This window comes from Coturnix japonica, chromosome 1 (assembly GCF_054131305.1).
Source record: "Coturnix japonica strain WE chromosome 1, WE-NBRP24, whole genome shotgun sequence".
Classification (NCBI taxonomy): Eukaryota; Metazoa; Chordata; class Aves; order Galliformes; family Phasianidae; genus Coturnix; species Coturnix japonica.
The window spans coordinates 111959522-112031610 of NC_140663.1; the positions used below are offsets into that span (position 1 = coordinate 111959522).

Consider the following 72089-nt stretch of genomic DNA (forward strand, 5'->3'; position numbering starts at 1 on the left):
ACTCAAGTCTTTCAGTTGTGCTATTCTGAAACTAGAAGAGTGAATTTTCTGCTATAGAAATGAAGCTTGTCCTTCTGGGATAGTCATTTTTATTGTGTTATTGTTGGTATAGACAACCTAGAGAGCTTATCATTGTTACTAGGATTTCACACTCCTTCAGGGTAAGGAGAATTTCAGCAGAAATTATCTGATCTCCAGTTTCTTGTGTTTTTCTGTAGGCTACAAACTCATACAAGCTTACCTCTTACCCAGCCAGCTAACAGACCTCCTTTGCAACCAGATGTCAGTTTTGTGGTCATCCTTTTTAAGACGTACTATTCCTTTCTGCTCACATTCTCTTGAAAGGAGTTTTGTGGATCTCATAAGAAAGATTTCTTTATTATTTAGGCTGAACATTTTTTGTATTTCTGTTATTTTTTACTACTTTTTTTCTTTATCACCCCATCTTGTGTTTTTTGTTTTGGTTTGTTTTGTTTTCTTCTTTCTCTGTACATCCTATTATTCCATTCCATTCCATTCCATTCCATTCCATTCCTTTTCTCTTCTCCTCTTCTCTTCTCTTCTCTTCTCTTCTCTTCTCTTCTCTTCTCTTCTCTTCTCTTCTCTTCTCTTCTCTTCTCTTCTCTTCTCTTCTCTTCTCTTCTCTTCTCTTCTCTTCTCTTCTCTTCTCTTCTCTTCTCTTCTCTTCTTCTCTTCTCTTTCCTCTCCCTCTCCCTCTCCCTCTCCCTTCCTCTTCCTCTTCCTCTTCCTCTTCCTCTTCCTCTTCCTCTTCCTCTTCCTCTTCCTCTTCCTCTTCCTCTTCCTCTTCCTCTTCCTCTTCCTCTTCCTCTTCCTCTTCTCTTTCCTCTTCCTCTTCCTCTTCCTCTTCCTCTTCCTCTTCCTCTTCCTCTTCCTCTTCCTCTTCCTCTTCTCTTTCCTCTTCCTCTCCCTTTCTCTTCTTCTCCTCTTTCATCTTTCCTTTTTTTTTTTTTTTTTGCTTCTGAGTAAACTTAACTGTGTTTCTCTTTAGTTGCCCAGCTGAACTTGTCCCATGTAATCATTCTGTTTAGCTATCTTGTCACATGGCAAACAGGATTTAAAAAACTGGTGATTTTTCGTGCTTGGATTCATACATGCTATTGTTTCTACCTACACATTATGTTACTGTAAATAGAAAGTTTTGCTTGATATTTATGTAAAGTGTTAAGATACTGGCAAGAATGTAATATTGTAGTTTAAGCTGGCATCTTAGAAAAGTAGTTTCACTTGGAGAAAATGAAAAACAAGCAAAATAACGACACTTCGCTGTGTTTTTTTCCTATCAGTCTGTCCATATTTACACTAAGTTCTGGTGCACCTGAAGGGCAGGGTGCTGCAGTACTAAGTCAGCAATTTTTCTATAAAACAATTTGAATCTCAGGTGTCCAGGGAAATAATAATTTGATGTAAAATTTCACTCTGCATATCCACCAGATCTTTGGGATGTTTCACTCTTTCCCTTAACAGGTGTGTGAGTTTAAGGGTGGAGGAACCTAAGAAAAGAAAGGATACAAACAAACAAACAAACAAAAAAATCTCCCTCTAACTGTACCTATAGGAAAACAGTGATAAAGAAATACTAAAATGAAAAGGAAATGGGCTATCCTACACAGATTCAGTTAATTGCATGCTGTGGAAGCCATTTGTTTTCAGGAATAAAAAAAGTAAGTCAAAAGGGCTCATCCTAAGTTTCAAATAATATACCTTGGAATCAATGACAAATAATGTAGAAATATTCCTGTTCTTTTGAAAGACTAAGAAGCTGGTTGCGAGGGATAGTGATGAACACCGTTCTTTATCCGAAGGATGGAATATACCAGTCTGTTATTGTGTGTTTCTGATTTCACATTTAATATCTTTTTTCACTTGTAAAATAACTTTGACTTCTCAGTCCTGGCTTTGAAAATACGTGGTTTTATTTCAGATTCTTTCACGGTAATGCTTTTCTTTGATATGTTTGCCTTTGTTCCATATGTGAGTACCAGCAAGGCCTATTATCAAAATGAGAAAGACAGAAGAGTAGTCTTCTTGCAGTATGTATGTACTACTTCTGCAAATTTGCCTATGAAACCTTTGTTAGTCCAACTCTTAAGTCAAAGAATAAATACAGTGTGGATGTGTAGGCTTTCAGTGCTATGGAGAGCTTCTACCTGAAAATGCCTTCTAATATCTGAGGGGTTTGGAAAACATTTTTCCATTTGTTTTCTATATGTTGTGGGATTTTCAGACTATTTCATATTTGGTATTGTTATCTAGTATCAAATAGCAGCACCAAATGAAAACCAGTGTATTTTTGGCAACTGAGGAACAGCAAGTTCTGGGGGGTTTAAAATAGATGACATATGATACCAATAATAGCCCGGTGCAGCTTAGCAGACCTGAGAAACTATTCAAAGCAAAATGGAGGGCAGTTCTATACTCCAGGCTTTCACTAACATTTATTTTGCTATTTTTGCTTTGTTTTGTTTCAAACTTTTAATTAAGATTTCCTTGGCTCTGCTGACTCATTTCTATATTGTTAAAGGCAACAGAAAAGAGGCTGCCAGGATAGCAGAAGAGATCTATGGAATAGTCCCAGGTAAAGTAAAAATATAGACACTCTTAAAAGTGAGATGTCTATTTGCTACATATTTATAACTTCGGGATTTAAATCATTAGAGTTTCCATAAAACAAAGAGTTTCTTGCTAAGTGCATAGGGTGAATGTTTTAACCTGACGCTCCTTCCACTCCTGATGTCTTTGCGGTGTTGGTATGTGTTGGCATGCGATAGGTGTGCAAAATTTGAGACTGCAACAGCTACCCAGCTCAAATGAGGACGACATTTGCTCAAGGCACTACAGTAGATAAAAAGGTTGTTCTAGGAAGCATGGCATTCTTTGGTTGGGGATACAGGTGGTTTTGCTAGCTTTACCAACAGAGAATACTTTGGGAAAAGCTTTATTGTGTTGATTTCCTGAAAGTACTAGGAGGTTATAATTAATTACTTTGTGAATCTATGTCAACAAGTCAGGCCATAAAAATGAATAAATCTGAAGTTGTTCTGAAAATTATATAGTGCAGGAATATATAATATATAGTTATATTTACTATGCCACTTAGTCAGTCATTTTACTTTTTTTGATTTCTTTTTTTCCCAAGTAGTTTTACCTCCACTGCATCACTGCTTGTGCATGCGTCTGTATAAAATAATGTATAGATAGTGGAATTACTGGAAGTGCAAACACCTTATTAAAATGACACAGTATTTTAAATTTACTATTAATGAAAGTGTGTTATCCAGCCTGAAGATTTCTTTTAGCATTGTGACATTTCAGGCCTTTATGTGACTCAGTTTTGGACACACACTTCCTGATGAACTGAACTGTCATGAACAGCTACGGGAAAGTGAGTGGGACTGTCTGTGGTGCAAGATGGTCACCCAAAGCATCTCTGCCCAAGAGAAATACAGCTGCAAAACATTCCTTACAGAGCATTTATACACAGGAATGTCTGTCTCTGGGTTATTAACTTGTATGTTGTTCTCTAGAGTGTAAGTTCAATCATTTTTTGCTGCCACTTTTTTCCTGGTGCATTCATACAATTGTAGGCATGTGACAAACACCAGGTTTTCCTTTGTACAGGTTCTCAGCAAAGTGTCTTGAAAATGAGCGGACTACAACATATTTTTATCTGCAAGTTGCCATTTGCAAAAGCCATTAAGGATAATCTTTCAAAATATAGGACCACGTGACACTGGATTGTGTTACAGGCAGAGTTTCACAGCGTCTTCTCTTTGCAGTGTAGTGCAACAGGAGTGCTCCTTAACTTATCTTTAAGTTCAGTTATCCTTGACTTAGAAAAAACAGTGCTTTCCGACATGTCACTCCCACCTATGGAGGGAAGAAGTGCCCTGTATGGGAACTATATTTGCCATACATTTCAGGGAGGTAGGTCTCTGTGGCTAGCATGGAAGTATGCAACAGCGTGTGTTTTCATGAAGCATGTGTATGCATACACATGCCTTTACAATGCATGTGAAAAGTGCTTACACATACTCTACAATATGCATTGGAGTTTTAATAAGGCACTGAAGCTGTTACCTCTGAACTCGCGTGGTGGATGAGGCCCCTACATTTGTCTCTTGCAGTGTCATCAGCCTTCTAACTTTCTGAACTCAGCTTGTGTATTTTAGTCACCAGCATGAGGAGGGAGCTGAGATTTTTTTGATGTTTTCATGCTAATCTTTCTCCATCCCCATCTGCTTCCATCATTTTGCTTGTCGACTCCTACTTGGCCCTCAGGAGTCTGACTGCACATTGTGCTGGCTATCCTTCTAAACCATCTTCCCGCCATTGGAGCCCAGGGGCAGCTCATTAAGTAAATTGAGAGAAAAGTGAAAGCACTATTTAAAACTGTAACACCATGACAAAGTGAAGTGCTAAGGTGATGAAAACACACTGCAAGAATGCTAAGGGCTGTTGGAAAACCCTTAAAGCAATGCTGGCTTTAAACCAGAGGGTGATATGGGCATTTTAGGTCCACCTGTGGGCAGTCACTGGTGTATAATCATAATGGCATACTGAGTGCCCTTGGGATGGCTGGGCTTTACGGACATTGTTGGGAAGGCTCATTGTGAGAGCTTGCTTGGCCAAAGCAGAAACCTCTGCTGTGTCCTTGGCCTGAAATCCCCAGGGATGTTCACATACTTCTCATTGAGATTTATTTGCCTCAGGTATCACCTGAAATGGAGATATAACACTTTTTCCTCTTTCTCTGTTGTGCAGTGTAGTGAAAATGCTGAATGGAATGTGGATTTCAAGCACTATACTTGTGGGGCTATTGTACAACAGAGCACAAATGCAAACACTGGTATTGCTTCCATCCTCTGGCAGGGTAAATGCACTCCACCTGAGCTGGCTATAAGTGTAGGTTGTAGCTGGGCTAAGGACTTATTTCATGGCACATAAATAGATTAGAGTAAGGAAAAGAACAAACCCGCAAGAAGTCTACACAGTTCAACAGCTTAAAATGATTAAGGAAAGAAAATGAAACCTCAGACAGGATCTGATTTTCATGTCTGTTCTGAAAACTTCCAGTGAGAAGAAGGATGAAACTTGTTACCTGCCTGTCTGAGCTGGAGAAGTCATTTGTGAAATTGTCAATTTGAGAAATAAAGCAGACAGAGTCATGCTAGAATTCATCTGATGGACAAAGCGTCCCAGCATCTCTCTGCTATGAGACTCTTAATAAAGTGAAGGGCAGCTGGAATATGACTTGTGACAAAAGCTCCCTAGAACAGACAGAAGCTGATATCTTTCACAATATGAGTGCTGTAGGGCTCTGAAGTCTCTGGATGAGTCCCCAGCAGCATTCAACTTGTGATCTTTGCTGAAGTGTGTCCTTAGGTATTTTTCAAAGCTGGTGTTGAGGCACCTTACCGAGTAGCCAGCCTTCTCCGGAGTGCTGAGCCTTCAGCTGCTCTGCTGAAATCAATTTATTTGCAGTTTCAATGCTGACACTACATTGATTTGAAGCACATTCTGCATTTCTGTGCAACTGCACTTCCTCCCATCCTCCTAGGGGAAATACCTGTTGCACACCTGAATTAACTTTTATGAATGTGCTGTTTCAGGTAGCTGGGCGGACAGATCTCCTCTGCACGATGCTGCCTTCCAAGGACGCCTCCTGTCTTTGAAAACCTTGATCGCACAGGTAAAAGCCTGAATGTAAAGTAAGACAGGGTTAGGAAGCAGCGTAGTTTCTCTTGAATTGTATCTGAGTCAGTGAGCTGGTAACAGGCTGCAGCAGGCATAAGAAATACAGTCATATAAATAATATATACCCATGCATGCCCTTGGACATGGATTGGCTGCTTAGTTAAGATGCTGAGGACAAGTCCAGGACAAAGAATGCTATTGCTTGTAGCTTGCTGTATGATGAACAATGATCCTTGTGCTCTTTTTTCAATGATAAATTGTGCAGACTGGGCTTGGGGAGAACAAGAATAATATATACATCAGCTGTTTGAGGAAAAAAAAAACAAAACCACATACACAAAGAAAAAACAAACACCAACAAACCAACGATAGAAATCTGTAAATTCTGCATTGCTTTATAAAACAACAAGCATATTCATAACATATCTAACAGGAGATGTGTTGGCCTCAAACTCGGTTCCAACAGCAACCACGAGTTCAGACAAAAAGGAAGAGAGGAGGAAAAAACTTACGAGAAAGGATAAGAAATTGGGTAATGAAGATAAACAGCTGTAAAAAGGTCACAATTGTGCTTTGCCATTCATTCTCCTTATCACCTTCCTTCAAACCCAGCTCCCCATTCTGGCAAAAGTGAGTGATTTCCCCCCCAGCTGTTGATGATTTCCCAATGCTCTCACTCATCTAGTTCCCTCTGAGAAGCCACTTTATAGGAAGTGGTGGATTCCCTCTATCTTCATCTGTGCTGTCTTTACACCATCCTGTTCATGGCAGGCACCTGGTGTTGTGATTTAACAGTGGAGGCCTCAGTTCTTCACCAGTTGTGGTTATATACAGGAGAAACACTGGGTGTTGTGGCTATACATTTTTTACTTAATCTACTCTTTCTCCTTTTCCCAAAGACATTAATTTCAGGAGTGAAGAATGAGGGTCCTTGCTGATGGAAAGAGACTGAGGCAGTAATGTCTGCAGAGAATGAGATGGTGATGAGTCACAGTAGTTTAATAAATGAGGGGTAAAGCTCTTCATGGAGTACCATAGATGTTGCTCATTGCTTCTATAGCTGTACTATTAGCCTAAAATGAAATGCAGAGCTATGCTTTAGCATGTGTATGGGACACTCAAAAGTCTGTGCCTTCGGGTTACAGCTCTTCCGATAGTCAGAAAGGCTTCTGCTCTCCAGGGGATTAACATTAGGAGCTGCTTGTGACTGTGAGGAGGTGGAGTGCTGAAGTTTTAAGAAAGCTCAAGGACTCAGTGAGGCCTGGTCCAGCACTGAAAGTAGCATCTTGTTTTTGAGATATACTAATTAGAATGTATGATCATATGAGAGCAAGGCTTAATGCCCATGTTATTTTGCAGACCACTATAGTAAGATCTATAACTTGGTCTCCATTTAGTAATGGAGAGGACTGCCATTATATCCATTTTATCAGTACTGATTCATTCATTGGCAAGGAATTACTTTAAGCTGTTAAATTTATACCTGAATAATGAATAAGAATAGCTCTCTTCTTATCAGAAGCCTCTAGAAGACATTCCTCTTGAAGATGTGTACTCATCAGTAAATATGAAACTTCTATATCACTATAAAATGGAATGGTCTTAACATTTTAAAAAGATTTTATCTGCCCTCATGCAGGAAAATTTCAACTACAGCCTTCGCCTGAATAATGCTTTCACATTTCTGAAAAATGATTGTATTCCTATCACTGATTTTCTATCTTAAAGTAATTATAGTGGCTGTTTTTTAATGCTTATTGCAGCAGGACAACTTTTACAATGTTATGTTGCTCAATGATATTAATGTCCACTGAAAGCTTTTGCAGTTGCATACTAAACAGTGCACTGCTGCCATCTCGTGAGCTGCCTAGTCTATAGCACATTGAACAGAGGGGAAATAGTGTTATGGAAGACACTCAGGCCTACTTCAAGGCCTGCTTTCACATATGGCTGTGAAATCTCATTTACAAGAAGATTCAGCTGCATTTTGGGGACAGCACACATGGCAGTTTCTTTGTTGCTTGTGAATAAATCCGGTGTCTGTTTCTGTGGGAAAAGATATAAGAACTGTCATTTAGGAAAATGCTGATATTGAAGGATTGTGACCCTAAGTCATTTCTTCCAGTGTAAAAACCCTTCCAATCCAACCAATCTATGATTCTACCATTCTACAGTTCTATGATTCTGTGAACTATGCTGGGCACTCCATATAGTTAGTGGGTGTATTTTTAGGATGGAACACATCTAACCTAAGGCTACTTTGAGATAAGCGAAATCAGATCCTAAGGGTGCCTGTATCCCCCCACTGATGGAGCCCAAGGGACCAACCAAACTCTGAACCATAACCATTACTGGCTATCATGCCTGGGGACAAGCAGCAGACATCAGTAACAGGACTCACATGCATTCCTACCCCCTACTTAGCTCTCTGTCCAGGGCCCAACCACTGCTAATGCCCCAGAATTGCCCCTGAGCTGGACCAGGCCCTCTTCTCATGCCCTGCACTCTACCTTGCAGGGTTTCAATGTGAACCTGGTGACAACAGACCGAGTCTCAGCTCTTCATGAAGCCTGTCTGGGCGGCCATGTGGCCTGTGCAAAGCTGCTGTTGGAGAATGGCGCACACGTGAGTCCTGGGCTGGTGGTGATCACCCCAAGGAAAATTATAAATGTCTTTGTTTGTTTGTTTGTTTGTTTGTTTGTTTTCCTCCACAGTCATCATTAGAATTGCCTCTGGTTTCCTGAGGAATATTTTGGGAATGTCATGTAAGTAAAAACAGATGTGCTTAAATAAATGAGGCTTATCTGTTATTAAAATAACTTCCCCAGCTGGACCTCAGGTAGGATGCACTTTAAAAATGGAGAGACCCAAATAGGATGATATATATGAGAACATGTTTCATTCAGCTGTGTTACACACTTTCCAAGGACTGTTTACATGGCAAGAAACTGAGCAACTGAGATTCCTTTGCAGAAGAAAATACATTAATTACTTTCCTATACTGTACACCAAATTTCAGTCTCATTGAATAATGAAGAAGAAACCCTTTCTGCACAGTTTTACTTGATTTTGGGATACAAGTGACATTACCTTTTTATAACTAGAAGAAACATCTCTGAACTACCTATGAAAGCAACCTGTTCCTTGTACATAAAGCCTCTTGATTTTATCCTTCTTTTTATCTTTTCTTCTCTTTGTGTTCATAAATAAAGCCAACAAAATGTTTGCTAACTTCTGTGCTACGTACAGGCTTGGGGCAGAGCTAACTCTAGCCCTTGGTCTCCCATCTCTTTCCTCTTCTTGATTTGGAAATCATATGTATGCTGCAGAACCCATTGTTCTTTTCCATCTTGCAAAAATAACAATAATAATAAAGATAATAATAATTATTATTATTAAGGCATGTGGATTTGCTGCATAAATTGCCTCTGAGGGCTTGCTAGGCAGTCAGACTTTGCAGCTGCTGCAGCACAGCACAGCACAGGTCTATGCTCTCCCAGTGGAGAACGACAGATGATGGCTCTTGCCAGGTATCTGTGTCAGAGATCAAGGAAGGAAATTCTTTCAGTCTTACACACACATCTGTGCATAAACACAAATCCTTTTGACCTCCTTTTCTGTTTGGGATTATGACAGTGTTTCTGCAAATACATCTTTTGCTGGAAATGTATTTTCAGATGAATGTATTAAACGTGAGCTATATTTTCATTTAAAAATCAGAGTTGTCTGAGCATGCAATGGATTTGGGCTGGTGCAAAATAGGTATGGCAATACTCAGGCTCTCTGTGTTAAAGAGAAATAATCTGAATTATCTGAGCAGCCCTAGGAGTATCTCTCATAACAAGTGATGATGCTGCCTTATGGCACTAAGTGTCTGGGAAAAAGAGCACAGCTCAAAGAAGAATGTTATATATGTTGTCTCTCACTTTTAAAGTTGCAAATCAAATCAACTCTGACATTAAACGACAAGCATTCTAATGCACTTTAGTTGAGCACATGATGCATGCTGCAAGGGCGTTCCTCTTACACTGGATTGTTCTGAGCATGTCCTGCTGTTTCAGGTCAACGCAGCCACAATTGATGGGATCACTCCTCTCTTTAATGCCTGCTGCAGTGGCTCTGTGGCTTGTGTAAACATGCTGCTTGAATTTGGAGCCAACCCACGGGTCGAGAACCACCTTGTTTCACCCATTCATGAGGCAGTCAAGAGAGGTAACATTCAGTCTGTGAGTGAAGCTAACAGCAACTAAGTGGGCAATGCATCTCTTATTTACTTCAAAGCACTTACTCACTCCCCCCCCCCCCAAAAAAAAAAAAAAAAAAAAACAAACCAAAAAAAACCACCAAAACCACACCCTTATACAACACAGATAAATGTACTTGGCTTGTTCCCAGATCTTATGCCTCATTCATTGTACCTGAGTGTATTCTGCTCTGTGTCACTACATTTAAGTGATAGTTCTCTTTTGCTGCATAGGACACCGAGAGTGCATGGAGGTTCTTCTGGCTCATGGGGTTGACATTGACCAAGAAGACCTGCAGTATGGAACCCTGCTTTATGTTGCTTGCATGTACCAAAGGACAGATTGTGTCAAGAAGCTGCTGGAGCTTGGTACGTCCAGAGAAGGAGCTGGGGGAGAGCTGGGGTGGTGTAAGCCACCACAGTGTCGTCCAAATTACTCCTCTGCCATAAACATTTTGAAGTACTTCTGCAAGAAATATTTGGACAGCCTGAATCTGTGAGATAAATTTCACTTGTATTTGTAAAGAATACATGCCAGTGGAGGTGGTGGAGTCACCATCCCTGGAGATGTGAAGAACTGTGTAGATGTGGTGATGAGGGACATGGTTAATGGGCATGGTAGGGGTGGGCTGACAGTTGGATTTGATGATTTTAGTGGGTTTCTCTAATCTCTGTGATTCTATGAAATTAGAATCTCCCTACTGGAAAGTTCTAATTATAGAGATCTATCTGAGGCCATTTGAATATGGAAGTGTTAGTTTTCTAAAACAATGTCAGGAAACAGAAAATATCAGTTCATATTGATGACCAAAATCAAGTCTTTTGATTATGAAAGATTAAACTGCAATACTAAGCATTTACCTAATTTTCTTCTCAGCTAATGATGGAAACAGCAGTAAATATGCTTGAAAGAATAATCTCTATAAGCCCAGCCACAACTAATAAGCTAGTGTAAATTTCTGCTGATTGCACTTGCTTGAAGTATGGCCCTGTTGTGCATGGCAAGCTCAGGGCAAGCATTTTGCTAGCTGTGCTCCAAAGCTATTATAGATACCTATTTTCCTCTCTCTAATTAAAATAACATAATCTAAGATAGATTGTACAACACTAACAAATTTGTGATAGGTTTTGATCATCTACTGGGGTGAGAGTCTAAGAATTTCAATGGTTGATCATCTTTGCCTGTTGTAGACAGGATTCAGTGGCTCGGAAGATGCTTAAACAGAGAATATTTGATCTGAGATTTGCACTGATGTCACACAGTGGTGACAGAGGCCTGGATGCCATCCATCACCTTCATTGAGGCTACCATTGGATACCCAACTTGTATAGTGCAATGTCAGATACTTCTTGCTTTTTCCTTGTGCCAATCCTTCATTCTTCTTCTCTCAAGGAGCCAATGTTAATGCGGGGAAGCGACTAGACACTCCGCTCCATGCTGCAGCAAGGAAATCGAGTGCAGAGATAGTCATCTTGCTGGCAGACTATGGTGCTAACCTGAAATGCAGAAATGCTGAATTCAAATGTGCCCTGGACCTTGCCATACCCAACAGCAAAGTGGAACAGGCACTTCTACTTCGGGAAGGTAAAGGTTTCTTTTGCCTTTTCCCCTTTGCCTTTTCCCCCTTGTCATTTTGAAGTAGAGCAGTATTTATTTTCCCTAAAACCCTTTTCTTAATTGATTTAGTCTTCTCTGTAAGTTCTCTATTGATTTTGAGCCTGTATCACACTACAAAGGAATGAGCAAGCAATCTCTGATTTCTTGCCAGATCTGCTGCCAAGTTAGAGTTTTGGTGAGCAAATTGGCTAGTTATTCTGTGCCTTTGTTTTCCATTTATTGAAGAAGGTAAATGATCCTTATTTATGAATCAAGGCTCTAAGGGCTGAGGATTGAAAACATGCAGGCTCTCTGATATTTCTAGTTATCTTTCCAATCTACTTGAATAAACTTCTAAGCAGAAAGAAATCTAACACTTGTGCCATTTTCATCTCTGCCACATATAGCCAAAACTTTGTGCATCTCCATCCCTGGAGAAGGGACATGCTTTGTTAATTCCCCCTGTCCTCTGAACTCCATGTTTCCTAGCTCACTTGTGCCCTGTTAGCTAATCTTTGCCCCCCAAGGCTCTGCCTTCCTGGCCACAGCTCCTCACACTCCCTGTCAGTGGGGAGCAATGCAGTGTGCTTAGAAAGTCCAAGAGCTCATGGATGGTAATTAATGTCAGTGGGGTGCTTTGTGTTGACCGCTGCATGCAGGTTAATTTTATGGAGGAAGTCAAATACTGGTTCAGTATTCTTCTGTCCCACTCTCTTTCTCCATGACATTTCATGTGGTGCTTTAATTTGTCACAGAACGTCATAGAAAGGTTGTCAAATCACATGAGTTGGACGAGACCCAAAAAGATTATCAACTCCAGCTCCCATTTCCACACAGGACTACCCAAAATTCAAACCTTCTTTGTGAGAGCACTTTCCGAACACTCCATGACCTCTGACACTTGGGGCCATGCTCACTGCCCTGAACAGACTGTTCTCTAGTCTCCATTGCCCTCTAGTGAAGAACCTTTCCCTAACCCCCAACCTGACCCTCCCCTGACACATCTTCATGACATTCCCTCAGGTTCTATCATTGTCATGTTTAAAAACTTCCTGGAGGACATTTGCTTGAATGCTTCTCACTTCTTGTGACTTTTGTCCCTGTGTCTGAGGTGTTCAGGCCTGAGCAGAAGCAGGTGTCTCATTTCAATTGCCTTGTGTGATTGAGAGCTTCTGTAGATAAATAAATATGCCAATTAAAAATCCCATCTGTTCCTAAACCACTGCTTGATTTTCACTCTCAAGTTGTACCCCCATTCTCCCTCACAGTCAGGTGGGCCAAAAGGTTCTTCAGTTACTGCTAGTTCTTCCCTTCTTAGAAATGAGATGTTTTTCAGTGCCTGATATAATATACATTCCTTCAGTCTTACTTGCAGACACTTTCTGTATCCAACATTTACAACTCCCCCACCTTGTTTGTGTTTTCTGAGGTCCTTCTGTTTGAAAGAAGCACCCCAGGGAATTCTCTTGAAGAGTTTTCTTTATTCCCCTGACTTTTCTTCCATGCTTATTATTTACATGTCTCCTTTTAGATGTTCCTCATCCTAGCTATTATTTGATGTGAATTATAAAATGTTTCCATTTTCCTAACTGCTCTGGGAGGTGATAGCTTCTTTTCTCACTTCTGTGATGGTAGCGCAAGTTCCCTTTTCTACAAATCCTACAGATTTCTATACATTTATTGTCAGAGGGGAATTAGCAACTGATTTAGGTGCCTCCATTTTCCTGTAGTAAAAGCAGACTTTGGTAAATCTGCTCTGGGGCTGGGAGCTCCATCCTGTTCGCCCCACTGGGAACAGCACCATGGTCTGCAGTAACATGCAAGTACTAAATGAGTCTCAACTCATTCCGGTCAGTGGGCCCTCCAGATTCTAATAAGATATTGTCACAGGATGCAACATTTCCCTCAGGGCTCAGAAAGGGCCAAACCCTGCACAAGAGCTGTGCATCCTAGTATGCTGTCTCCAGTGCAGACTCCTGTAGAGCATTTTCAGTATTTGCTCAAGAAAAGATTCAGAAAAGCTTTGCTGTGCATGCATAAAAATCTTTTTAGTGTTCATAGGTTTCAAGCCTCTGAATCAATGTTGACAAAATAAGTCAGCAATGTATGTTGTTCTCCTTAACTTCAGAAAGTCATTGTGTGGTACTCAATTTGATTTTCAGACCTTGCTGCTGTTTTTGACTTTCTGACTTATACTGGGGATGAGGGGGCTTGCTCTTGCTTTTCTTTCTTTCCTTCCAGGCCCTGCCAGCCTTGCCCAGCTGTGCCGATTGTGTATCAGAAAGCATCTGGGTCGATCATGCCTATATACGGTCCATAAGCTGCGCCTGCCTGAGCCGCTTGAGAACTTTCTCCTACACCGATAAGCCCATGACTATCTTTACACTGGAAAAGAAAGAGAAACAAATGGTTGTGTACTCCAAAATTATAATATCAAAGAAAAAAAAATTAATCAAAGACATCATTTACTGTCTACTCTGGGTACCAAACTTGCTGCTGATTGTGCACATTGAAGCCAATGGAAAACACCTTTTCACAGACAATGAATGTTGTGGATACAGCTCCCCCAGTTTATTGCAATATCTATTTTTACTAAACTGAGAAGTTGTAATACATGAACAGCTCAATCAACATGCGTTTGTAGATAGACATGCAGACGTCTACCCACAGACACACACACAGGATTTCCCCTGCATTTAGTGTTGTCTAGTGATTGTAGGTACTTTTTATTTTTTCCATTTAATATCTGTGCAGCTTCTTCCATTTAATTCTAAAAAGCTCACCGTCAAAATTAAAGCTGTTATTCTTCCACTAGTGTGGGAATGAAAACATTCAGTAGTTAATGTTAGGCATATTTATGTACTGCACATCTTTAGTCCTCCTTGACTTTTCTTCCTGACGGCTCTTTCCCATTCTCTAGTAGAATCATCACAGCGACTTCCAGCAGGCTCTGGCTGTCCAGATGTCCCATCATCTGAACCCAGCTGCCCCCTACACTAATCCATGTTCTCCTCCAAGATGAGAATGATGTTACCAAATCAGGTCTGGAGGCTTGGAGTAAGTCCATGAAATAATTTGTAAGTCTTAAAAAAATACATTTGTCTCTTCTAAAAGAAAAAAAACTATATATATATATTTATGAAAGTCTGTTTTACCTGAGATCTGGCTCTGTTTGCTATATGAATAATTTTTGTTAGCTTAATTTGAGGAGAGAACAGCAAATGTTTTCATAGGCATATAGTAGGCCAGTCTGTCCTTTGCAAAGCTTAATGACAACCAGAAACATGAGTTGCTTCTCCTCCTTATTATCTTTGAACACTTTGATGTTTCCCAAGAGAAGTCCTTGGACTGTAGAGCAAGAGAGGGTCAGGGTCCCTAAGGATGGTTGTGCATCACCCAAATCTTCTTGTTGGTTATTACCCACTAGGAGAATAAGTTGGCAGGGCATCTGCTTCCGCATCACCTGCTCTAGAGTCTTTCATCACCTTCCTGGGAGAAGGGAATTTTAAAGGAGATTCTGGCCACTGTGATAGTAGTTCAAATCTTATCAGGTTTTGTAGCTTGGACATAGCAGTTAAAGCTGTAGACCTCTCTGAGCTGAGCAACTCAGTATCCAGTGACAGGTGCCAGCATGGCTGTGCAAATATATGTTTATTTTTCTTATGGAGGCTTCTGAGGGCAGAAACATTTCTACAGACCTGAAAGATGATGAAGTTCAACCACAAAATGAGCAATAGTGTATCATTAGTACTGTAAGACATAGAGGTTAAAGGACAGTCTGCCTACACATAGCCCAGCTTTGCAGGCCCAAGAGTCCAGTTCATTTTCCAGCTAAGAGCTGTAGAGATTTTTTTTTATGAGCTATGCATGCTGGTACCAGTTTTCCCTGCCCCTATGTTCAAAGTCAGGGGAAATGAGCCTTGCGAGCTATAAGGCACTGAACACTTTTCCAGCAGCCATTGAGTGGTTGTCATCACTCTAGCAGAATCAGCCTGTGGTCCAATGCTAACTCCTTAATTTCATCACATTACTTTCCTTCTCTGAGACAAAGGACTCACCTTTCCTGTACTTTCCTATGAATCATTCAGCACAAGTAAGATAAACTGTGCTCCCAGCAGTTTGTGATACTAGGCCTGCAGCATTACAGCCACTAACAAATGTAGTTTTCAGCCTGTGAAGTACCCTGTTTCTGCACATATTGAATGCCGCCTGACAGCGAGAACTATTGCCCATAAAGTTTTCTGTGACATGAATGACCTTGTATAGTACAGTATATCATGGATTTCAGAGATCTGAACACTAAATTCTCAAGAGCTTCTGAAAATCAGATACTGTGAAGAAAGAAATGTCTGTATTTATCTGATGTCAGTAGATCTCTCTCAGGCTTGTCCTTACTTCCAGCTTGCCTACTCTGTTTATAAGCTGGCAGTCAGAATACCATCTGCTGTCCAAATAGAGAGGCAGAGCCTCAGCTGTGTGGGTTGTCAGGCTTTTATTGCAATCAAGGAGTGAAGACAATTTATGGGATCTATTTCAGAACATGTAATGCTGAATTGATTTCCTTCTGCGATCATTGGTGAAAGCAGTATTTCACTTGCATGGGATTTTAAATTGAAAAAATGTATCTTCATTAAGGAGGTGCAAAGCCTACTCAGCCTCTCAAGAAGGTTTATGTTATGAAACAACAGAAGCTGCCCTATTTTATTGCTGATATTAGGTTCCCATCAAAAAATCACCTCACCTTTGCATCCTCCCAGAGATATCATTCTTCTTGAAATTCCATATATCAGAGATTCAAGTGGATCCGAGCTATAATAAATCAAGAGAGAAGTTCAGAAGTCCTGATATTAAGCAATCTCATTAAAAACTTCACCTAGATTTTTTTGTTCTTATCACAAGCGTGGTTCAGACTAAACATCACCCATTTAATTTTCATTGGCTGTGCTTTGTGTTACAAATCATCATTTGTATCATTTCATGGTATCCTGTTCAGTGGGAAAGTGTTGGGCCATTTATTTATTTCCACCCACAAACATCCATTCTAAGTACAAACTCTTTCAGCTTTAAGGCAGAATCTTCAGCTATCGACGCTCACCAACCATAAACATTTGTCCCAAATGTATTTTGCAGAAATATCTTGAAAAATGTTACCAATACGCAATGTAAACTCAAGAGATTTCCTTTTATTGTTCCCAATCTGCTGGTCCACTTTTCAGTTTTATTATCTATGTTATGAAAGCCAGAAATGTGGACTCAGAAATGTTGGTGAAATGGACCTCACAGAATCACAGAATACCCTGAGGTGGAAAGGACCCATGAAGATCACTGAGTCCAACAGACATCAAACTAATTAGAAGTTGACTTCAATCTATCATTCGTTACTTAGTATGCTTGTTATTGTTATCCAAAGCAAAACAAAGTTAATACAGTTGAGTACAGTCCTATCTTTATCTGTACTCCAAAATAAGCAGTCTTTGTATCTATGTTCTGCCTAGTAAAGGGTGCATTTCCATGACTCCAAGCATTTTTACAGCTCTTTTTGTCTTTACTGCATCTTCTCTCATACCACTCAGCTCTTGTTCATAAGCTACACACTTTCAATCCCAGTTCTGGCCACTGTCTCCTACAGCACAACTTTGCTGTTGGCACTTATCAGCCCTCTGGTCTTTATTGGGTGAAAACCACTGGTGGTGCCCCAGCAGGTCATTAGGGCAAGACTGGCTAGTTGGACTGATACTAATGAAATGAAACATATTTGTGGCTGTTCTGTATTCTGGGCTGACAGTTTATGATGTTGTCGTATATTTTTTTTCCCCAAGAAATTAATGATTTGTACAAGCCATTTGCTCCTCTTTGTTTTTTTGTTGTTTTTTTTTTTTTTTTTGGGGGGGGGGTTCTTTGTTTTTTTAATGTTCTTTAAGAGGTGTATACTTTGTTATTGTCAAATACAGATTATTAGACAAAGAACTTCTGCCCAATTTGATTTCTATTTCTTGAAAATTCCTGCAACTTTAGATTTCATGACATTTGCAGAAACTCTTGATGCACATTGCAAATGAAAGGAGAAGTGTATCAGTTTTAAAATTGAAAAATGTTCAATAAAAGGTATCAGGAACTGAGGAAGAAAACTTAATTTACATATTCAGCTGAGAATAACATCTGGGGGATGGGAAAGGGATGAATTGGCAGGGCATGTCGTTCTAGAACTTTAACAAGTAACACATCAGTCAGCAAAACATTGCAAGTAATGGCTGCATTCTTACCAGCAATGGATAAAGTCTCACATGTGTGGGGGATTCCCTTTTCATCTTACTTTGAAATGAATTAGACTTAAGTATGAAGAGCTTCTCTTCATTGCAGTTTGAGCAAAACTATTGTAAATGCCAAACCTCAGCACGCAGTCAGTCTAGCAATTTTTATTGTTACATGCCTTGTCTGTGATATTCTGCAAATATGGATTCCCAGAATCAGAAACACTAACTTGGCTTACTCTGATTTAAGCACTGAATCAAGGTCTGAGAAACAAAACTATGTTCCAGCCATGTAAAAACGAAGAAAACAATTAAAATGAATTTGGTATTTATAGTAACAAAAGATTTAATGTTTTTAACTGTAAGATGTGCGAGACTCTGTGGTGACAAGGAATAGGATAAAAATGAGACTCCCTAGCCAGTCCTTGAGGGCAAGACAGGGTTTGGACTGGTATTAAACCCATGTTTTACTGAAACAATTCAATGGACTAATATACAGGGTTCTGTAGTTTCATCCTTTCTCTCACATGCAGAGGTTCAGCGGAAAAGATCTGAAGACAGAGAGAAGTGCTCTATCCTTTAATATCTTTTCAGGCCCAGGGGCCATGACAATTTCATCTGAACTCCTCCACAATGCAAGCCACAGAACCTCACCCAGCAATTGTGTTAACCCAGACTGTGCCCTGGGCTACGGCGTGCTTTACAAAACCTAGCAGCAGAGAGAGCTTCCCACTTCATCCCTCCAATGCAGCTGCCACCCCAGGCCAGGAGATCATGAGGATGGGAGGCTACCTTCTCCATTACATGCACTCATTCTTGTCCATAGCCTGGAGCTGCCAGTTAGTCTGTCTGAGGCGGTGCTGGAGGTACTTCATGGCCAAGGCTAGTGATGTTCATGTCTCAGTTTGTGGTAATCCAAACTTTTAAAAAATAAGAGAATTCATTAGATGAGTAATGAGAAAAATTTCTACACCAAGTTCTGTTTTTTTCTGGCATGTAGGAGGTGAATTTTGCTGCATCCTACAGATATTCAGGCATGTATTACCTGTGGTTTGCTAAGAGTGCATTGTTGTGGTAGGTGATTCATTCTTCTGCTAGGTCTACCTGTTAGCTATAGAGGTTAACATGCTGTAACAACATAGAAATTAGACAGGATGGGAAGGGAGGGTGACTTAGAGAATTCCAGAGAAAATGTGTTATAACTTCTTCTCTTTGGCCTAGGAGTCTTTTTAAGTTATACACATTGTGGTTATTATTTTTTTTTTTTTTTTTCTCTTAGGAAGAAGGCCTTATGACTTACTAATTTTATGATGCCCGTATCATTCTTTACCAGCTTCACTAACATTAATTCCAACTTTTTTGTTTTCCCTCGGGTGGTGAGGAACTTGCATTACACTTTGTATTTGGAAAGGGATAATGTATGAACTTCCTAAGTCCCAGAGTAAGCTATTTGAGAGCTAAGACGCTAAAAATATTTGCTTTTTACACTTTGCTTACAACTGATGCTTTACTCCAATAAGAATGAGCAAATGGTTATTAATGATTATAAGCTTGAGATATGCATAAAGACTCTGGCTTTATCCCCTGAGCTTTGTGCCTTTTATCACTGAATCCATGTCAAGGATCAGTCAACCCCAAATATCCAAGTGAGCTAAAATTAACAAGTAAGATAATTTAAATTTGCTACCAGTGCTTTCAGTGTCATTACAAATCTACATCAAGGCACATATCTGTGGAACAGGGCCCTGGATAACTACAGTTACTAAGAAACAGATTTTTGGGTCAAAGTTTGCAAAGGCTTCAGTGAAAAGTTTCCACAGAAACAATGCCAAGTAACACCAGTTTGCTTCCAAAAGCAGTTTCTCATAGGCTGTTAGTTTAGATAGAAGAAAATCCATTATGAACTTGGTGGTGTTTTTTTTGGCTAGGAGTTGAAGCTTTCCAGTTCTACCCCTGTAGCGCTTCCCATCCACCCACTAAGTACAGGCTTGGTAGCAAGGTAAACAGCTGCTCTATAGAGGGTCCACAGACAGCAGCTTGTCTGACATTTATTAAAGCCTTTGAGCTGATGTGACTCACTCTCTGCAGAACATTTCCCTGTCTGTTCCTCAGTCATTGTTCATGGAAGATAAGTACCTAGGCTTTTCATGCTTGTAGCAGATTGGGAACAAATATGTTTTTACCATTGCTCATGAAATCTCATTGGGGATTATAATTATTATTATTTTTGGATGTGGCTCCAGTATAACAGATAAAAAGGTTTATGCTAACCTTGAGATATTTTAACAGATAATACTATTTTGCCAGTGCAAATCTCTTGCAAAATTCATCATTGCAAGAAACAGTAAGGTGAATGAGGAAGTGACGGCAAGGTTACTCCAGATTTTCAGATGTTTGCCCCAATGGAGACGGGATGAGAAAATAGAATCTGGTTGCAACGTTCTCAATGTTTCATAATAGGAAAGGATTCAGACAACTCTCATTTTTTCATCTGCTGAAGAAGATAACTTCCGGGTCTTCATTGAAGAGGTGGGGGGCGTGGAGATCTGGTTCATACAAGTGGAAGGGATACTCTCATTTATATAATATATCAGCTTTGTGAATCAACTTTCACCAATAACCTTTTCCAAAAGGTAATGTCATCACCTGCTATGCAAGTGGTATGCTGAAAGGAACAGAATCACATTATAGATCTGTGGACATTTTACCTCTTTGACTTCATTGTCCAAGCAGTTGATCTGGTAATGTAGATTTCTACAGGCCATATTTGGAAGCCCACAGAAGGCTCAATTCAGGACAAGAATTAAAAAATCACAGCCTGCTTTACTGTGAAAGTCCTTTAATTACATTTTTTCAGTAGTGACAAGGTGCTGCAACTTTGGGGAGCCATTGAAAAGCCCTGGGAGGCTGTGTGAGAATAGCTGAAGAGTGCTGGCCATTCCCATTAGAGGCAGAAGTTTGGGTAGATCTGTCACATTAGTGAAATTTCTAGAGGCAACCTCCAACAAGGTCTGAAAAGCAGCAGCCTTTCTGTGACTGTGGGTAGAAGAGCTTACTACAGTGTAATGTTTTAATGAGCAATGGGCATCTAACCCCAGCAAGACTGGAGAAGATAAGCAGTAGAGCAGAGGAGCATCTGAATTGGATACTCCAACCTATGAGCTCTTGTTGCCTTCCCATCTGCATTGCTGACACTCTTCAGCTTTTACTGCTGTTGTGTCCTGGTGTTTCATAGGTAGTGGAAAGAGAGAGAAACTGGAGGGAGGCGTAGAAATTGGCTTGGCTTGGTAGGAACCACTGTGGGTCTTGAGATGAGATATTGGTTGGCAGTCTTTATATTGGGAAATATTCTTGGGTGGATCTGAACGGGTCCTGACACCACAAGCATCACATAACAGGACCAACTCAGCTGACTTCTGTGGTGCTAAACTTGCTTTTATTATATTTGGGTTTTCTGCAACATGATCATCTGTTAATCTTATTGTGGAAGTAGTGGAAAACTGTGGTGTCATCATTAATATTTTTAAAATGGAAATCACTGTTCTTAGAAAATGAATGTATTTGGGAATAATTTTGCTTTCTTCAGGAATGGTTATTTTTCACTAGAAAGTCTGTGAACCTAAAAGGTTTGATGGCAAGTGACAGAACTGCCACTGTATTTCAAAATTAAATATGAGAAGCTAGAAAAGAGGGGGAGAAAGAAACATAATTCTTCTTTATGCCTGGATTTGGATTGCTCTTAAATTTAGTATTGGACAAGACCACTGTGCAGTTGGTGAAATTCTACTAGGCTGTGTTAGAAACACCAGCACAGCTCTCAAGCACTGTGTTGAGGTTTTTGTTGTAATTATACCTACTGTCTGCTTAGTGGTGTGTACTTGCCACTTGAGAGCATTTCATCACATTAATAACCTGGCATGAGTGATAACCTATAGTTATAACCCACAAGACAAGAAAACAAAGTCCTGGCTTGGAGTGGTTTGGGATCACTATTATTTGGGAGGGGAAAAAAAGAAGCTTTCAGGTTTGGATTCTTTTTGCGTGGTCTGTAGTGTGCTCATTTTAAAGCCAGTTCAGAAAGCAGTGCCAACATTTATTTTGCAGCATACAAAAACTTACGTAGGTGTTCACTGAGAGATGTTTGGCACCAGATGGTGGAAAATGGAGTGTTACTGCTTGTTCCTCTGCGGGGAAGATGCTCTAATCCCCTCCTTGCCACAAAGAAGATACAACAAACTCATGCTAAGTTTGTACTGCTCTCTGTGATACTGTGGTGCTTCCGAACATCTGTGATGAATTAAAACACAAATCCAGGTGCTCTTGATACCAAGACATATTTGCCGATTCTTTCAGGGTTTGTTGGCTTAGATTTAGATGGTAATTTATGAGACTTTCTTGTTAAGTAAAACTACCAGCTTGCATAATATAAAAGCTTCATGCAGAAGTCAGTGTGGTCCCCAACTGGGATGATGGGATGTTTGCCAAGGAAAGTTTCTGTGAGGGTGTGAGGAAGGAAACATGAAAACTTGACATGCTCAAAAAAAATGTGAAGAAAAAGAACAGCCCCTGCAAGCGGAAAGAAAAGAAGGGAGACGAGAACTGGATGATGCTATGGATTTCATCAAGGGGGGACCTCTTTACCTGTGCCCACTTGGAGATTTAGTGGCAGCTCTGCAAAGGAAACTTGGGTGCCCCTGGAAATGGTACTGGTGATTTAGTACCCCTGAGGATACACTTAACTGCTGTGATTTAAAACATGTCTGTCTCAGATGTTTGCCTTGCTCATTGGCTGGAAATTAGTGCCTTGAAGGAGAGGCAGCAGAATGCGACATATGCTATTGTTTCCGTACTCAAGTTTATAGACTGGAGTAGAAAACTGCTTTTACTGGGTTTTGAGCTAATATAATGGACCATATACAGAACAACTGAGGCCTCAGTTTGTGGCCAGGGCTTCCAACACTTCTAAGGGTGTGGGTAACCTATGCTGAATGTGGGGAATGAGGCAGGCAGGAACAGACTCCTGTGAAGCATAGGTACCCCTGAGGCAAGATTTGGTGGCTCAGGTGTTGCTCAACGCAGAGCTGTCATTGGCTATGAGTTCAACCATGCTCCTAAGGTGGGTTTTGGCTAATCACGTGAACACACATCAGCTTCTTGTTCAGAGCTGGCAAAGGCTGATTCTCAAGACTCAGTTCATGTCCCTTCAAAGCAGAGATCTAAAATAGGTCAGATGAATCATGATCTTAAAATGCATACTTATCTCCATTAGCTCTAAAGCAAAGCTAGAATATCTGGCTTGGACTCTGAATCAAAACTCAACAAATACCTCACTTTGTGCTCAATTTTCCAGATATTTTCTGTATTTCTATGGTTTGTATCCTCAGAAACCAACACTGAATTTGCACGCCAAGACAGATCTACCAGCAATGCATTTGCACTGATATAGCAAATATTAGCTTTTATGATACAAAAAAACTCACTGTACATGCCCAGAATAGTAAACAAGAATAAAGTCTTTTCTGTGATGATTGATGTGGAAAATTTATAAAGCTATTAACAAATGGGAGAAGAAATAAGGGCAGTGGAACACTTGAATGACTTGCTGTCAGCATCTTGCATCACTGAAAGATAAAGAAGAAAAGATTCAGTTTACAAGGTACTCTGTAAACATAAAAAGTAGAGTTGAGTGTCGTATGCACAGCTTCACAGTGCACTTTTATCCATGCAGGAATGTTGCATTTGAATTATGATAGAGGGATTTCTGTAGCTTGCTTTTTGTGTGGAACTTGGAGCTGTGGAGCTATTTAAATGGCAAATAGCATTGTAATGACTAAAAGCTCTGTGTTGTGTAAGCCGTTTCAGGTCTGTATTTGAAAGTTGTGTGCTGTTTATCTGGAGATTCAGGTTGACATTAAAACGTGTTTCTTTGTCATTGGAGAATTTTATGTTTACATCTAAAAACGATTTGAAACTGAGGTAGTTAAATGAGTCAAAGCTTTCTTACATTGTCTTGGTGCCAAGCAAGGCCCTGTAGACCCTATAGAAATCCCCTAATTTGGAGATATTTTATGTAGCTTGCTCCAAAAGTAATGCCTCCTATTTATTTCCATGGACCTCACATGCTGATTTTCTGTCTGACCATACAGCAGGGGGAAACACTACAACAAGGCCAAAACAATGCAGTTTTGCAATTGTAAAGAGAGGCACAGAATCTTTGTCTTTCACTCTGTTCTCTATGTTGGTAATTTGGCCTTTTAGTCATTCTGCCTCTACTACAAACTCAAGTGGCAGAATTTAAAGCTAGGCTCTTCCTAACTGCAAAAAGTACGAAACTTGTCAATGTAGGTGATACAGAAAATCTCCACAGGTGAGATCTTGCCACCCACAAATTATTTGGGATGTGCATGCACTGGAGAAAGCCTGTGGTGAGATACTACGCAGAACAAGGAGGGAAGAGTCACGAATCTGCATTTTTATGAATAAAAAGAATACTTGACTTTTGCTGGACTCTCCTTGCACTGCCTTAACCCCACTAAGACTGCTGCACAGAACAGTGATTATGGAAGGGAGAGGCAGGTCTCAGGGGACATCCAACTCTGTAGCAAGAAGTACTTTGTAATGTAGGATATTTCCAGTCTGGAACAAAGACAGGGAAATTCAGCACAGGAACTTAAGTTAGTTAATTCTAACTTAAGTTAGAATTCGGTTTATTGAAGTATCACAGAATTTTTGGATTGCAAGGAAGGGATCTCAAAGCCCACCCAGCCCCAACCCCTGTTGTAGGCAGGGCTGCCCCCCACCAGCTCAGCTGCCCAAGGCCCCATCCAACTTCGCCTTGAGCCCCTCCAGGGATGGGGCACCACAGCTTCTCTGGGCAGCTGTGCCACCGCCTCACCAACTTCTGAGTAAAGGATTTCCTCCTAACATCAAACCTAAACCTCCCTCTTTAAAGTTTAAAGCTATTCCCCTTTATCCTACCCCTGGTAATTTGGATCTTTAGATACACACATGCAATTTCTGCTCTCCTAGACCAATTTTTATCAACACGAGTGAGATTTCCATGTGGCAGTTCTGCCTACTTTCACCTGTGCACAAATGAACATATACTCAGGTCCTCTGGAAAATCAATTGCCATTTGTTGATGAAATTGTGATTCTTGTTTTAGACCAAGACATTGATTTAAAATAAAAGGACAGCGGTCAGATATGAAACGCTTCGTGTGACTGTTCCAGGGAAACCGTTTGAAGTGAGGAGGAAGAAATCAGCCCGCTCAAGAGCTGCGCTTCCCCAGCCACAGAGACAACAAGGAGCTTCCAGTGGAGAGCACGGCTCGGCGAGCACCATTTGGTTCCAATATCCGCACGGCACGGAGTGACCACCGCCGTGCGGCAGGAATTCGGCACTCAATCCTTGCTGGGGTCCCGGCTGCTGAGATGGGGCGGTGGGCTCACACGGGGCAGTGCTAGGAGGAGAAAGCGCAGCCTGCAAACCGCTCACCTCGGAATGGTGAGAATCGCACCGGTGTCTCTCTGGGTTTTCTTTGCAAATCCCCCGCAGGCAGAGTTTGCTCAACTAGTTGAACTGGCTCTTTCTCCCTTGTTGTTTTTTGTTTTTTGTTTTTTGTTTTTCTTTTCTTTTTCTTTTTCTTTTTCTTTTTCTTTTTCTTTTTCTTTTTCTTTTTTGGCAAACCAAGAATTTCCTTCCTGATAAAAGCAGCCGGGGCCGGCTCCCCGATTGGGTGAGGGGTTGGGGAGGATATGACATCAGGCACATCTCTCTCTTCGTGCGGTGTGGTCTGCCTGATCGCTGGCTGCTTACCAGCACGGCCAGGGAGGTGTTTCCCTAACTCCCAGCCCAGGTACTTAAGTTTCTGCACAAAGCGGTGTAGTACCGAGTCTCAGCCTGCGGTCGGCTCCTTTGCGCTCAGCTGCTGGGCAGATCGCTCCTGCACGAGGGGGCTCGCCGTGAACGATGGAATATAAACTCCTTAGAGTTACCGTGAAGTGAGAAAACAGACACTGGACAGACGGGGCTGAGATGGATGAGGAGGGAATGAATCAAAACGGCAGCAAGTCGCAAGGAGCAGGAGGCCAGGTGCCTGAAACGACTCCATCAGAGGTGCTGATGAGGGGTGAGTAAGGCTCCTGCCTCTGTCCTCACGTCTGCTGGCAACAGAAGCGGGCAGAGTCAGGCTGCAAAGGCGAGCTTCTATCGAAGTTACACTTCAGTGCAGATCCGCAGCCACGTCCCCGTGCATTTGCACTCCCAGAGGGATGTTAATAAGCTCGATGCTGGTTTCTCTTGTGGTGTTTTTTTTCTTTCTTTCTTCTTTATCTTTTATTTTTTTTCCTGGTGCATCACAGAAAAGCTGTCACATTCTGTAGTGCAGTTCATGCAAGCAGAAACAAATGCAGTAACTGAACTACAGCAAACTGGAAAAGAGATTGCAGTGTGACAGTGTGTTGAACTTCGATTGGTGCCAGCTCAGCGCTGGCTCAGTTCCTCTTTTCTTTTTCTTTACTTCCTCTGTATTTTTATCTGCTTTTTATTTCTTTCTCTTTTTTATTCCTTGTACCCGCTTCTACTTTGTTGTTTTTTTTTCTTCTTTTTTTCTTTTTAACTTTCTTATTCTTTCTGGTCAGCAGGACCAACCGCCCTTGCCCAGACACAGCCACTTGCCCATACAGGTTCTTCCACAATATCTATGGCCTGGTGATCAGCTGTGACCAACACTGTTGTAGTCAGTGGTGAAGTTATTTAAATAAATGCCCTCACTCTGACTGTTGCTCTGTTGGCTGGCCCAGAGCCATTGAAAATACAACACAGTGACCAACCAAGGAGAAAGAATTTATCTCTACACAGCAGCTTAGCTAATGATGTTCCCTGCACCCCCATTTTCTGAGACACCATTCCTTCAGTTCATGGTCAGTGAAGTGGGATTATGGAGGGAAATTAAGATAATATGACTTCATAGTGTCCTTCTTTCCAGGGCTATTGAGAACACTTCTATCCTTAACACATAGAACAAAGAGACACTGAAAACTAAACAGAGGCAAACTACAGCTTAAATATGAGCAGTGTGTTGGCTGTGTTGCCTGCTGCTCCTCGTGTGTGTGCATGTGTATGCATGCACTGAGGCTAGGGTGGGAGTGAAGGGAAAGCGACGTCATTACAACAGTGTGAACCAAACCCAATTCACATGGGCCATGAGCTCTGCCAAAATGGAGCCTGGGAGGGAGAAAGCCTACAGGCAACATGGGTGGCTTGGTCTGTTGGGCGCTGGAGCTCAGTATGTTCCTCTTGCTCCTGCCTGGCTCTTAGCAGAGCCAATAAGCTCTGCTGGTGGCTTGCAGTGGGAATGTATTTGGCTACATATATCACGGGTGTTAGGTGAAAGCCTTTAAATATGAAAAATACCACTCATAGTATTGTTATACATAATGCCATAGGCTTATGTAAATGTAAATGTGTATGCAAGAGCATGCTTCAGCTGAAAGGATTTCAGAGCCCCTTGTGAGCTACACTGTGTAAGGCTACCACGAAAGGAAAGCAGCCTAGGGAGTCACTGAGCGTGTGGCACCCTCTCCATGATCAGAGACTGGAAAAATGTTTTCAGCCTCTACCACAGAATGAATGCTCCTCTAGAAATGTGCTGTAAGGATATCCACAGGCAGCAGTCAAAGCTTGGTTGTTCATGCAGTTACTGGTATAAGGCTCCCTCTATACCTGCCCTGCCAGGTGGATGCAGTGTCAAGTAGGACCAGAGGTTTCATGTAACCTCTGGGCTGGCTGCAGTTTTCAGCAGTGAAAGGGGAGCTGGATGGCCCCAAGCCACAAAAAGTCAGTGGGTTTTGGATGCTGAAAGCCATGAGGCCTGACAGAGCATAATTGTGGATCAAGGTGCAGGCAAATTTCAAATATGGATTAACAGTCTCATTTTTCCATGAGAGAGCAATTGTACATATTCTGGGAGACAGAAATCTGCTCTGCTGTGGCCATATGTGCAGTGAATGCAACTGTGCCAACTGTGTACACTGGCCTTTCTTCTCCATGGACTGCTCTGACAGCAAAGTATTTGAAGAGCTTTCTCAAATGTCACTGTTAGAGAATTTAAGAAGTCTAGGGCTAGTTAGCAATGGCAGTTATTTAGGCTTTAATCAGGTGCCTGTATATGGTAATAATAGGGATCATTTATATTACTGATACTGTATCTACTGTGCCATGCAGTCAACAGGACCTTTCACCCTTTATTCACAATTTACCTAAGATGATCTTAAATCTGTCTTAGGCCTCCACTTCTATTTAAGATAAAGGACCCAGTCCTGCCTAGTACAGGATGCCCAACCAGGTTAGGACATCCTTGCATATACCCCTTTTATTTTCCACTGACACTGATCACTCTTCTAATTCACTGTTAAGAATTTATGAAATTAGAAGTTAGTGGTCATTCCACAGATCTCTATGATCTGGTTTGGAGTCTTAATGGAAACTTGTTTTTTCCTGAAGAAAACACTGAGTTGGATGGATAAGGGCTGCATGTGTAAAGTGTAAAGTATTTCCTCAGACCTTTATATTAAGCTGCAAATTGAGGAAAGGTATGTCCTGTTAAATGCATCACATAATGTTTTTGCCTGTCAAATAAATCTTTCATAAAAGCTCTTGACATGACTTAACAGGTTTGTTACCAAATTTAATCATAAAGGCTCCCTCCCATACCTCCTTCATTCAACCAGAACTACGCTGACTCATTTCCAGAAATTATTTTTGGCATGTGGTATTTTTATGAACATTGGTTCTGAAATATCAAGTTTACTTCAAAGTAGGAGTTAGAATTCTGGTTCTGATGCAAAACTTTTTCTTTTTGCTTCCTGAACCATCTGCCAAAGTGCCCTTATGTCATCTTTTGCATAAGTCCCAATGAGAGAAAATGTGATTCTTTTTTGTGTATGTTTGTTTTATACAGGCACTTAGGATATTAGTGTTTTTAACACAGTTATAGGAATACTTTCTTTATGACATACCTAAGTAAAATTACTTCCTTCATGACCTGGGCCTGTGTTCTTACTACCATTCACTGGGTATCCCACCTCCTGCACTGTCCCTTGGAGAAATGGAGGGATCATGTGCTGAAACACAAGTAGGTCTCGGGGTTGTGGTAGGTGTTCCCATACTGCTGAGGAGTCTCATTTTCTTCAGCATCAGAGAGAAGATCATTTGCAAGTCCTCTTGCTCTTACTCTTTTGCCGTGGCCCAGAGAGGCAGAGCAGCAAGAGATCATGCAGTCCATAAGTCCTTAGGGTGAAATCACATCTCTTTCTTAAAAAACAAACAAACCACCTTACTGTAAATACAGTGTTTTTTCACCAAATCTACTTCACCTAAAACTGTGTGCCTTCTTTTCTTCACTAAATGTTCAAGCATGAAAACTAAATTCTAATGCAGGCCCTTCCCTTGAGCTTCCATCTGTATTTGCTTTTTATGGCTTCCACAGCACTGAGAATAAGCTATTATTTAAAATGCACCACTGCAGAGGCTGACACTAGACTGAAAACTGAGACACAAAATCAACAGGTAGTACAATTTGTCTCCTTGTACTTTGGTACTGTCTCTAGTTACACATTGTTGAACTGAGCCCACCTCTGAGCAGGGGTGAATGATTGAGCAGCTGTACCCTTTCCAAAACATGCTCCTTTTGAGCTAATTGTTCAAGCCTAATGAGCTTGTGAAAACAAAGGCACTGGAAATAATTCAAACTGAGAGACAAGCTCAGTCAGAACAAGGTGGTGTTCTGTAAATCATTCTCTTGTCCTCTGAATGGGAACACAGCTGCTCAGCACTAACAGGGGATGAATTCAAAACACACCCAGAGTGAACCCATCCTGTTTTTTTCTCTCCACCCTGCAGCCTCTCCAAGAAAAGCTTGGTGGTTCAAGTAATAAATTAGAGGAGAGGATTACTGGGTTACACAGTTGAAGTAAAGTACACTGATGAAACAGTCCATGGAACTGTTAGACATTCTCCTGTCTTTCTCTTTATGCAGACTTCGTTTCAGACTGGTCTCCTTTACATGATGCATCTATCCACGGGCGTCTGCTTGCTCTGAAGAAGCTCATCAACCAGGTATCCCTCTACCAAGTCAGAATGATCTCTACTGGGTTAATTCGGTTGCTGAATGCAGTCTGTGTCTTACTCTGAAATATCCAGGGTAGGAGATCATGTAGACCAAAATGCAGTGAAGTCTTTGTGTAACGTATTTTTTTCTACACTTCTTTCCTCACAAACTCTGCATGTTAAGCTGAAGACCTTCATCTTGGGTTGCAGGTAACAAGACTTTAACTGTTACCCCTGTGGTCAGCTGCAGGGCTCTTTCTGCAGCTCCTGTGCCCATGACCAGCACTTGGTGCCTTTGGTGGGGGCAGCTCCAGATGCAGACAAGACTCCAGTTGAGGCTCCAGTTCAGGCACCCAGACATCTGTTTCTTGTGCTCTTTGAAGTGCTTGAAGGCCCTGCTCCTCCCAAAGAAGGTCACAGCTGTGGAGAAGAAATTTTTGAACTTCACTGAATCATTCCCTCAAAATTATTAGATTTAGCCAGTGGAGGATAGAGAAGTGTTATTGGAAACTCTTCCATCTTAAGCTTCTAGATCATGAAGACTGATACAAGATATCCTGTGGTAGAGTCAATTCAGTGGTTTCTAATGAGGGGGCCAGTTTTTGTTCAAAAAGTGCCATAATCTAAAGAAAGTATATCAAATGTATATATCAAGAGTACTTCTAAGTTTGTTCCATTCAAACAGTCGCAGACTGGAGGTCAGAAGACACGAGCAGACACGTAAACAAGAGAGAAATCATGACCCTGTCGAGAACTATTAAAATATTTTTAAATCCTTTTATTTCAGAGTTTGTTAGCTGTGGTGTAGTAGAGGTAAAATAAAGCAAAATGCTTAGAAGGATGACTGCATTGTTCTGTTGGACACTTTGCTGACCACAGCTTTCTGTATAGATTAGTGATGTGGAAAAGGCATGACCTCTGGCACGATGTGCCAGTATCTGTTCCAGCTGAAGCACCACAGACTCTTTCATTGCTTACCTAGCAGTTGAGAAAACTGATTAAATAAAACTGTAAGAATCATTATAGATGAGTGGTGGGTTGTTGCTACTGTTGTTTGTTTTGTAGTTGGCTGTAATGATATTTTCTTTCATCAGGGGAGTGACGTTAATCTTGTTACTGCAGACCATGTGTCTCCTCTCCATGAGGCTTGCTTAGGCGGTCATGCTGCTTGTGCCAGTTTCCTATTAAAGCACGGTGCTAAGGTAAGTGCATCATGGACAAGATATTGTCTCCAGTGTTAATAGGTTTTATTATGACGATTTAATGCTATATCATAGAATCACAGAATGGTTTGGGTTGGAAGATACCTTAAAGATCATTTAGTTCCAACCCCCCTGCTGTGGGCTGGGACACTTCCTATCAGACCAAGTTGCCAAAAGTCTCATCCAACATGGCCTTGAACACCTCCAGTGATGGGACATCCACAGCTTCTCTGGGCAACCTGTTCCAGTGTTGTTTTTATTCTTCCCCCAGGTGAATGGGGTTACTGTTGACTGGCACACTCCTTTGTTCAGTGCTTGTGTCAGTGGCAGTGTGGCCTGTTTGAATTTACTGCTGCAACATGGGGCCAACCTGCACCCGCCCTGTGACTTGGCATCTCCCATCCATGAAGCTGCTAAGAGAGGTAACCTCATGGGTGTCAGCGTTGTTTTTTATCTTGCTAGAAGTCTGGGGAAGTGGAGAAAAGAGGTAAAGGAGATCTTCATGATGTAGGCCAGGAATTGTTCCTTCCTACTAACCCTCATTACAACTGTTGCAGTTGCTCCCAACACTGATGCTCACCAAGGGCCACTTATTGCTGCTCTCGGGGCCTCTGGGTTCATGTGGTGACACTTGGAAAGGGATACATTGTCCAAATCAGCTGCCTTTTACACAGAGATCCAAGAGAGTTGTCTTGCCATCTTCAAAAGCAGAAGAGAAATTCAGCATGTTTCATCTCATCTCCAATAGAGATCTGTAACAAGTCAGATATAATGCAGGGGCTTTAGCGTATTTTCAGATTGGATTTGCAGTTTCTTGTTTTTCTGATTGAAAACACTGGAGTAAGGAGAATGGATCAAAGTATTACACTATCACCTCTTGGCAAAACAGTGAATCTTTGCCAAATTACACTTTTGCATCAGAGAATTTGGACTGTTGCAAAATGCCTTATCTCTGCACGTTGACTCTGCCTTTATCCCTTTTAAGGTCATGCGCAATGTGTTGAGCTCCTTATATCCCATGGGGTGAATATAGATCACAACGTCAAACATCTGGGTACTCCGCTTTATGTAGCTTGTGAGAACCAGCAAGTGGACTGTTCCAGGAAGCTACTTGAGTCAGGTAAAAGGAAAAATAAAGAATAATGTATTTTCATTCCCTTTAATGTCTGTCTTTGGATTCTCTTTGCAGCAATGATTTAGAGGAATTCTTACTCTGAAACCTGGATAAGTTTTCTTTTCTCAATGTCAGTCCTGTGTTAGTGAGGGGAGCAGGGTAAACAGGGCCTTCTTGACCAAGAAATGAGCTTTACAGCTCCCAGCAAAGTGGTGGATCATCCTGGATTTCATGCTGCCAGTGATGCCTACAACAATGCCATCTTCTCCAACGTCCATGTATTTGTGCTGCTGTAGCTATATGAAGATAGTAGCAAGAAGCTTCCTTTTTTCTTTAACCCTCTTTACTCAATAGAAATGACTGTACAATTTTTGCATACTTCTTTTGCGAATGTTTTAATTCTTGTAAAGTTCATCAAATGTCTGAAACATTTCCAACATGAAGAAAAAACATTCAGCACTGTATGCTTTTTCTCAGATAAACCCAGCTACAAATCTAACCACTTGGATAATTACACAAGGCCATTTCTTACCTATGGCAGTTCATCCCTTCTAACAAAAGGGGCTGCATAGCAAAATGTAGCCACATAGCTCATAGAAAAATGATGGACCAACCAAACTCCCTTGAAAAAAAGACACATATAGATGGCATTATTCATGATTTAATCTTTTCTAAGTAAATCAAATACAGATTAAGAATTCACTTTTGCCTATTATTTTCTGTTTTTTTTCCTTTTGTCTTTTCTGACTTCTGTGTATAGGAATATGTGCTTTAAAAATGTCATAAATGGTCTCAGATTGGTTCTGCAGTTCACATGTTTTGTGAGATGTTAGATCAGGATAACAGGCTGAGGAGCACTTGGGGATTAGAGAGTGCTTACATCCTCCACAATTAAGGGCCTCAAAACTTTTCCATCCTCATGTTTTTTCCTGAGCAGACTTGGTAACTAAGCACCTGGAAATCAGCTTAAGCCTCCGGTATGGAGCAGGTTGAAATCTTGCATGCACTTTAAAGGAATGGTGAGTTGGGATAGGGAGCAAATGAGATCCATAGAGGGAACTACTCTTTTGTCAGACTTCAAGAAGTCTGTGGGCTGGACTGTGGGTAAAAGACTTCCTTGTGCACTGTTCCTTTGGGATCATTTTCACAACTCCACTGCTTCACAGCAAGTACAAATTATGGGACCAAGACCTAAACGACAGGAATTCACCTCTAGGTGAATGCTACAGTGTTTAAGGATTGCTCAGAGAAATTGCAGCTAGAGAAGGAAATGGAAATAAACTCTAGTGTAGTCATTTCTCCTTGTCATCTCTTTGTATTCAGGTGCAAACGTGAACAGCGGCAAGGGCCTGGAGTCCCCACTGCATGTGGCCACCAGGAGTTGCAGTGTAGAGCTGGTGATGCTCCTGATTGATTTTGGAGCAGACATTTGGGCAAAGAATGCTGAAGGCAAAAGGCCAATGGAGCTGGTTCCACCTGGCAGCCCTTTGGGTCAACTCTTCCTGCAGAAAGAAGGTGTCTCTTAGCACTTGTTTTTTTTTCTTCACTTGGGATGCTACCGGGAAAAATCATACAAAGCACCTCACAAGCCTGTAGTATTTTGTACTCTTAGTTCTACAATACAGAGAATAACTAAGGCTACCTCAATCTGCTGATATTTGGACACTGTCTCCTTCTGTGTCAGAGTATAGTGGTGCTAACAGTGATGACTACCTATCTTTTGACCTACAGGTCTGTGAATATTGCATTAGGGAGAATCCATATTGAGCTTTCAGTGTGATGCAACAGAGAGCTTAGGGTAAAAAAAAGTCCCTTGAGTCTGGGATGGGAATAAAGCCAGAAATATTGTATGGAACATGCCAACAAATGTGAACAGAAAATCATCTCTGATGAGAGCTGTGTTTATCTGGTCTATACTGGGACTAGGATCCTCAGTTTTTATAGCATGCCAACTTTTAGACACATGCAAAACACCCCATATGTTAAAAATTACAACACTGATCTCCTGGTTGATTGTTGTTTACTTTTATTCTGGGGACAAAACCTGGCATAGGTGCAAAAGTGTCCTTAAAATGATACTATATTCATTGTTCTGTGGGAATTAAGAAAAACTACACAGGAATGATATAATGAACACGTATATATACACTAGATTTTCTTGGAAGGCCAATTACGTACTGTATAATCCAAAAGTATCAAGCTGTAGGGCTAACCCTTAGGAAGTGCTTATTTAGAACATGTGAATGAAATCATGCCGGTCTATGTTGTTTGATTGGTTACAAACACTTCGATGAATGAGGCAGATGCATTTCACTTACTGTTCTTGAGGGAAATTAGAATAAATTCTTTAGTGTCAGAGTCTTGTGTTCTTCTTTAGATGCTCTCATTTAGTCAGTAAACTACACAAACTAATAAACAATCTGGGTTTTCATTATTTTAAACAAATTACTGACCCACAATCCTACTAAGTGTAGATATGGTTATTGTCATAAACAGATTTACACCAAGGTAAAGGTGGAATAATAAAGTGATGAATCAGGCCCTTTGTGGAACATGAAAATAACAACATGGAAACAACTGTGCTGTTCGTATTATGTATGTGCAGCGGACATTTGGTTTCCAGCCTAATCTCTGGTGCACAGAGTGGTGATCTTTTCAGTCTCAAATCCCTGCTGCATGAGCCTCGTGACTCCTGAGGCACCACATGTGTCCTGTTTATTTGAGATAAAAAAACATCCCAGGCACACCCTGTGGAGCTGTCATGAAAACTGCTGTGGCTGAGCTAAGGGTTTGGGCAAAAAGGATCTTTGCTAAGCAAAATTCAGCAATTGAAGTTAGAAATGATGAATGCCTGAAGGGTATTTTGCAGCTGAGTGGTGTTTTTCTGATGTTCTCCAACATGTCTTTTCCTGAGTAGGGTGATATCTAATGGTCAGCTGATGTCTGACTCCTGTGGCTGTTGAATTTTTGCTACCTAGGAAAGGGGTGTGCACATTGCATTCTCTTGTTTAAATGGGGATCAGAATCTCCTAATGGGCCCCATAGCTCCTCACAGGCCTCATAGTTCCTTATGAGTCTCATAGGTCCAACACACAAATCTTGTTCCCCTCTCCCTGAGCACACCATCACATGCCACACTGGCATTGCAACAGGGTCAAATGTGCAGCATAGGGCTATCTAACAACCCAAGTATGGTTTCTGAGTGGTTTTAAAGAGCTTACTTGTATCTGCTTTTTTTGTGCTGCAGTCTGCATTCTCTCCTCACCACACTTCGTTTCTCCTCCTCAGCATCTCTGCTTACCACTATCTTATCCACTCACTCATGGTTGCTGGTACTGACACTGGCCATCTCCCTCTTGCCTTCTACACTTTCTTCTTATCATCTCCTCCACAGCCCTGGCATCCAAACTTTCATTTGTGCTCACTGCTTGCTTGCATTTACAAGCCTGCCTATGGCAGGGGGACTGAAGCTCATTGCTCTTTAAGTTTCCTTCCAACCAAAGCCATTCTATGATTCTGTGATCTGCCCTTCTCATCTCCCTTTCCCCTGGAAGACCATCATTGCTCTCAGTGCTGGTCAACTGCATGTGCAGCACCAGGCTGTGAAAGTGGTATGTTGGGGTCTGAACAGTGGCAGGCTCTGCCATCAAAAGCACTGCACAGCATCTACCCTTTCATGAAAAGGATAAGCCCCCCAAATAAGCCCTTAATGTCATTATACTTAAATAAAGGAGTTGAAAATAGCACTAGTTTCTTCAGCATGGCTTGTATTTATCAGCATGGGACCGGTTAATCAGAAAGGCTTAAATAAAGGATTATGTAGCATTTCTTTTGCTATGTGTTTGTCACTGTTATGAAATAAGTTTCAAGCAGTGGACTGCAATTCTGGATCTCAATGAAGGTCTGTGGGGTGAATACTTTGAAGGAAGCATCAATCATCTCTTCACAAACAACACAAGCGCTTTAACACTCATGCAAGTTAAAAGGGAAGGAATGATTCTGTTAATGGTTATTATGGGTGTGTAATGACAGAGAGTGATGAGGCTTGAGCCAAATGGTGGGTTGACATCTTTTGGTGGATGTAGGCCTGGATTTCCACTACCAAGTGTGCTGGGGGCTGCATGTGTATGGTGGGCCTTGGGGAGATAAAGCCATATGCATAACATGTCTCCTGTCTCTCTCTAGGGCCGTTGTCCTTGATGCAGCTCTGTCGCTTGTGCATCAGGAGGTGCTTTGGGCACAAGCAGCATCAGAAAATAACTGGCCTTCTTCTCCCTGAAGAGCTGAAACATTTTCTTCTTCATGTTTAAGCCCTTCAAGTACAAAATGGTGCCTTAATAGCACAGCAAGGTTTGTTGAAGAAAAATTTCTCAACAGTAGTGTTGCCAACACCTGCAGTGTGATAATATGTGACAGCTACTGGTCCCTGGTAAAGCCCTGGGTTTGAGAAACATGGGAACAACCAACTTGCTGAGTCCTCAGCATCACCCCCAGCCAAACAGTGACTTGAAAAGGAGTTATTCTGCATGGATGTACTGTAGAGCATAAAAATGTGTCTCAGGATCCTCCTAGAAAGGGCAGGAAATGAGTACCACCTTTTGAGACAGACCTCTTGTTCTCTGGGTCCTGGCACAGTTTCAGAGAGCTCATGGCTGACAAAAAGTTTAAAAGAAAGCACATATCCCAGCGCAGCATGAACAGCACTTTGTGTATGTTTAAGGATAGCTGCGCTTTTTCAGCAAACAGATTTAGTGCCGACATCTGTGAGGTCTGTATCCACACCACCATAATAAGGATAAGGAACTCAACTGAACCTACTTGCAAAATTGGACAACACAAGTGATGGATACAGGTGTCTGGTATGAGAGGTTAATTTTTGTGCTGATCAGACACAGGAAGCAGTTCTGTTGGTCTGTGGGACACTAAATTGTACCCTAATGGGACAAAATGATAAACACAAATAGGTCCTTAAATTCCCTTGTTATGGGATACAGACCCTTAGAAATCTTCACTGTTCATCACACATTATCTGAGCTATATAAACATTCACCATCTGCTTTAAGATGTCAATCTCTACTCTCTCCCTCCTGATGAAAGAGGAAAATAGACGTTTGTCTTTATATTCTGAAAAAAGATGAAAAAGAAAAAAAAAAAAAAAAAAAAGAAGAGTTTATTATGGATGGATCCTTCTAAAATCAGTATCTTGCATACGCTGAATCTCCATTGAACAGGCAGGGAACAGACAGCTAACCTAGTGCTTAACTTTTTGAAGATTAATGTTAAGCGTGAAGAATCCCTGCTTTGGTGACACATCCGAAAGCTGGAAATCCATCTTACTACATTTTAGATCAAGAACTATTTATTTATTTTTTACCTACTAGTTTAATCAGTTACCTTTAAGCATCTTATTTTGTTACATTATCAGAGTAGTGTTAATATCAGGATAAAGAGAAGGTGGTGAGAACATTGTTTCTAGATCGCTTTTCATCTGGAAATTTCATACCTTAACTTTGCTTCCTTGAATCCCTCAGATCATGCATAATTGGGATGAATTCTGTTTGCTCAGTTTGTATCATCTCAGTATATTTGCTTATTTATTTTAATATAAATTGTGATCAACACTGGCGAATTACATCCTTATGCATCAACACTTATCCAGTTATGAACTGTACAAGCTATACAAGATGCAAACCAAGTAAGCTAAATACAGGTGAGGTTTGGGTGTTTGTGTTTTTTTGTATTTGGAATCAAATGTAATGCAAGATTTGAAAGACTGTTGTGAATATATTTTATCAGATTTTTTGCTATTATTTTGCTGACAGTTAAATGGCTATCAACACACAGTTGTACAGGACATTAGTTAAAAAATAAATGGTTTATATTCTGTTTTGATTTTCATTCATTTTTTAAATATGATAAAATGAATACTGCCTGATGCTATGGATTTTTGGACTGAACTCTGTAATGCTGTCTACAGGGTAGTAACATAGAGAGTGTTTTTACTAAATAGACATAGTGAAGTTGAGACTAAGATGCAGACACTTCTCAAATCTTGCCCTTTGCTGACATTTGAAGGTGGAATTTGACACTTGCAGTTATTTTTCTACTCAATTGAGGGTTAATGAACAGCAGTATGAGATTTCATAGAGCAGGAAAAGATGTAACTTAAGGTGGTCACTGTCTTCAGTTCACATTTTCTTAGTGACTTACATCAGATTGGTTCTTATGTCTCATAGGCAAGAGGCACATGTAATGATAAGGTTGCCCTTTTGTGTGCCTATGCAACTGAAGAATTATTTGCTGTAAGTTAGCATGTGGTAATCCATTTACAACGTGAAATCCAAGAGACGTCTGCCAGAACTGAGCGTGTACACTATGGGTCTGGAGAGGGGTGGGAGGGCAGCAATTCCCTCTTTCAGTGTGTCTCCAGGTATGCCCACAGAGACCAGCTTAAAGAGAGATGACAATACCAGCAATTTGCTTTACAGGATGCTGTTTCAGCTTGTTATGAAAACTGTTGAAGTAAATAAACACTTTCATAAAATGAGACAACTAATTCTTAACTGGAAACCAGAGACATCTTAATCGTGTAAATGTAATATAAAACTTTGGAGTGTATGCAGAGAATGTCATAGGGAAAAGCCCTAGAGGGATGAGGGGCCTAAGAAAGCCTGTCAGTATTCAAGGATTACTTCCTTCTAGCTCAGAAATGATGCATCCCAACAGAAAAAGAAGTCAGGCATAAATGCCAGAAGGCCCACACAGATAATAAAGAACTTCTGGCAAAACTCAGGCACAAGACTGTACACAAGAAGGAAGTAGAAGTGGAAGCAAGGACAAGTAACATAGGAAAAATAAAGAGATATTGTCCAAGTAGCCAGGGATCAAGTTATCAAGCTAGAGCCCAAATAGAATTTAGTATGTTCAGGGATATAATGGGCATCAGAATGGCTTCTACAAGCACCTCATTTGCAGAATGAAGACTACAAAAAATATGGGCCCTCTCCTGAAGAGAAGAGAGACTTAGTTATCCAAGGAAGTAGAAAGGTCTAGAAAGTGAATGCCTCCTTTGCCCCAGACTTTACCAGTAAGACTGGCCTTTGGGAATCCCAGAACCCAGGCTGAATGGCTAGAGCAGGGAGGATATGCCTTTGGAAGAAAAGATCAGGGAATATATGAGCAAACTGGACATTCACAATTCCATGGGCTGTGATGGGATGAACCTGTGAGTCCTGAGGAAGAAGGCAGATGTGACTGTGAGGTCTCTCTATATTTTTTACCTGAAGACAGGAGAAAAGCAAAATCACTGCTATCTTGAAAAATGACAAGAGGGAGGATCCGGGGTACTACAAGTCAGAAAGCCTCGTCTTGATCCCTGAGAAGGTGATGGAACAGTTCATCATGGAAACCATTTCTAGGCACATGGAAGAAAAGAAAATCATCCAGATTAGCCAGCATCCATTCACCAAGGGGAGGTCATGTCTGCCTGCCTTGGTAAGCTTCTGTAATGAAATCACCAGCCTGATGGGTAGGTGAAGAGCAGTAGGTATTGTCTTCCTGGACTGCAGTAAGGCCTTTGACACTATTGCCCAAAACATCCTCCTAGAAAATCTGTTGAAGTATGTGCTACGTGAGCAGACAGTGAAGTGGATTGAGAACTGGCTGAATTGCTGGACCCAGAGTTCAGTGATACAAAGTCTAGCTGGAGGCCAGTATTGGGTCTACTCCTATTTATCATCTTTAGTAGGGCTATTGCATTAGATGACCTCCAGAGTTCCCTTCCAATCTCTATGATTCTGTGATTCTGTGTAGGCCGCATTACAGCTTTTATGTATTTAAAGACTTATAAAAAAGAATGAGCATAACTTTTTACACAGTCTGATAGAGACAGGACCAGGGGGAATGGCTTTAAACTAAAAGAGGTTAGATTTAGATCAGACAGTAGGAAGAACTTATTTTTAGTTTAAAACCATTCCCCCTGGTCCTGTCACTTAACCATTCTGTGGTTCTGTGATTCTGTCCTTTCAAGTCTCCACTGACATTAAGTCTTTTCAAGATGACATTTTAATTTACTAGTTCAGCAAAATAGGACTGACTCACTGCAAAACAGCAGATTAGCGGTGCTAGAATAGAGACAACAGAAAAAGCTTTTATCCTTAAACATGGGATGTACTGAATTCCCCTCAGCACTCGTGTCCCTGAGCACCCCAAATCCAGGACTAGATGCTGCTGAAGCCATTTTTTCTTGATTAATTCATGCAATGTCTCTGTCAAAACAGAGACTGCCTTGCCCTGCGGTCACAGCCAATACCCTGCTGGCTTTGAATAAATGTTCCTGGGAGCTATTTCTCTGCATATTGTGTGATTATTTGTCATTCTTTGATATATTGCTCATCTCACTGCTCCGAGGAATGGAGCACTTTTACACACGCAGGCAACATTTGATGCAAAAAGATGCTTTGGGGAGTCCACTTTTCTTTAAAATGACAGCAGTGAGCTATTGCTGCAAAGACAAATGTTCCACGTATCCTCACTTGGCAGGGTAACCCTTATTATAACTCTCAGTGAGTGTTTGTATAGCACAGCCAGACCACGCCTGGGCTATGTAACCGAGCAGCAGGATTTTGTTTCTCTTCTAGGTCAGATGAAGCCTTTACTTTCTGATCTGTTCGTATTTTTAAGGTGCTTGAAAATCATTAATCATCACCAATGAAAAAAACAAGCTTAGACTCGTGGCTTTCTCATTTGTGAAGTAAAACTGGGTTTGTGTTCGGTCAGCTGTCTCACTTCACAAATTCAGCTCTGGAATCTCTGCTGGCTCTGGGGTTTTTGAAATCCCTAGAGCTTTCCTTTCTAAGGCCTGAAAAACGCAGCAGTCACAGAGTAGCTCTTTGTCTCATGAAAGCGTGTTGACTGAATCCTGAGGGTTCATAAAGATCCCATAAAATATTATAAACATGATAAATATAAGATTGCAGTGCACATTTTATTAACTTATTTTGGGGAATGGGAGTTGTGTTGTTTTGTCTCTGATGATCTGATTGTCCCCACACAAACACTGTCTGTGCTGCGAGGTTGTGCTTGTATTAAGTTCTCCAGTACCCATTTGCTGCCCCTGAAGCTGCTGTGATAAGTCGACCCTGTGCGTGACCCTATAGGTGCCACTCCAGTGAGTGCCAGGTCTGAGGCTGACAAACCTTTTATTTCTCCCAGCTGCTAATACATACTTTTTCTATAAGCTAGTGAGTGGCACATCTGGCTTCTTATGTCTCTTCAATGAGAACTACAGGTTTCCCATTCAGTAATTATTACTTTCACTTTCATGGTTTTGGAACGGGCAACAAATCACTGCTGCTCCTAAGCTGATCAGTCGCAGTGAGTGCAAGGTGCAAGCATATCCCAGCTTCCTTGGATTTAAGACTATTAGTTCATCCCATAGAGAAGGCAAAGCATTTCTGGGAGCATCCTGCTCTTTGCTCACTGACCACTGGAGGGGGAGAGCAGGAGATAGTGCTCTGAGCTCCCAGACATTATTTAGTCAGCCAGACATTCTACCTTAAACCTCTTCCTGGAAAAGCAAAGATGAGAAAACATATTTTCTCTATTCTAAGCTACAATTAATTGTACTAATTCTGAAACTAGACAGTAAATGAGAACAACCCCGAACTGTTCAATTCATGTGAAGATAATAACTTTTTTTTCTTGCAGAAACAGTGCAAAACACGCAAAATAGTATACTCCAATTGGACTGTTCTTGGGACATATTCTGGGGAAAGTATTAGGATGCAGCTATTCTTGGATATTGTTACTAGAATTTTTTTAGAGTTGATAGAGACAAATGCAAATTCCCTCATAGGAAATAACAAATTCAATTTGCTCACTCAGATGAAATAGATCTTTCTCATTTTTTATGACTCCAAACCTCTCTCTCTTGCCCAGTGTATCCAGCAAGACTGGCTTGAGTTCCCTGATGCATGTTTTAATGCAGTGTTTTAAGTATTTCTTTGCAGTGGAGACAGACTAGTGGCCTTTGCTTGCTGCTACCAAAAGTTCAGCTTGAGCCAGTAGGTGGCAATGCTGGCACATGGCATTTTTTTTAACCTATCTATATCTATCTATCTATCTATCTATCTATCTATCTATCTATCTATCTATCTATCTATCTACCTATCTATCTATCATCTATCTATCTATCTATTTATCTATAAGTCTGTCTGTCTATCAATCTACCTACCTATCTTTTACTTTTCTATAATTTCCCAGCTTTTCTACACCAATTGAAGTGTGATTCAGCATCATGCATACAACTCCTGATCTGATAAATAAATGCTGCTTCATATTTACAGTATGGTGATGACATCTACTATTTACAGATGCTGAGAGGAAAATCAGGCTGCTCTGGTAAAAATGCAGGCCGATGCTCTGGTGTGGTCAAGTATCTGGCAATCTGAGGCAGACTGCAGAATTCCCAATCCTTGAAAGGTCCACTCAATTATTTCATTTTTAATGTAGCATTTTGCTAAAGATATTTTACCACCAAGATCTATTAACACCTGACAAAAAAAAGTGTGAAAGCCAGAGAAGTCTTCAATGGAACATCCTTTCCTACTGAAATGACATATAACTAACCAATTAGAAGCTCAAATCTGTCTCAGATTCAACATAAGTACCTATAGAAGTACAACATCCTTCAGAGCCCAAGGAAACAGTTCCAGTTGTTAGTTTCCTAATTTCATAGCCTGCCTGTTAATGATTCCTAGGCAGAAGCTCTAGGCAAGAGTCCTTCTCATTTATTTTCTGCAAGAGTGTTCCTTGCAGTCTGCTCCTAAGACACACACAGTCCAGGGCCATTTGTTGTCACAAGCAGGACTCATTGCATCCATGCTCCATGCCATGCAGTGTCTGATTTCAGGGGAATGTCTTCTTCCCACATTTTCTTTACAGTGTTTAAATTGCACTGCTTTCCACAGTTTACTGCCCAGGAGGTGCGTACATTGCAGAGGATCTACTTTAGATTTACATCTTAAAAATAAATGCCTTCATATAACGACTACATGTAGGCAAGGCTTTTTAAATGTAATATGTGTTGTAAGTTACCATGGCAGATCTTCACTCATCCTTCCAGATAAAGCAATTTAGCAGGAAATACAAGTGACTGCCTAAAGTATTAATTTACCTTGTGCAAACTGAGACAATTAAATAGTGCACACATTTCCTTGAAGCACATACAGGAACTCCCTAGAATATTTTAAATATTGGTGAAAAAAGATATAGGAGGCAGAAGGGGCATCACCAACGTGTGTTTGTGTGGACTGCAGCTGGCTGGAGTATATAAGAAGTACAGCTCTGCCAGCAGCTTATTTTGTCTCCACAAGAGCCAAAAAGGAAAAGAGGCAGGAGCTCTGTTCTGCTCTCTCTCACCTGCATTCCTCTGAGTTTGCTTTATTAGATGTCACCCTTGCAGCCTGAGCCCAGGAGAGGTGGAGAGTTGTAACCAGCTGGGCGGAAACTGCATGGCACAGGTGCAAGCAGAGTGGTGGTTTTGGTTCTTTTAGTACAGGCTTCATCTGAAGTGATGCATATTTTAACACTAAGCTCCAGCTATGGACATCCTGGGGCTGCTGTTCCCTCAGCAGCACTGATCTTTACATGCTGGTTGATAATGCAGTATATGCAGGTGAACAATCTCATTTCATAGGAGACATCAGCCTTTGCAGCTCCTCTATCTGACAGTAAGAGCATAGCATTTCAACTACCATTTTTGGCCCCTACAGAAGTGCAGATATTCCAATATAGACAGGGAGAAAAAGATGCCTCGGTCTAATTTTTTGAAAATTATTTCTGTTCTCTTTTCTGATTCATCACTGTAAACAATTTTCTCTCTATGATCCCATTTTTCCTTTCACTAATGCACTTATTGACTCATATCTATGGGAGCACCTTGCCTCCTGGCTCCTTTTGCTCGCACATTACATGTATTTATTGCTGCATTTCTCTGTAGCGATTTCATTAACTTCTGTCTTATGATTATCCCAGAAATGTACTGTTAGTATGCAGTGCCCTTTCACACTATAGCAGAAGCAAGATCATTCAGTCTCTTAAGTTTTATTAATCTCTTTTTATCATTTAAAAATGAAAACCAGTGAAGTTACTGCAGGATTTTACCTCTTTCCATTAACAGCAAAATAAAACTAATTTCCTCCAGCTTTCTGCTTTATAGCTCAAACCTTTTTTGAGAGCTATTATGATTGCCCACAGGCAAAACAAGTTCAGTAGAATATCAGCTGTTGAATCTCTGAAGAAATATTCATTTGAGGGAGAACTTTGTTTGCATCATTTTGTAGTTACTTAAGAGACAATTCTTTTCCTTTAGACTCATGAAAGGTGACCATTAACATTAGTATTTTTGACATGCTACAAGTATGAACCGTGAATGTGAAGACTTCTGAGGATTTGGGAAGTATTTCTGAGAGTCCAAAAGGCAGATTAAAAGAGAAACATTTAGAATATTACATTGGCCCAAAGCCATATTTGCATCCAAATCCAATCAAGGTTAAAAATAGAAAATAGACTTGCGTAGTTTCTGTAATTTTTACACTTCAAACAACAGTCACACAACTTCCCTTGACATTCAGATCCTCAAAGCTATTTAGATGCCATGGTAAGCAAATTTTACTCAAACCGTTCTGATTTCTCCTCTACCTATTACCAACAGACTGGAGTCCTTTTGCTTTACTCAGAGCACTGTGACTGGATGCCCCTCTCATGAAGAGGAAGGAGAGAGCAAAGCAGAAGCAGGGTTTATTTGAATTTCACCCACCACAGAGCAAAGTCATGTTTCATGTGTATCCAGACCTAAGAAGTACCAGTTCATTTGGATGACAGATACTGGTTTTTCTCAGCACAGCTGAGAATCTCAGGCTGTTGCTAAAAGGCCTTACTTCAGTAAAGAGTCCTTATGTACATAAAGAGTCCAAAGTTTTTAGTCTTTTTTTACCCTATAGGTGGACAAGGGAAAAGGGTCAACTTGCTACAGGAATCCAAGAAATTTGGCTGGCTTGTTTCATGAACAAGGGTTGCAGCATAGAATTACTGGATGCTATGCTTTTCCCAGAGAAAAGACAGGAAAAACTTGACAAAAATGTTGCTGGAGAAAAGAAAAAGAAGATAAAACCAAAACAAACTAAAACCGTTTTCTATAGCTTTTTTTGAGAAGGAATATAATTAACAGGACAATAATCTTGACACAATGCATCCTCCCACCCATCATCTGTGTTTGTAAAGGAAGGCACTGGTGGCTTGGCTGGTTATCTGTGCTCTGCACAAAAGCTTCAGCTGTTTCTTCAAAGTGCTTGTATTTAACCAACATATCACTAACTACAAGGTGATTGGATTAATGAACTGCATAGCACAGCCTGCTGTGTTTGAAGAGTTCTCAGGCAACAGCTGCCCCAAAATACAGTTCTCTCTTTAGAATAAAATAAGACACTGGTAGAACACAACAGTGTTACATTCGGGACAGGTTTGGCTTCATATCATCTCTATCTTCAGTTCAGGACACTGACTGATATTTCAGTCCTTAGGTGCTGAGGCCCCAGCTGCAAAGCGTATCTGTTCCCACTAGCGTTAGTTGTTCTGGGTCACTAAGAACTCTGTGAAACACAGTCCTGCAGAGCTGATACGACATGGCTTTGTGGCACAGACATGTTGCTGGGAGTAATCCACAATAATTCAGTAAAAGGAGACTGATTTGAGGCTGCTCTTCTTTATATGTGGTGAACCACATTGTTAATGGGGAATAACATGAATCCTTAGTATAAACTCTCTCCTTTTTAGGCACCTGAGGCTTTAAAGCACAACAGTCCATAACACAAGGGTCTAACAATGCAGCAGCCCCAGCTGAATTTTCTACTCACCCTTCTAGAGAATACATGCTGACCCCTCTGAGGTGGATTCTGTGGTGTCTAACATTGGCTAGGAAGCAACTCGATTCTCTGAGCAATTTGAACTGGTCCCTCCTGGTCTATCTGGTCTATGCTAGCTCCCAAACCTACCCTTTTGGAGAAGGCTGCTTTTCTAACAGCTTATCTATGTAGGAGGAAATTTTGAGACTGGATTTCTGGGAAGTTCTCTCTATAATACACATGTATTATACAGTAGCCTTAGAGTTTCTTTCCTTTTCCTCTCTGTGCATTAATAATTATAAAGCAAAAAAGCCTCCAAAATTCTTTACTCACCATTTTTCTTTTCCGCACTTGACAAAATAGCTGCAGCTCTTGGAAGACAACTATGGTAAGGCCTCTGCTTTAGAAACAAACAAACAACAAAAAACAGCACAAAAGTTTTTTCTACATCCTGAGCATCTCCTGGCCTCTACATGACTGGCTCTAAAATCATCAGCATCTCATAATGCACCTTTACTCACCCATATGAAGTCATAATCAATAGAATTAAGGCTTCAGAATGAATCCCCGACAAGCTGAGTAGTGCTGGAAGTAATGTTGCTCCTCTGATCCCAGATCCATAGACTGGTGAATCCTGCTGTAGTCTTCAAGAATGTTATAGCTCTTCTTCATCGAGAAACTGTGTCCTCACTGCAGACATGGGTGCTGTAATTTGTTTCTTTCTCATTGTGTTCGCTCCTAGCCTCATTCACTGTAGGCTACTTCAGCCATGTCTTGATGTAGGTTAATTACCTCCAGCTCTCTTCCCTGAGGCTGATCACTGATGCAACCTCCTTTCTGACAAGAACTGTCATGGTTTTATGCTTTTTGTTATTGGTATTCCACATCATAACATCATATAAGCATTGGGAGTTAAAGAGTTAATACCCCACTTGTGTGGACTGCTGATTTTTCTGAATACATGGCTCCCAGAAGAGAACTACTGTGTACCCCAGAAGGTATGTAGAACTTATTATATATTGTATTATATTGTGCTATCTATCTTGCATTCCAATATCATACTTAGTAAATTAACCTTCCTCAGACTGTTGCTGCTGTTCTGTTTTTAGGTCCAGCTCCCACCTCCCTACCCTTCCCCCTTTCCCAAGGTGTGGGTTCCCTGCCCTATTAGTTACAAAAGCGGGCCAAACTGGCCCATAAACCATCGACACCCTCCCCCACCCCTTCCCTTTTTGGTCCAGTGGTCCTGGGGGCCTGCTGTCCCCATCATGAACGCAGATAAATCTCAATAACCCTGTTAATGTACTTTTGCAGCACCCCAGAAAGGTGTCCCTGTTCTGCGAACAAGGAATGGAGTCACAGTGGAATCCTTGTTAAAACAATCCCCAAAATTCTAGACGTCCTGTTGAGATTTCTAGCACTACTCTTTCCCCAGCTGTTTAGTATTAAACACTGTAAATACTAAACACACAGCTGTTGTTGATTTAAGTTGTAGCTGTGAGAAAGTTATTGGTAATCAAGATAGATTCAGAGAAACTGTATGCAGCTTGGCTACTTCTGTTTAAATACCATGTTCATGTATCCTGTGTGGTTCTATATATGGACCAGTCTGTAAAGGCAAAGTAAAAGCCACATCTCCATGAAAGAATACCACATTCTTCACCAGAACCTTATGTTTCCCTCCATCTCCTCTGAGAAATAAGTCTAACAGGACCAGCAGCTCCAATGCTCTTCAGAGAACCAGAGGGACAAGCAGTGAATGCTGGAGATGGTGCTGCTGCTTCTGATGCTGGATGAGGCTGAGCTCTGCTCCTCATCCTGGTGGGGTTGTTCTCCTACATGGCTACTGGGGTCTTAATAAGTAGGCATCAGTATCTCTTCCTCATTCTCATCCTTCCCCACCTCCACTTCTATGTATCCTCCAAGAAAGCCAATGGCATCCTGGCTTATATATAGAAATAGTAATATGAGCAGGAGTAGGGAAGTGATCATCCCTCCGTACTCAGCCCTAATGAGACAGAACCTCAAATACAGTGTTTGGTTTTGATTCCCTCACTACAAGAAAGGCACTGAAGTCCTGTAGCATGTCCAGAGAAGGGCAATGAAGCTGTGAGGGGTCTGGAGCACAAGTTCAACAGGGAGTAACTGAGATGTGATTATTCCTCTCTGCTTTTCTTTTCCCTCTGCAATTAACAACGACCAGAGAAATTCAAACCAATTTCAAAATGCAAACAGTGATCCCAGCAGGCTTCCGTTTTGGGCTGTGCCACATTTTCACTGTTGAAGTATCTCAGGGGCTTCTCCCTAATGGCCCAGTGTGCTTCTGGAGCCTTCCTTTCTTTGAGCCCATCACCAAACTCAACCCTGTCTTTTTCTTCTCTCAGTAATTTTCTTTGTCTACCCACAGATTTCCTGTTTTCAGCCTCCATCATTGTACAGACTTGGTCTTTCTCTCCTAGTTTTTTTTTCAGTCCCCTATGATCCCTTCATGCTCCCAGTTCCAGCCCTAATTTGACTCCAAGAATCATCTTTGATTTCTTACAACATCTGATCCCTTTTCACTGACATTCCCACTCCCGTACCTCACAAGTCTTGTCCTCATTTAAACAAGGTGGCTTTCTGCTGTACCAACCTCAGGAACCAGCAGAGTGGACAAAAGGAATAGTGCTTTCTGCTCCTTGTTCTGGTGGCCAGCACGCCATGGACTGAAATATTTAGGAAAAAACCCTGAAAATAACTTCCTCATCATCCAAAACTGAAATTGAAGTTAATGAAAGCCTTAATTTTAGCCTGTATTTTCCAGATGTTAGCAACATCTAGGACACGAAGATGTCTGAGAGTAGTCAGCTGGATTTATGATATGATCTGTTTTATTAGGCAAGTGACATAAATAGGTGTTTCAAAAGAGGAAAAGGTTTCTTTTCTGTTTTTTCTTCTGGGCATACAGTAGGTAATGGCTAATAAGGCAGAGGCAGATGGGGATTTTTCTCCCAAACTTGGCATGTACTAATAACAATCCCAAAAGGATTGGTTAGAAAGTTGTCAGGAAATAATCTAAACACTGTGAGGCTTATAAGTGTCTTGTGGTATATGCCCCTCTGGACAGCCTGCACATAATCTTTTTTGGGTTTCTTGTTTTTGTTTGTTTGGTTGTTTGGATTTAATACCTCTGGGAAAATCAGACCATTATACATTTATCAGTTGATCAGAGCTTGTTCACTGAGACCTTAAAGCTCTAGCTTTTCACTGGAAGATAGGAAACAAAAGATTGCAGATTAAACAAACAATACTCATAATTGATTCTTAACAACATATTCATCTCAGTGTTCATTTTCTTCTAGCTCAAAATTCCAAAGAACTACATATTTAGTACTGATGACTAGATCCCCTCTTCTGAATGTTTTCCTCAGTTCTTATTTTAGGGTTTCCCACAAGGCAACCATCTCAACATGTTTCTCCCTCCCTGTTTTGTTAATCATATTTGGAGTATGTATGCAAACATGGCTCTGTAAGGGAGCTTGTATTTTATGTTCTCTCAAACGTTCTATCACACTGGTGTTCTTCCTTGAAAGAGCAGGGGATATAAGGAGCTTGAAAATAATGTAAAGGCTCTTGCTAGAGGTCTCTATAGGATGTTATACCACCTCCTTTTGTCTGGCTGCCGCTTCTTGACTCTGAATTACCCTTTTTGTGTGGTCTGCTGATGCACTCACATCAAATGTCATACAGGCTATTGGTTATAATTGTCTTCAAGTAAGCTTGCAATTGTCTTGCATTATTCTACTAGTCTTCTACTCTCAATGCAATTGGGCATAGATGACAGGTTATTAGTTACTCTGCCTGAGCATGTCTGTAGGAGAGCAAGAATCCTCAGTTTTCTACAGCATAAGTTTTTTTGGAATCTTGTCTCATGTCAAGTTTTGTACTTTAATTTCTTGTCTCCATAATCCAGTTTCTTACCTAAAACAAGATAAAGCCTTCTGAATTTGTGCAAGTGTCTGCAGCCAAACAGCTTCATGGAAAACGCTGTTACCTTGGGACATGTAGCATATATGGAAATGCTAATGTGAGCAGTGTTTGCCATTTCTGATCTTTTGTCCTGCCCTTTCAGTCCCCGGCTCTACACATTCTACAATGGTCACGTTGATGCTCTTAGAGGAAGCACCTACATACTACAGCTGTGGAGGTGTTTATCCTTACAGCCTGAATCTTGGCTATTTCTTTATTGCTGCCTGTCAAACTCATCCCTATGGGATAACCACAAAGTCTTTAAGGCACTTTTCTAAAAACATAGATGAAAATGCTCTGCCTCTACAACAGGCTTTTCTGCTGGGTCATTAGAGAAGCTGTGGCAAGCTGAAACTGCAACATCTGAAATACAAATCTTAAAGGCAGAATAAAACTTCAAAGAAGCAGTTTCCTTTTCTTATTGATGTCAGTGCCCCCATTGTATAAACGCTTTGGCCTGAGCCTGGTTCAGTGGCAAAGTGATGTTACGCAAAGGCTTGAGAATTCCAAAATTTTCACAGAGGGGAAAAAAAAACACAACAAAAACAACCCATTCAAAATAGAAGAAAGAGAAGAGAGGAAGAAACATTCCCCAGACTTCTCATTGTCTGGAAGAGCCAGGGAAAATCTCATCAGTGTATATTCATACCTGAATGGAAAATGCAAGGGAACACAGAAGATTCCCTTTGAACACCAGGCAGGACTTCTGTGCTGTGTAGATGATGAAGCACAGGCACAGGCTGCACAGAGGCTATGGAATATCCTCCTTGAAGATCTTCACAGCCATCTGCATGTTGGCCTGTCACCCTGCTCTGGCTGTTCCTGCTAGGGCGGAATCTGGAGCAGGTGGACCCAGAGGGCCCTGCAGCCTTAGCCATGATGTGATTCTATGATTCAAGTCCTCTCTGCTTGATGGAGGCAAGTAATCAGGCTCTAGTTACCCCAGCCTCATGTCCAGATTGTCTAGTTTCTTCTCTGCTCCTAGCCTTGTTTAATTCTGTGATAGCATCTAGTATTTGTGGAAGGTGTGATCAGATTCTTTCACAGCATGGACAAGCAATCTAATAATGAAATCTTTGACCATTATGAGGTTGATATTACATTTTCTCCACCCTTTTTTGAATAGAAAAGTAGAAATATAGCTGCTGCACTTCTGTGAAAAATTCTGTCTCAAAGTGTTTCACATTTTTACTTTCACCAGAAAAAAAATTCTGAGCAAGATCTATTCCTGTTTTTTTTTCTTTTCTATTTTTATTTATTAATTCTATTTATTTATTTATTTATTTATTTAAAATGTATCATTTATCTGAGCTTTTTTCCTGTTCTTCAGAGACTATCACTGAGTCTGTAGACTTCACTATTAGGAAACCTTTTTTATCATATCTGTTTCTCTTTTTAGGAAGTCCCAGATGTGTTTCTCTGTTTCTTCCTGGCTCTCTCACTTTGTATGTGAATTTTCATCTGTGAAGTCAAAGCAGAAAGTATAACCTCCAGCAAAATGGGTTCCAGAAAAGCTGTGAGACAATGTTGGCTCACAAAAAGAAATGAAGTTGGGCTAAGAGAAAGGAGGCTACTGTATGGCAAAATAATTTCTAGGAGAAAAAGAAACATCTGAAGTTTGGCAATATATTGAATGATAATACTAATAACCATTATAGACACTGAATACCAAATAAAGTAACATTTTTCTGGAAGGGCATACTCTGAGGAGCTGAAAAGAAAAATATATATATATTAACAGTACAGGAGGCTGTGAGAAGTGTTACAATGAGCATCTATAAGCTATATCACCAAGAACTGAATTTGAGTTTTCCAGTACCAAATGGAGATGTGACCAGTTAGGATGAATTGCTCTTCAGGATACCTTAGGTAAAGCTGTACAAGCTTGGTTTATTAACTAATGTCGTAATAAGAGTCAGGAAGAAATACAGAAAGAACATGCAGATGTTTGTGAAGCATTTTTACAGTGCATGTGCAACAAGCTACAGGGCCATCCTGAATATTAATAGGTCACAGACAGACAAAGCACTAAAGGATTTTTGCAAAGATAATTGCATTGTCAATGTTATTTCAGGCATCTATGCAAGAATTATCACCATGGTTCCTTTAATGCTACATTATAACTTGCTTTGAGGATCTTTTTTAAGCATTGTTGAAGACATTCATGGATGATAACTGATAGTTAACAAGTAATGAAGCAAAAAGTCATTTTACAGCTAGGTTCATCTATCACTACAGCAAGTAGCACATACTGGGAGAGTATGTATCTTCTTTGGCACCTACATTTTTTCAGTTATGTACACAGTGACAATAATTATTTACTTAAATAATTGCTAAGGATCAGCATAGTCTTCATCTGGTGAAAGTCAGTAACATTGCATCTCCTCACCATGTTTGCTTTTATTCTCTCTATTCCATTTGCAAAGTTCAAACAGAAAAGTCTTCTGAAAAGGAGAAGAAAAATGGCTTATTTGCAGAGGGACTCTTTTTGGGTGTAGTTTCATCTAAATTATTGTTACATTAAGGGAGAGGCCTTTTACATATAGAATATGGTAAAGCACAGATAAAGGCTCTTCTATTTTGTCCAGTACAACATGCTCTTACAGCCATCTGTGAGGATGAGGTTGACCTGGGTTCTCTCTCCCATCTCAGTGGATGCAAATCCTCCAACTTTATTTCCTTGGATGTATTAGCTATCCATGACAGAAAATGAGGAGTGAAGGGTGGATGGAGAACATGACTTGCTTCATTTGCCCATTGTCTTTAGCTGTGTGAGCTAAAGCAGGATTTGAAAATATGACAGTTGAATTTTTTGGACAATTATTAGTGAGCTTGCCCTTAACAGAAGAAATTAATGTTTTTCTGTCAGGCAACTCACAAAGAGTCATCCAAAGGTTCATCTTTCAGCTCTAGTTAGAGGGAGAAAAGCACATATTTGAGAAAACAAAGGTTCTTGGAGATTATAGTTTATTTTTGAAGTTATTCCATATTATTTTGGCCACTCCTTTGGAAAGGAAAATGTGACTCACAGCTGGTGAAAACAAGGTACCACACATTAATATTCTGAGTTCTGGAGAATAGGAACTACAGTGCTATGTCTTCTCATAAAAATGTGATCAAATTGCTTTAGGGAAAAGCAGCAGTGCTTCTTCCAAGGGAAAGAGCAATTAATGGAGAAAGTAACTAAAGAACTGGCCTCACAGCCACACCAAGACAGTCAGCTTCTTCTGAAGTGGCATGCAAAGCACTGCATTCACAGATGGAACCACAGTGTTCAAAGGGTTTATTCAAAGTGCTGCAAGTTAATTAGCAGAACATTGAAGGGCTGTCAGATAACACTAAGCTTCATTAAATAATGGTTATGTGGACAAACCTAGGAGAGAGACACGATACATTTGTTTTAATTGCTTTATGCTTTTACTGCATCTTGGCCCCCCTGACTACCAACCACCCACACAACTATAAATAACCAGGTACAATGCAGAGGACTGTGGGGGAGTCTCATGTTCCTGGCAGGGTCTACACTAAGCCAAAAAAGTCATTGTTGAGTGTATTTTTGTTTGCATCAGTCAAGGTAACAATGAAGAGTCCACTAGGCCTTTCAGAGAGCTAGGGAATGAGACATACGAAATGCGACAAGCAGACTTAACAGCATGCTTTTTTCCTCCACCTTGGATAAAATGAACTGATCTTCATTTCTTTTGACTAGTTTGAACACATTATTTTATTCTCTCTGTACAAACCATTCTGTGTGATGTGAGTAATGCTTTGGGACTTCAGAGAAACCAACAGGATTTAGATGAAATTTGTAGTAGGTAGGTGGATGTGTGCTGAAGACTAAAGAGGGTGGCAAAAGGATAAAAGTGCACGAACTCAGAACAGCCATGGGATCAGAAAAAAACCATTCAGCGCAGTGGTTTTTAGGACTCTCAGATCCATAAATACATTCCCAGGTCTATTTCCATAGCACACTGAAATGTCAATTAAGAACACAAAACCATTTCTCAGAAAGCATAGGTACACTAGATAGAGGCTTACTCAGAAGTATTTAGGGGTCAGCAGATCAATAAAGGCTGAAAACCACATTTAGCACAGGCTAACAAGTGAACCAAGAGTGCACAAGTGCCTAGAAGTCTTTACACATCCATGGTAGCAATTTTGAACTGACTGAATGCATACGTATTGTACTCAGTACTGGTGGAAAAATATCCCCTTACTAACATGCCTCCCTGATTTGAAAAGAGAATTTTAGGAGGCATGTCACGCTCTGTTTTCAATGCAGAATTGTTTTTAAGTTAATAAATGAAATTCTAAGGTAATTTGTCTTTACAAATCATATCAAACATTTGCTCAAAAATTCCTGGAAGGAAAAATATCTCAAACATCAGAGAATTTGCCACATCTCTAGCTGAGTTGTTACAGTGCCTCACTGATGATTAATTACACGTCAGTTTCAAGTTGAATTTGCCTAGTTTCTGCTTTCAGAACAATGTTTTCCTTCAGCAATCCACCCTTTTCTAGGAACTACCAATTACTTATTTCAGTAACTAATGCAAAACACTCATTTAATATGCTGACAATGGTGAGGGTAAGGGGCAATTGACAGTGTGTGCTTGGAAGGGAAGCAGCCTCTGAACTCAGAGCTGGCACACCTAACTACAGCCTCAGCTCCAAGACCTTCTCAGGACAACTATACTAGAACCATTGCAGCTTTGAATTTTTGCTGCTCTACCCATCCTTGCCTTTACAGGTGAGCATCACTAAGGCACCTGCTCCAACAGCTCCACATCAAGTTGTGCTGGTGGTCCCAGGCCTGGATGCAGTACTCCAGGTGGGGCCTCACAAGAGCAGAGTAGATGGGGACAATCACACCCTGCTGGCCGCCAGTCTTCTGACGCAGCCCAGGGCAATGCTGGCGTTCCAGGCTGCAAGAGCACCTGCAAGAGCTGGCTCTTGTCTAGCTTTTCATCCATCAGGACCCCCTTCTCCTCAGGGCTGCTCTCAAGGAGTTCTTTTTCCAGTCTGTATTCATATCTGAGATTGCCCCAGACAGTGTTGTAAGGCCTTCATGCCCCACAGCAGTGTGGGTGCTCCAGATGTGTGTTGTCTGGACCAGGCTATCTGCGGGCAGCTTCTTGTGTCAGCCCTAACAATTTTGCTCTGAAGGCCAAATCTGAGCTGCAAACTGCAGCACAGCTCCCAGCAGGGGTGTCTGTATTTCAGACACATCAAGGGCTGACCTGCAGTCAGACTAGAAAAAAAAAAAAACCCAACAACTCTTTTCTTTTGATCTGGGAATGGGATTTTCAGTCTGAATCACTGTGAGCCTCTCACTCACCTCATTACACTGTCTTCATTATCAATGACAATCTGCCCTTCAATAATCCCCAGTGTAAGAGCATGGAGAGCTGCTTGCTTATTAAGAGGATGAATCCATGTGTGAATTAATTCAGCTGTATATCAGTTGGAAGAGCTTGGCAAAAGATGCTGCACTCAGAGCTGACTGAACCTCTTCCTTTTTATTTTGACTGACTGTGATGATTTTCTTCTCACTACCAAAGAGCATTATGTGGAAACAGACAGTGTTGAACAATTGCTGCTCACAGAGCACAACATGGTTTTCCAGTCTCCAAGGCAATAAGTGCCTTGTGACAGCAGCCATGCCACATCATGTAAAGCATGTGCCTTGCCCTCACTGAGCACACACTGTCCTGAGGGAGGACACATGAAACCCCAATTTCCAGTTTAGAGAGCTGTCCATGGTATTTGACTGCGTGCTATCAGCATGTGCGCTATCAGCACCTGGCAGATGCTCAGGAGGGATTTAGCAAAGGTTTTCTGCAGGTAAGAGCTTCCCTACATAAGTAGTTACTCCTGGGCTTTTTGTTTAAAAGATTCAGAGGTCTCTGAGCAGACAGCAGGTAATTTACCTGTGGATAATTCAGCAGATGCCACCAGATAGTGCCATCTCCTTTCTCTCTCCTCCCATTCCATCTGTTTTGTATTCTACCTCATCAATTCCTTTGGCTATGAGTACACAAAGCCATAAAAGATCTTCAGAAATACCTGTGAATGAGCACTGAATTTGAAAGGATTCTATTTTTAAATAGTAATCTTAATGATTAGCTGTATTTTCTCTCTTTCTATCTCTCTATTTTTTATTTTTTTTATTTTTTGTTAATTAATTTGGAACCACCATAAAGAATAACCTTTCTGTTTGTTACTCGTATGTTTCCTTAATTTTGTTTAGATTCAGAAATGTCCATTCTTATCTCTCCTTCATTCATTTGAACAATTGCAGTATGATGATGCTTTCTAAGTCTGTGTTCATTAGAGATTATGTTTTATTAGATAACCTTCACATTGTCTCCAAGGTCATGGGTGAATGCAGCTTATGTCTCCATCTCAGTTCTCTTCTTGTGAAAATGCCAAAAATGAAAATCATGAAAAAATGAGGATTCTATAGAACAGCATGTCCTGGTATCTTTTAGATAAAAAAATGGGTTCTACTTCTATATAAAGCAGAGCTGATAAATAAAGGGTCTCAGAAAGGGATATTCAGGAACTAGCATGCTGAACAATGAGATGTTTAATGTCATCACTTGGAAGTAAAGAGAACAGAAACAGGTCTTAGGCCCTAACCCTTTGTGAGTGTAGGCACTTTGGCAACAAGCTCCTGGTTGGCACAATAAACCTAATCCTCCATTCCTCTCCCCAAATACATGCTTAGCCAAGATTTGCCATAAGAGCTCACTTAGGAATATGCGGACAATTCTTTTTTTTTTTTTTTTTTTTTTTTTTCCTACCAGAATGTCCTAATCACAAAAGTATGGTCTGTTGTGCAAATTGAGCTGTGCTTTGTATGCAAGAGGATACATGCCCATTGAAACTGTTCCATGTGCAGCCTGAGCAGCCATACTACCTGATGGTGGAGTACTGTTTTTGGAGGGGAAGGACTAGGCTAGGCTACAGATGAACACAGGTTTTGCGTGTAGGCTCTGTCATCTGTGGTCACTGTTTGACTGTGACTGCATTGTGTGGCCATCTTGTGTGACATGAATATGAGTATATGAAGGAGTAGACATTTCTACTAGCACAGATAAATATATAGAATAGGAGCTACAGGAGAATGTGATTGTGGGCCAAGAGAGGGGTGATGTGTGTATTGAAGCCTTGGAAACACGATTTCTATCTGGAGCACTTGAGTGTAACTCAGATTCAGTCAGTCAATGCACTGAACATGTGTAAGCACTTCCAGGCTCTAAGTATCAGATGAGACAGGGTTTAAAGGATCACAACTTCATAAGTTCAGGCTTTAGGCAAAGATTTAAGTACTAAAAGCCATTTGTGGCTCTATTTCTAAGTAATTTGAAAAAATTAGCTGCCTATTCTCCAGCTGAATGAAGATCAGAAGGGAATATATATAGAAGGTCAACACAGTTTCCTATTAATCATTCTCAGTACAGTTTATAGATGTACGAAGAACTAAGCACCATCCTCAGTCTTCATTTCCTTGAATGCTAACATTGTCTACAGTGTGTCTTTGTCTCTACTGCACTTTAAGCATTTTGCTGGGACCACATCTGAGGGGAAGTCCCCTGCATTTTGAAATGTATATGTTATTGACAGATGATTATGGTATATCCATTGTTTACTCTAGATGCATAAGATGTCGTGCAGCATAATTACATCGATCTTTGTACACAAATCATCTGGATAACTGAATTTTAATGCAAAAATTCCTGTGCAAGTAAGACTGCTATTTTTTTTCAAGAGTGTAAAATAAATGTAACAAAATATCACAGTATCACAGTATCACAGTATCACAGTATCACAGTATCACAGTCTCGTGCAGGTTGGAAGGGACCTTAGAGATCATCGAGTCCAACCCCGGGGCTTTGATCCTCCTGTGTAGCAGAGCGGCACTTCTACCACTTGCGCCACAGGGGGGATTCGAAACCAGGCCTCCTGTGTTGCAAAGCGGCATTCCTACCAAAGACCACTCTTCAACGAGCTCAAGTAAATAAACTCTTCTAGATTGCGAATGCATGGGAGTGAGGGATGGGGAGGGCACAGGAAGAAAAAAGACTCCTGAAAATAGTATAAGTAGATAGGTGGTTTGTGTTGTTTCAGGTTGTTTTATGGGACTACTCTGTATTAAAAACAATGCAAAGCATATCAAATAGATAAATTATGCAGCTTCAATTGATTAAAAAGTGTTATGATGCAGTAAAAATTCATTGCATGCTGAAGAGCATACAGTTTTTATAGGCTTCTAGATTAAGATGGAAGAAAATACCAGTCATTGAATCTGTTATTTAAATGATTTTAGTATAATACTCATCTCATTCTGATTTACAGTGTGATATTCCTTCAGGTGTGATAATTCTTGCAGATCTATAAACACCATCACTTTCAAATAGCTACCTCAAAATGCCTTTAATTACATTATGATTTTACCTCAGTTAAAGGGACTTTTTAGAAAGGCTTTCTAAGTTTCATGAAAGCTAAAATACCTCCAGAGCTAACAAGAGTTTTCCTGGAAACAGACGCATTTACAACTGAAAAACTCACTGTAAATGACACTAGTTCTATCTCCTACGCACCTGAAGTTATTTTTTTGTGGGAGATCAACAGGAGACACTGTGAAGCTCTGGACTCAAACAAACTTCATTGCAGTGTCTACACAGATGTCTTTGCCTAGGTCAGCAAGAATGAGAAACACATCGCCATTAAATAAATATTTATGATGAATATTTCAAAGCGGTTCAAGTTCAAGATAATATTTTTGCTATGGTGAATTTGTAAGAACTTTTGAAGGATAAACCATTTAAAAACAAAACCAAGTTCTTTCTTCTGAAAGCTTTGATTATCCTTTTCATCATTTCCTTGTGAAATACTCAGTAAAATGTGACATTTCTCCTGGTTTCCATAAGTCATAGAGGACGATTTGAACAATTTTTCTTTGAAATATCAGCCTTTACTTTCTAACATGATGCTCATGTCAGTTCGTAGATGTAACCAGATCTGTAAGATGTCCACTCAAAAACTGGTGCCACTGAAGAGCAAAGAGAGACTTGTCTCCCATTACCTGACTTCTTCTTGATCACTTCAGTGTGCTGAAACAGGCACATAATGAAAATGTCTGCAGCTTTCTGGAAATAGATACTTCCTTCCCCAAGAACAAATGAACCTAAGGTCATCTAAATAACTTTAAGACCCCTGTTCTTAACTTCAACATGACATTTGCCACAAGGCCTACTTACTCCAGCAAAGTAAGTGGGTAAGTACTTGGTTAAGGCTGCATGTTATTTACTTCACTGCACTTGTGAAAAACAAAACAAAACAAAAGCAAAACATAACAAAACACAAAGATATGTGGGTAACTCCAAAATTAATGTCTCTTATTAATTTCCATGGAGACTACAACAGATACAAAGAGCACAATAACACTAGTTCGTAAATTCTCAGCTACAAAACACTATTTTTCTACCTGGTCACCATCATTAGCCAATTCATGAAGATGAGCTGCTCACGTTGCTCTTCATTTCACAGTGTGACAGCCCTACATGGCCCTCCAGAATGTGGCTTATCTTTCACATCACTGTCACCACTGCTGAAATGCTCCAGCCACCACCTCACCGTGCCCACATCCACTCTTTGGTCTCCATAAACATTCAGTGTGTGTTGACACATGTCAATGGATGACATTTTTTCCACGTGGAGGATTTTAATAACAAACCTTTGCTTCATCCACACTTGCATGACAGCCACTGCTTTGTCAGACTGCTACTCTGCTGCCATCTCTTGCATGTCAACAAAATGTAATAGAATACTGATGGGAAGGTTCAACCTCTACTACTGTACCACCAACATCTGCCTCTAACATCGTGATCCAACAGAATAAAATAGGAGCCATTACTTTTGGAGAGGCTATCACATAAACAAACTCACTGTTTCTGATACTTGGGATTCTCTTATTTATCATATTAAATCTTTTGAGGGTCCAGGCTCCCCTTTAACTTTCATCCTTTCTAGCTAATGAATGTGCTGAGACAATGGCTACCAGTGGTAGAAAGCTGCCCAGAAGAAGACAAGTCCACCCAATGCTGATTATTTTCAAGAAGTGCTGGGTCACTGGTATGTCTATGTTTTGCCTCCTTAGTAATGCTGCTTAATATCTGGTGTTTTAACAATCTGATGCAACAGGCAGACTGTGACCCAGTCTCTCAAGCATTCTTCATTCTTAATTAAAAGCCAAGGCTGCTGTAAATAATTGCCATAGTGATAAGTGTGTACCTGAGTTCATGAGTATGTGTGTGTGTTTGCATCAGTGACATACCCTTCTCATCTTAGCTAAAGCCCATTTTGCAGCTGTCATGAATGTTAACTTACAAGAGTGCTAGTGAAAAGTAAGGAAGATTTGAGCTTTTGTGAGTTCAAGTGGTGTGATATTTTAATGATCTGAGATTCACATAAAGTTATGTACTGCTGATAACATAGTTTATTGGAAAAATATTCATGCTCATATTTTATAATCCTTGCATTCTTGTTATGGAATAAATGAGTTTTCTACCCCTCAAGCTGCCTGTCTGCCTTCCACCATATAATCTGTCTTGTTTTCAGTATACTTATTTCCCCTCATCACTGCAAACTAAAGCCTCTGGCTTTTCCTGGATTGCTTTCCTAATGGATTTTTTTTTCTTTCCAAAAATTAGTTTATACCTTCTGTTCTAATTTTTCTTCACTCCTCTGGTGTGTGTTTCTGTTCATTTAGCTCTGAATAGTTCAAGTGATCATGCTCATGTGTTAAAGTAGAAAGTATAGTCTCAGAAAATATTTTTTCAAACTCTTTAGTTTTATTCTCAGTGCAGGTAGGAAATAAATCTTCAGTAATAACATAATTGTTCCAAATAGTGATTGAGATTCATTGGGAAGTAGTAATAAATAAATAAATATATTTATAGCCAGAGCAACTTCACACATGAAATGTCTTTCTGACCCATGACTCCGTGGCAGAATTACAGATTTGTTTTCTGTATTCATAGAATCATAAAACAATTTGGGTTGGAAGGAACATTTAAGATCATCTAGTTACAACACACTGTGAAAGGCAGGGACATTGCCCTCTAGACCAAGTTGATCAAAGCCCTATCCCGACTGGCCTTGAACACATCCAGGGGTCATCCACAACCTCACTGGGCAGCCTGTTCCAGTGTCTCACCGCCCTCACAATAAAGAATTTCTTCTAATTCTAGCCTAATGTACCCTATTCCATTTTTAAACCATTTCCTCTCATTCTGTTGCTACATACCCTTATAAAATACCCCACCTTTACTATAGGACCCCTTCAGGTACTGCATGTGTGTCACACTACAAAACGAAGAACATCTGCACCAGATCATCTGCATGAATTGGCTAATGGTGGTGACTAGTTTGAAAAACAGTTTTTTGTAGCTAAGAATTTGCTCTATGAAATAGTGTTATTGTGCTCTTTGTATCTGTTGTAGTCTCCATGGAAATAAGTAGGAGGCATTAATTTTGGAGTAACCTACATAACTTCAGAGAGTAAGTTTCAAGGTGGGTGCTGGTATTTGTAGATGAGAACCTCTGCATGAAAATAGGTTCAAGTTCTTGGAAATTTGGTTATGATTTTCTCTTTAATTATTTCAGTCAAAGTTCTTGTAAGACAGTGGGATATGATCAAGATAATTTTCTTTATCTGAAAAGGTAAAAATCATTCTTGTTGCCTATATGTCATTCAGAATATTCCTTGTAATCTATTGCCCATCAGAACTGCGGCTTAATCATTGTGTTTCTTCTCCATGATATAGTTACCTTGTAACCATCTGTGGTATAGTAAATCTAGGTGGATACTTTCCTTTAGTAGGTAAAAGTACATTGTTAATTCGCTCATACAACTATAGAGTAATATTTTTTATATATAATTTCCTTCATTATCTCATGTTAAATACTGTCACTTGGTCTGCTGAGGGAGAAAGGTTACATCCGATTCCTCCGAGCTTACAGAGAATGAATCAAAAGAAATAAACTGGGGTTTTCACCATAAAGACTTCAGTCTAAACTTTCTTATCTCAGCAACATACTTTCCACTGGCTATAGACTCTAGCACAGAGAAAACAAGCCTATATATGTTTATCTATGAGATGTTTCTCCACAGTGATCAGGGGGAAAGAAAGGCTGGGAAGTCAGCAAAAGGGCAGAGTAGTGAATTATATATATATATATCATAGAATCATAGAATGGCCTTGGCTAGAAGGGACCTTATATATAGTTCTTCTATCCCCCTGTCATGGGCTGGATGCCACCCACCATAAAAGGCTGCCCAAGGCCTCATCCCACCTAGCCTTGAGTGCCTCCAGGGATGAAGAATGCACAGCGTCTCTGCATGCTTTTTTTTTTTTTTTTTTTTTTTTTTTTTTAGTTCAACAAAAACCGGCAAGGAGAAATTTTGCACATACCTAAAAGCTCACCTTTCAAGAACTGCATTCAGAAAGTAGCAACTAGTTCATATGATTAGACAGGAGGGATCTTTCTGCTGGAGGATAAGCATTTGAGAGGTTATTCCAGCTTCCATTTCCAATCTGAATCTCTAACTTCATACCTTGTGGTGTAGGAAGCACAAGGAGTGTGTTCCCAGATGCCTGATCTAATACTTGTTTTGTCTGGTCAGGGGAACTGCCAAAGCTGGCAACACTTTGTTATGGCCAGGGCACACTGTCAGAACAAATGCAAAATGTTTTATCGGGTTATGAAAACGTTGGTTGTCAGTGGGAGATATGATTATGGTGCACAGCACAACACAATATGTACAGGCAGAGTTTTTCATGGATGAGGGAGCTCATTTATATTGCAACCTTTGGCTGAATGATTCAGGAGATGGAATTCAGTGATGGGTGAATAAGGCATGTTTATAAAGGAAGGGACTGCCATGCCCTACATATCACTCTTGATGGTGCTGTTCAATAAGTACACACATGATGGTCAAGTTTTGAAAGGAAAGAAGAGGATTGTGCAGTAGTCTTGAAATAGCCAAGAGCTCGCCTTGCTGCAGTAAAATGAGAGGAGCAAACCCCCCAAAAGGGGGATAGAAACCTTTGAATCTGGAGGGAACAGGTTTCTACTTCTTCAACTAGCGTGATCCAAAATGGGAATAAGTGTTTCAATTACTTCTTAGGCTATGTTAAGGTACTGAACTGTTACAATTAAGAAAACCAACACAAAAAGAAACAAACAAAACCAACAAGAAAACAACAACAACAACAAAACCTACCACACAATTGCTTGTGATTCGATTTCAATCTAGTGTCTGTGAGATTCCTTACATCTGTGCCTTAGGCAATGTGATAACTGTTCAGACCAAAAACAAGCCATCAACAAACAATAGAGGATTTCTACCCAAAAGAGAGTCAGAGGAAGGGGCTCTCCCTTATGGTACAGAAGAATGGAAGGGCAAACAGCATAATAAGGTATCATCACATAGGTCTCCTTTCTGATCAGGAAACTGCTGAGTGGGAATCTCTCCTCTTGCAGGCTGAATTCCAACTATTTTCTCAATGAAAGTTAATTTAGCTTCTTCATTATATTGTTGACTTTTTAGTGAAATCCAAATGTTCCCCGATGATAAGACATTCTAACAAAGTACTTCACCAAGTTTGCATACTACACACTTCCTGTTTGAAATATAGCTCCTTTTTGGAGTCAAATCCTTTAACAGAAGCAAACCAGCTTCCTCTTTTTGATGTAAATCAAACAGAATAGAAACTGAAAAGGAATCAGTCATAAGTATTTACATCTCCTAGCTTCATCTTTCTCCATATTAAGCATTTTATTCCCCTCCCTTCATTTTATGTTCATACTAATTTCACCACCTGATACTGTATCTTTATTGAATTTCACAGTACTCTTCCATAAACCACTGGTTATTTTTGTACTATTTGGATCTCTGTTCAAGCTCTGCTCAGACAATGGATGTGGTTGAGCTTGAGGGTATGTAAATTACCTCTAGGTATCCCACTGGTGTGTCCAGAGAGGCAGAGAGAGGAAAAGCAGAAAATGATGCAAGGTGTGTTTTCACTTTGCAGCTGAAGTTAGTTGTAAATTGTATTGAGAACTTTTATGGAGAACTCAATCTAGTCAGAACATTTTTATCACCAAAATTCCAAACAATTTGTTCCGTTGGTGACAGTAAAAGGGCAAAAGGGATTATAACCGGTATCATTTCAGGGGTTATTGGAGCACTGCATTTTTCCTGTTATCTGCTTCTTGCAGGAGAAGTGTAAGTTTGTGATATCTGGAGGGAACTTTTTTTTCCCACAGGTCAATACTCAGCATCACTAACTCTCCACCCCAGTCCTTTGTAGACCGGTAGAAAATGGCCTCTAGTTTCTACCAGGAGAGCATCTTTATTTTTATTCACTGCTCACACAATAAGTTCCACCTTTATTAGTTTCATGCTGATCCTTTTTGCCTCCTCTCTTGCTCTCCCCTCAACACAGGATGTCTTAAAAGTAAAGAAAAATTGAGGATCCATTTGCCAAAAATAAAAATCAAACTTTGTTAGAGAAAATATATTGTTTACAGAACTGCATCTGTGCAAGCCTGAAATACTTGCCTACGTGCCCAGTTTCTTTTCCCCCCAAGTTTCTTCCCTAAGCACTAGCAGCAAAACTGTGTTTGTAAAATGGCTCCAACTCTCCATGCGGCAGTTTGAGCCCCAGGTGTCTTCCCTTCCTTTTCCCCCACCACACAGCCCTTTGTGTTTGTTTCAAATCCCTGTATGAATCTTGAAGCCTGGGATAGTTAATTAAATGAAGGAGGAGGACTAGGAGGAACACATCCAGCACTCTGTGGGAACCAACAGCTGCTCTCTTGGTGATGTCTATAAATTCCTGACTTTTGCCTTCCTCAGTCCTAAACATCTACTGTGTCCTTTGTTCCCAGTGGCAAAAGAAAGCAATATATACAATGTGCAAGGTGAACAGCAGAAGGTACATTCTTGTCAAAGGCATGAACTGCTAAACCAGAGAGACCTGAACATTTTGCTCTTTCATTGCACCAGATTTGTTTTCATCTTAGAAAGTCTCAATTTCTATTTCTCTGGCTGTGGAGTGACTTGGGAGTTAGAAGCAAGCAGGTAGGCAGAGGCTGCACATTTTACATCATATTTTTCCATCTTTCTTCATTCCAAAGAAAAGGAGATGTATTATTCTGTAGCAGATTTCACCTAAGACTTTTTTTTTTTTTTTTTTTTTTTTTTTTTTTTTTTCTCCAGAAGTTCAGGGAAGTTCAGTTCAGTTTCAGTAAATCTCTATGCAAATATTATTCTTTCATGATGAAAGTGGTCACAATGGACTTAGTTAAGTCACTTTCAAAATGTATTCTACTAAACTAAATTAATTCTATTTCACGTCTGCCAGCACCATAGGCAACACAGGGTATCCAAGCTAGCTTGAGTGCTGGAGGATGTGCAATCATATCATATGGTGTTCTGCCCCAGAGGCAGCTTCACTGTGAAACAGTGTCCCTTAACACAGACAAAAAGCTGTACGAGTATAGCAATATAACTTCTGATTTATAAGCCCAGCTGAAGCACTCTGTGTGGCATTACTTTGAGCAGAGAGAGATGAATACTCTTTATTTTAAGGAAGAGCCTCTACTGGTATTTAATGAAGTTTATCTCTGCAGTCCTCAAGCTCTGAATATTTGCTTCTCTGCAGTAATTGCTTCATTTCCATAGTGGGGAATGAGGGCATCACCCCAGTAAGAGACTGGCTGATTACACTCATCCAACTTAAATTTCAATTTAATTTTACAATCACTACTAATTTGAATCAACTTTCCTAAGTGTTCCACGATCCCACTATAAAAAAAAATAATAAAATTAATTTTGTGTTCAAATGAAACAACTTTGTTTTAGACAAAGTAGCCAATACTGACAACATATTGATCTTTGTACAGAGTGTGAATGAATCACAAAGTGGAATGAATAGGACAATTCTGTGGGGACAGAGCACAAGGATGCAATAGAAAGTTACTACCTTGATGAAAAATTAATGAGAACTAACCCCTTGTTCCCACTTACATCAACAGTAATGTAACAGTAATGCCATGATATGGCAATAACAAAACCGTTCTGTCAGGCGCTGCTAACATTTGAACATGGTTAGGCTGCTTGACATCTCTAGCTGGAGATAGTTAAAAGGCAGACCTTTTGTTGACACTTTGTTCTGAACTGGAAAACATTTCTCTTTTTAGAAATGTGACGTTAGAAGGATACAGAAATTAATTCTGAGAAAGTGTTTATGTTTGAAACAAACTTGTCATAGAGGGGCAAAGCTGAAGACCTCAGGTGGCTACATGGCAAGGAAACTAGAAGGCTGATGGCTTCCAGAAATCTCAGTACTTCTCAACTGCCTACTCGTTTCCAAGACCTCTTATAAAAACTTTTTCTTCTACTGCTTAAACACAAAACTTTTCACTTTCATTGCAGTCTTAGTGTATTTGTTACAAACCTCTTAGAAGACAGTAATAAAGATGACTCATATATCTACAGAGCAGTATATTTTAGAGATAAATTAAGAGAGAGATAGTTCATTATAAAACACCATACATCAAGTCTTCATAGGTTTTTAGGAATGTGTTTCATCAGGATTAGATAATTCCCTATATTATTTCATACAGCCATTTATGTAATTTATGTCTTATACCTGGACTTGTGCAAGGTATTTGACATAGTTCTGCAACACAACCTTGTATCTAAGTTGGAGGGATATGGATTTGAAGGCTGGACTGTTTGGTAGATAAATAATTGGTTGGACAGTCAGTCAGAGGGTTGTTATCAATGGATATATGACCAGGTTGAGGTTGGTCATAAGTGGTGCTCCCCAGGAGTCCACCTTGGGATCAGTACTCTTTAACATTCTCATTAGTGACACAGATGATGTGATTGAGTGCACCCTCAGCAAGTCTGCTGATGCACCCAGACTGAGTGGTGCAGTTGACACCACTGAAGGAAGGGATGCTATCCAAAAGGACCTGAGCAGGCTTAAAAACTGGGCCCACATGAACCTAATGATGTTTAGCAAGGTCGAATGCTGGATGTTGCACTTGGGTTGAGGCAGTCCCAGATACAAATAAAGGCTGGGAGAAGAACTCCTTGAGAGGAGAAAGACTTGGGGGCCCTGGTGGACTAAAAGTTGGATGTGTGAGAAGCGTGCACTGGAAGCCCAGAAAACCAAAGTAACCCATATGAGCTGAGTGATAAGTGTAGTAAGAAATGATCTCTAATTGAGAGACAGGATAACTTTAGAAAGATGGAAGAAACATGCTGTCAAACTTATCACATACACAGCTCTATCAGATTATTTTCTACTTCATCCATCTTAAAGCATAGGAAAGGCCTGAGAAAAGGAACAAACAGAAGCAGAAAAGAAAACAAGGACAAATAAATACAGATCTTTCACCGTTTGTAGGGGGTATGTCTTGGAAAATTCAAAGGCAGAAGAAAGCAAAACTGAAATCTCCTGCATACTTTCTCAACTGCAAGGGTAGATAAAGAAGAGAAAAGAGAAAATTGAATCTAAATCGAGGAAATAAAAAACAAAACATCTTTTCCAACTGTGATGGAAATGGATTTTGAAGCATAAAGCATAGGTAACTGAGCCTAACTGGACATCTGCATCAGGTGATGGTAGTTTGTCATAATGACTTAACTAATTCCAATGAGGGGAAGCTCACTATCATTTAAGAATGATGGGGAACAGGAAACAACTTACTCTCATCAAGCTAAAGTGGATGAGCTACAGTCAAGGCAAAATATTGCTTATCTTTCCTGGATATTGGAACTAGAACTGTGACTCAGTAAATATATTCTAGTTGCTTTTATTTTCCTTCTAGGCTGGGGTAACAATATCAGCTGTTTTATGCTTGTACAGAAATGTGGGCAAATCCACAGGGCAGCAGATCCACTAACTGGAGTCACCAACTAATAGAAATGAAAGGAGTATTGCTCAAAAAAAAAACCAAAAAAACCCTCAATCCAAAAGCCCAAAAGGAAGCTGGAGGCATTTGGCTTCTCTGTGCTCGTGCTGAGAGAATTTCACAGTGTTGGTGTGTTGCTGGATTATGTGAAAACCACCCCTCACACCTGCAGTTCAACATCGCTCCCTGGTGCAGCAGCTGCGAGAGCATCATAGCTGATGCAATTCTTCAGGCTTATGCAGTATTAACACACTGTTTCATATTTTTAAATTAAACAGTCTTAGAGCTTATCTGCCCAGCTAACATGCTACTAAATGGTGGCATTAACAAATTTCTCTGCTTCCACTCCTGGAATAGGCATTATCCACTAATTGCACAATAGCTTTAGCACAGCTGCTCTGGGTGTATGCGTGCCAAGGTACTCAGAGATGTCCCTGAGCAGAGCGGGGCCCAGGAGATGGCACTCTTTCATAGCTCTTGTGCGCACCTGGTACCTGCTGTTGCTTCTAATACAGCAGTCAGAGTAAATAACTTTCCTTCAGAAGTGATAATTTTCTGGTAAAATGATCAGCAATTGGAATTCTGAGTTAAGAAGTGTTAGTGGAAAAATACTAGAGCAGGCTGAAGCTTTACCTTCTGATGCCAGTGTGTGAAAACTTTTTCCAGTCTAGCTGAATCAATTCCTTTGCTAACAAGTGGTGTAGAAATAGCTTTTTTTCTCTCTATTGGCAAATAATTTCCTCAGCTGCTAGCTTCAGTTCAATGCCCAGGGTTGGCTGTTGCAAAAATATTCTTGCAGATAAAAGCAAAATGTAATCCTTGGACTGCCACATAAGACACACATAGAGAGATAACAGTTAAGTAAAAGTTTATGTTGTCTGATTCCCCTGTGCACCATTACCCAGGGCTTAGTGGGATTTAACCAGCTAATCCCCATGTTGGTTGTGTTATCGAGCCATTACAGGGAGTGCATTCAGGTAGGGCTGTCAGAGCAGAAGATAAGGCACTTGGAGAGCGCAAGAGCCAAGCTCCTGCCCACAGGTAAATACAGCATCTGGGGACCTGGGGAAAAGCACTTTCAGCAGTGGGTAGTGAATAAGGTAGCAAAGAAAGAACAATACCATGGCTGCGCTAGCCTTGAGCATCCTCACCAGCACACCCAGAGGACCATGAAAACATTTGTAGAGTCCCCAGGGCATCACACACACGCCTGCAGTTTTCTGCCCTTCCTCTGGGGGCTGAGCACTGCAAATCTTCATTGAAAGCCTAGCTGTTGTCACTCTCGTCCCACTGGCTGGGGCAGGCTATTGCCAAGGCTTAGGAGGGTAGGTGGAGGTGGGCCTCCAATACAGCCCTGCCAGGCATTTTCCTCACAAACAACAAGCGTATACCAAGGGCAACAGCGTATACCAAGGGCATTCAGAACCACCCAGGAAGCTCCGTATGAGTTCATCACCCAGGAATCTGTCTTTCCCTCAAAGACATCTTGTTCAGCTTCAGAAAAGTCTTCTCAGGCAGGCAAGAACAGAAGGCAGGCATTACAGAAGAAAACATGAGAGAAGAACAACAAAACATCAAAACAAACAAAATCCGATTTCTTTCCATTTGGAAAAGAACACAAATTCTCCTTTGCTAATTGCAGATCCTGAGTTCATCCTGTACCTGTTACTTCATTAGACCACTTTTTTTTTTTTTTTTTTTTTAATTTCAAACAGAAGGAAAATAGTCCATTGGGATACAAGTCTTCCCTTTGGGTCAGTTTCCTGTTTTGTATCCTGTTAAGTGATATAAAGGTGTTAATTATTCTCCCTTTAGCCTCTGAAGCTATTAAAAATATCCTTTAAAGATGGAAGCTGGACCTATTCTTTGCCCACTACCTGCTCTTAACCTACGTGCTCATATGCTATGTCAGCTGATGCTCCATCATGTAACAGAGAATGGTGATAATATACATCCAAAAAGCTGAGTGATATAACACTGACAAAAATGCTTTCTTGGGCTTTGCCAATAGTTTTCTAAAACCACGGTGTATAATTGCTCCTGAATTTGTGAGTCTTAATAAAGAAAAGTTCATTGCCTTTTTCTGTTATTTCCCAGGATTTGCCATTGGGCTGACATGGTTGTCAGGCTTGTTGACTGCACATTTAGGAATCAGATATTCAAACACTGACAGAGACAGGCAGGGACAGGCATTTTCTTCCATCCCATTACTGTCCATCTCTATTTGGTCTTTCTAACTCTTTCCCATCAGGGTGCAGTGAGGTGTCTCCTGAGCCATTACTTCTTGAGGCTGTGCAGACCCAGCCTTCTCAGCTTCTCTTTCTGAGTCCATAAACCACATAAGCCTTGTGAAAAACTCAATTAACAGTTCCTTGCCTCTGTGTCCACTGACTTTCTTATCTCTGTTCCTGATTTACTCCCCAGTATTTCTTCTGGAGCACCTTGCCTTGATAATCACAGGCTGCAAAATATGCCCTTTAAAAGGTAACTGCAATTTGAGCAAGAGCAAATGCATCTTGGGAATGGTAATATGATGGCAGGTAATGCCACCAGGGAATCTAACTTTCTGTGGTTAAATTCTTAAAAGTTTCATAGAAACCACTGCAGTTTTGGTATTATTCCTGCTAAAAGAGCATCTCACCTACAAACAAACCAGCAAGAACAAAAACACCAATCTACTGAACATGTGTAATCACTAATTTGAGTCCCTTAGTTAATTTCTACTAAAATTAGAAATTCATTTGCATAAAGGATCTTTTAATGAACCTCCACAAACTAGAATATCTCTCTGATTAACTCAGTGCCTATAAAAATAACAAGGCAAGTTTTGGAGTTATTTGCTCACATCCATACATCAATTATGCTTGCAAATCTGAGACTACATAACATTGCTCATATGTGCCAGAAAATTCAGAAAAGTTAGATATTAATAGGCAAATGGTATTAAAGCTCACCTTGATTTTGTACTTTACTGTTGTTTCAGAAATAATATGTGAAAATAATACTGGGGAACAAAGTTTGAAAATAAAAATTCACACTTTGCCCAAAGAGCTTCCAGGTAGGAAGGCATGAAGGGGCTGGAAACTGTGCAGGGAAGCATGGTAGGTTTTGGCCATCAAAAGGCATGAGGTGGTGAAAAGTGTTCCCTTTCTCTGAAGAACACCTGGGCATATTCATTTCCCTCTGCAGTCTTTCTTTGGGACTCAAACAGATGGGTAACAGAGGAGCAGATTTCAGAAAACTTTCCATAGGTAGACTGATGCTGAATTCCCAGTGTAGAGGGGTTTTGGCTGTGTACAAAGACCTGGAGTCAGAGAAGTAGCCTCACACAAGCACTACACTCCATCGCATATTTGATCTTTTCTCAAGCTTCTCACAGCTTTTCCTTCTGCAGCAGGGGTGGGTTGGGCATCTTTCTAGCTGACCTGGAGCTAAAGCTGCTGTGTAGATTTGTGTAGAAGTCTGCAGCCTCCGGGTGCTTCACAAGTTTGAGTGGAAGACAAATCTGCTTGTAGCACTAGTCTTGGGACACATGTTGGAGACCTCCAGCCTTAAGACAGACTTAAGACATGGTCCACACCCTTTCTAGATCAAAGCTGGACCTCTACTGCTGTCAAGTTATGCTTCTAGAATAATACTGACCCACCACTAAGATGCTTCTGATGTTCTTCACGTTTCGAGGTTTATTTATTTGAAGAAGGCAGCACTCAGACAAGTGAAGCAACATAGCACAAAGATATAGTTCCTCACCTTCACTGATTTAAGCTGCATGGTAAGAGCTTTCTATGAGTGTGGGGTCTGGAACACAGGCCATATGAGAAGAGGCTGAAGGAGCTGGGAATGTTCAGCCTGGAGAAGAGGAGGCTCAGGGGAGACCTTATTGCTCTCTATAACTTCCTGAAGGGAGGTTGTAGTGAGCTGGGGGTCAGACTCACTCTCTT

At 40.5% G+C, this 72089-nt stretch overlaps 2 protein-coding genes across 5 annotated transcripts; both read left to right on the forward strand.

Moving 5' to 3' along the window:
- Positions 1–1382: 1382 nt before the first annotated feature.
- On the forward strand, positions 1383–25546 carry ASB11 (ankyrin repeat and SOCS box containing 11). 4 transcript variants are annotated; one of them, XM_085550436.1, is made up of 8 exons: positions 1383–1682; positions 2543–2596; positions 5631–5710; positions 8233–8340; positions 9777–9927; positions 10193–10327; positions 11352–11543; positions 13797–22390. In XM_085550436.1, exons 1-8 carry the CDS (start codon positions 1646–1648, stop codon positions 13919–13921), a joined length of 882 nt encoding a protein of 293 aa, XP_085406562.1. In that variant the 5' UTR covers positions 1383–1645; the 3' UTR covers positions 13922–22390. The 4 variants fall into 4 exon arrangements, with proteins under 4 accessions (XP_085406562.1, XP_085406566.1, XP_015742135.1 ...); XM_085550440.1 differs by lacking the exons at positions 1383–1682; positions 13797–22390 and adding an exon at positions 24972–25546 and having other exon boundaries at positions 2374–2596; XM_015886649.3 differs by lacking the exon at positions 1383–1682 and having other exon boundaries at positions 2375–2596.
- A 149-nt stretch (positions 25547–25695) lies between these two features.
- Positions 25696–38119, forward strand: ASB9 (ankyrin repeat and SOCS box containing 9). Its single transcript, XM_015886661.3, has 7 exons — positions 25696–25937; positions 29847–29926; positions 31012–31119; positions 31391–31541; positions 32105–32239; positions 33557–33748; positions 36419–38119. The coding sequence occupies exons 1-7, from the start codon at positions 25844–25846 to the stop codon at positions 36541–36543; spliced, it is 885 nt and encodes a 294-aa protein (XP_015742147.2). The 5' UTR covers positions 25696–25843; the 3' UTR covers positions 36544–38119.
- The last annotated feature ends 33970 nt before the right edge of the window (positions 38120–72089 follow it).

What these genes read in the sequence shown, in the direction of transcription:
- ASB11 (XM_015886649.3), top strand. Translation starts at nt 2,419, where the DNA reads ATGGAGGGCAGTTCTATACTCCAGGCTTTCACTAACATTTATTTTGCT. An exon ending in TGTTGGAGAATGGCGCACAC is followed by an intron (nt 8,341 to 9,776) that starts GTGAGTCCTGGG and finishes CTGCTGTTTCAG; the next exon opens with GTCAACGCAGCCACAATTGA. An exon ending in GGCACTTCTACTTCGGGAAG is followed by an intron (nt 11,544 to 13,796) that starts GTAAAGGTTTCT and finishes CTTTCCTTCCAG; the next exon opens with GCCCTGCCAGCCTTGCCCAG.
- ASB9 (XM_015886661.3), top strand. Translation starts at nt 25,844, where the DNA reads ATGGATGAGGAGGGAATGAATCAAAACGGCAGCAAGTCGCAAGGAGCA. An exon ending in ATCAGAGGTGCTGATGAGGG is followed by an intron (nt 25,938 to 29,846) that starts GTGAGTAAGGCT and finishes CTCTTTATGCAG; the next exon opens with ACTTCGTTTCAGACTGGTCT. An exon ending in CCATGAAGCTGCTAAGAGAG is followed by an intron (nt 31,542 to 32,104) that starts GTAACCTCATGG and finishes ATCCCTTTTAAG; the next exon opens with GTCATGCGCAATGTGTTGAG.